Below are 57,747 nucleotides of genomic sequence, written 5' to 3'. Positions count from 1 at the left end.
AAGGAAAGGAAAGGAAAGGAAAGGAAAGGAAAGGAAAGGAAAGGAAAAAAATCCAGACAAACAGAAACAAACAAGCTAAAGAAATTCTCATAGGATGGTGAGCCCATAAGGATGAGGGAGAGCTGGTAACTAGCACAGATGAGGTAGAAAAAGCCTTTGGAAAAATCTTGTAAAAGCCTTGGTATTGCAGAGTAATACTCAAGCTAGTAATAGAATAGCAAAGAAAATAACTACCTCAAAGACCTACCTTTTCTTTATTAAAAAAACAGTATAGATAAATCCTGAATTATTGTATTGCAGAAGAGAAAAGCGAAGCCTTTATAGCATTTTTAATGTGTGCATTCATTTATTTATTTAATAAAATCAAACAGCAAGGAGTACCTTAAGTCCTCTTAAATAGCAGTTTGAATGATTCAGATGCCTAAAGAGGGGGGAAACTAGACCAGCTGCTTTCCACAGAAGCCAATTTTATTGATAAATGTTGACACAGAGATTCTTGCCAATATGTTCGGCAAATAAAGAGAAGTGAGTATATCAGGGTTATGTACAGCCAGATAAACCAAGATTTGTAGTTTGCTGATTTCTGTGGAGTACAGTAAGAAGACCTTTGAGCAATACATAATTTTCAAGGAAAAAAAAAAGCACTTTTGGGTTATTTTAGGCTCTGTCTATGTGTCTACATAGCCTTTTCTTATGCACTGAGAAGGGGATGATAAACTGCGGTTGTTTTGTTTGATCCCAGACATTCAAAAGCATATTGGTACATATATATGCATGGTAAACACAAATTCATTCTTGCCTAAAGCAGAAAAAAAGTCTTTTGACCAAGCAGAATGGGCAGGGAAGTATGTGAACTTCAGAAAACAATATTGATGAGGATTTTAATTTTGTGCCTTACTTAAACATTGCAGAATTTATCTTTTGAAGAGTGAAATAATCCTAAATAGTTTTAAGTTAATAAAATCTACCTGGCTGATGCTCTCTGTCCCGCTTTGGGGTATGTGTCTGAACCATGAAATCTCTTACCTTAGTAATATCCTAGATCTTACCACATGAAGAATAAAGGTTGAATCAGACCAAGATCACAGTTTTAGGTAAATAGTTGCTAATTTCTGTACAACATCCCCATTCTTGAAAGCAATAACATCTGTGTTAGATCTTAGTTCTGATTCAAATTCCTATTTTGCTGCAGATCTCGTAGTCATTTGCACTGTCCACAGTGGTAAGTCACTCAAGTCTGCCTGTAAACCAGGCAGTACCCAAAACCGAAACTTGGTGTTTGACTATAAATCACATCATATTTCACTCCTGCCACTCAAGATTGTCCTCCAGCAACATTCCAGGAAGTCCTCTATCCCACTGAATTCCTTATGATTAGCCAACATACAGTTAGCATTACAGGATTTTTCAGGAGGGAAACAAGAATTGTAACCAGTAACCAGTTCAATTTTTAAATCTACAGGACTTACCAATCAAAATGTTTACACCACAGAACACCAGTAAACTATTCTTTTTTAAGTCATGTTGGGTAGTAATCCAAAGAATGTGGAGCCCTTCTATGTCTCCAGATAATTAATGTGGCTGATATTTTGAGATTGAATAATACAATGTTTTGGAAAAAAGTTATTTCAACAACAAATAAGGATGTTCTTTCTTAACTTTCCCATGTATGAGAAAGAGGCACAGCCACTATTCATCTACTTTATTATTCCTGAATTATACTCTATGCCCCTACCAGCTAAGCAACAAAAGTACAATCTATTGACCTACTGAATTGTTAGTGGAAATTAAGAGTTTATTATGCTCATTAACAGCTTCTTCTGAAAAGTGATGGTTACAAGCGCATGAGTTGATTTAATGATCTGATCTTCCCCTGTGAATATTCTAGCCATTACAATTTTAGTCAGAGCTAGCAAGTACTTTTAGCAAATTCAGTGTATCCACAAACTGCTTATTAAATTCTTTTAAAATGACATATGACATTTGACATTACCAAAATGTGCTGCTTTCCCTTAAACAGTTGAGCAGGCCAAGTTCCTTGAGAGCAGAGCTCTGCTATTGCATCTATTATTCAAATGTCTCTCTACATGAGCCTGGAGACTCTCTGCTCTGTATGCAGTGTACAGAAGTCCCCAACAAGCCAAAGGGTAGGGCATGTCTACTCAGGACAGAGAAAGATGGTCTGGAATTATAGGATCACCACACAGCCAGAGCTGTGTCCATATTTAGTGCTTGGTTGTGGAAGCAGCACCTTGGTACTCACAGGAGGGAGACAGCCAAGAATCGTGACAAACACAGCACTGCAGGAGCAGGGACTCACCGAGCTCAGAGCCCCTTTCATGTTGTGCATGCACTGTGCAGTACTGGTTATTCAACAAAGTCCATGCTGGAAATAGGACATGGAGAACAAAGCTGAAGCAGATAAGTGCTGGAAAAACTTACACACTAGCTTGTATTTCCTGTTTCAAAGGAGAATCCCAGATTTAAGGTGTCATAACCTTTTTATCAAGAAAGTTGGCAGGTAGTGCAGGACCTTATAAAGAAGGCAATATTACCTGTCTGGGACTAGGCTGTCCAAAACTCCTCTGTGGAGCTTGAATTCAGTGGGAGAACTCAGAAAATGTAGGACTAAGATTGGACCAATGCTGAGCATTTACAGTAATTTCACTAAGTTTTCTAAAGTAAAGCTTTATAGCTATGAATTCATTCACAGTCAAGGGTATTCAGAAAAATTAAGGTCTTTGCATGGTGAGGCCTTTTCTGAAGCTGTCACAGACTGACTCAAGCCTTCTGGACTGAGGTTTGGCTCCCAGTTGCACAAAGATGCTCTGGCTGCTGCACTATTTCACCAAAAGTTTCTATATGCTTCAATCATACTTTCAAGTTGAAGTTTAATGTCAACTTGAAATGAAAACATTGATTTGACAAAAAACTGATTAGGTCACTGTACTAAGTGGTGAAGCCAGTTAAGGTTTCTCCCAGGCACTTTTCAAAAATTCTGGAGCCTGCTGTCTGTTACACACATAAGCACAGAAATTTCACAACTGTGTCTGGAGAACATTTAGTTCTTTTATGAGATTCTGGTCTTCCATTTAGTTTATCCAGCTCCATCTATCCTTTTTTATCTGCTGTATTCTGAGGCATTACAAAGGCCTGAGGAGATGGGACTAGCAAAGGCAGTATCATCTTTAGTAATAGAATAGCAGATAAAAGTTTCTGTAATTTTATCTTTTTTTTTTCCAGTGAGCAAATGTGTTTCATTTTAGAAATGTTGACTTACTTCTTTTTAAATCATATTCAGACTGCATAAAACACAGCCCTGAAAGCTTCAGTTAAAATAGTTGTGCTCAATGAAGCATTTTCTTCGATCATGACCAATGATAATAATGAAATTATAGAAAATTCATTATAAATAGGCACTGCTTGTAAAATCATAATTCCTACATTACTAATGCAGAGCAGCAGATCCCCCTGTTTCCCTCACCTGCCCAACAATGTTAATCCTAAGGTAGAAGGTGTGAAGCAGGTTTTTTTTACTATTCTTTTCTGTTACATTGAGTCAGTAATAAAAAAATAAATGGCACTTTCATGATCTTGCTTCATATTCCAAGAAAGAAACCTAGAAAATTCCTCAGCCTATGCTATATACAGATAAATAATATACACAAGATATATGAGAAACACCAGAAACAAGCCAGAGCTGCTTTATCTCAGAACGTTTTTATTAACGTAATGTATAAACATTGCTGTTTCCCATCATGATCTCACATCATTCCAATATTATAAAGCAACACATAAAAATGACTATCAGAAAGAAACATTGGGGTGAATAAAACCTTTTTGGGATGACATCCTACCTACTCCACCAACCTCCTTTCTCCAGGTTTGGTGTGATATGTGTGGCATGTAAGCAAATGAATCTCTTTTTTCAGTGCTATTCTGGGAGGGGTGTCAGGCGGTGATAAATCTGCACAGAGCCAGAGCAGGAGGCCCAGCACAACTGGTTCTGGGAGTCACCAGGACCTGCTGGTCCAGCTTCCTCCTCCCGACAGTGCTGGAGGAGCATCTCTGCACCTACAATTCCCATTGTTTGGAGTGGGTCAACAAGGAGATGGAAGACATCACCCATTTTTCTCATGGTGACTTTTTACCATCCTGCAGGACCACTATGCTTTCCCCCATGAATGTTTACAGACAGATGGGATGACTAGCACCATCTGAGTGCCACCCTAAAAACACATCCCTGCTGTCTACTGAAGAGACCATCCCTTGGAATAAAACTCACTGAGTTTGAAAAAACTCCAATGGTTGAGTATGTGTGAAGTTTGAGTAAAGACTTTCATTACATGTGCACAGCAGGATCAACAGATACTGACATCACCACTGCAACAGCTCAAAGTGAAGTAATTGCGTGGTCCACCTATTGTTGAGGCTTAGGAGAAAGAGTTTTCATGATGCATTTAATTAATTTCATCCTCCATCTAGATTCATAGACAGAATTAGTTGACCCAAAATCAGAAGGATTTAGATTTTCCCCAAGAGAATTAGAAGTCATCACTCATACAACGTTACTTTCAAGACCTAGCCCAATCCAGGATTTACGATGTTGGTCTGTCTAACTGTGTGTACACTAGAATTCAATACTGTTTATTTTAGTTTTAATATCCATGATAAAAAAAAAATAAATTAATCCTTTGGGGAGGAAGTGAAGCAATCATTACATTTCAAGACATTTCCACCACTAGGAATATGCTAATAAAATAGAAGACCGCTTTTCCATCTTGCACTTTCGTCCTTGATATGGCATCCTGACCTATTCAGCTTAAAAATAAAAAATTAAATTTATAGGGTCCATAGAGAGTTTTGTATAGAATGTTCTAAAGTGTCAAGAATTATTCAGGACTTGTTTCTCAAGAGAAACTCCAGTGATTTCAGCAGTGTAGCTGCTTTAAGCAAGTATTTTGCTGAAAACATGATCTATCCAGGTAATGAATGGGACCATATATGTATGGAGAGTAGAATTTGGTCTCAAAAGTGGTCTTGAGCTATGAACAAACTGTTTTGGTTACAATTACCAAGCAGTTTTGAAACAGAAAGAGAGCAGATGATAAAGCTAAAGCAAAAACTATGGTACGTATAATACATTGTCAAGTTGTGGGACTGCAGAACAAACATTTATAAAATGTTTTCTGAAATATTTTTACTGGGATGATGTTACACTAAGGGTTAAAAAAATCCTTAAGATTTCACCATAGAAAAGTTTATGGGGTTATTTAGTTGAAAAGCTCTGCAAGAACCAGCAATGATCACCAACTAGGAAACAGATGCAGATAATAAAGGAAAATAATTCCTTGAGTTTTATGTTGTCATTCATTAGAAATTAAGTCTACTTATGATGATTAAAACACAAAATGATTTTCAGCAGTATAACTTTCTGTAAATTGTAATGATACAATGATTCTACCAAGGTTTTAACTAGGTCTAAAAATTTTCTTTTGAGAAAAATCACCATCCCTTTCAATAGAGAATGGAGAGGAGAGGCTGTTCAGCCAAATATGGTGAACAAACACTAAGTAAGAGAAGTTTATTTAATGTGGAAAAGAAGGTGTCGTTACCAAGTCAGCAAGAAGATAATATAAAGATTAGACTCTCCAAATGTTGTTTAGCCAGACAGTCACCGTAAAAGGAATTGATCTAGCAAGTATCTAATACAGCTCTGATTTTGATTCCGTCTCAGCAAAGCAACAAATTCATTCTGATATTTAAAACACATGCTTTAATACTTTGCTGTATTTTGGCTACTTGGATTCATATTGTGTCCTGCCACTTCTAGTTTTGCAAATGTGCCAACACCTATGCCACATCTTTTCCAAACTAAGCTACAGATAAACTCGAAATAACCAGTTTTGGGTTTATGTGTAATAGCCACAGAGGTAGTTTCGTAGTCAGGTCATATTTCGAAGAATAGGCAGAAAAAAAATAAAGATTTTGAGAAACCATAGATGACATGAAAAAAGGTAAAAACTAGAGTTTCTTGTTCAGAAGAAAATGCACCTAATTCCTTAGTTTTATCTGCTTAATTGGGGCAATGCTTGTGCTTAAATTTAAGCATATTCTCGAAGGTATTCCTGGATGACACTTTTTCTTTACAAAAGTTAAACTTCAGACATTTATATAAAAATATTATCACCCATAAGCTGCTATATATTACGACAATGTTTTCTCTTTCTTTGAAATACACCTAATGGGTCTCATGTCTAGACATTCTGTGCAGAATCCACCTATTTGATAAGTATCCTGTGCTGTAATTCACATTTCCAGGACCAAGCTCGTTGCTGCCACGAAAGTGAACTGTGCTGGCTGCAGCCTCTGTGCACAGTTAAAAAACAGGTGTTTATTTCAATATTGAATTTTACAGTACTGATATTTTCATTCTGATTTATAGCAAAGCAATTCTTTTAAGAATCAAAATAATAATTCACTAGGTAGTGCAGATACTACTTTGCTTTCTGCTACAGTTTTCATTTGATTATTCGTGGCTCTGTTTCAAGTGCTACTTTGTAAAAATTTTTGTAGATGCTTCTGCTTATATATGAAAATATCACTTAAGACTGTTTTTACTACCCACTCTAATAATCCTCTTTATTTAAAAGAATATTAGGATCTTAGTATAGTTAACAGTAAGGATTAGAAGACACACATTCTATAGAATCATAAAATTGTTTGAATTGGAAGGGCCCTTAAGATCATCTAGTTCCAACCTCTGTGCTGTGGGCAGGAACACTTCCTACTAGACAAGGTTGTTCAAAGTCCCTTCCAAACTGGCCTTGAAGAAAAGCTAATTAAAACAAACAAGTGTAATATGCAAAAAGTGTATTCTCTTCGTTGGTTTTGACAGGTGATTTTATTAATCATAATATGGCAGACTGATCTGCTTAAAGGACTATATATTGTGGAAATAGAAAAACAATGCTACAGCAACAAAGAATTATATTTAAGTTTCTATTTTTACATGTATTTAAAATTGAGTCTAAAGAATAATAACCAAATAATCTGTTTTGTTTAGGGGATAATCAGCAGCAATAAATTTCACTGGAAATCCCAAAGGATCCACGAATAGTCAGTGTTTCACCCTGGGCTGCTGCTGACAAGCAATTCTGAAGATCTAGCATACATCCTGCTCACTTTTGGAGGTCTCCTAGGATGGATGGGGACCAAGAGAAAAATGTGAATGGTGCTGGGTAGCAGCTGTCTCTCCCCAGACCCTCTCCCTTCCCAGTGTTGCCCAGTTTTCTTAGTGTGTAAGAACGCCACATTGCAAAACTCTTTGAGGTAGCCTCTGTGCTGCAGCTGCCCAGAGCCTCAGGAAAGCATGGCAGCCCTGCTCCACTGAAGCCAGCGTGTGCCTATATGTGCGGTCCTGCTCCTGCCACAAAGGGAATACAGAAGGCAGGTAGCTCTTTCCTGCCACTCGAAAACTTTGATACTCCCTTGGTCAAAAGGCTGGCCATCACAGACCTTGAGCATTTTCCACTGAGTTGTGTAAACATGCTGCTGAAATTCACAGCTTGCTATCAACAATTATTAATCATTGATTATCTCTTTATAAACCATTTATAACATTAATAACCCATGATCCTACCTCCAAATCCAAAGGAGAAGAATCTGCTTTGACTATAATGCCAAAAAAAAAAAAAAGCAAAGCCATACCTAGATCTTGGTAAACTTGGCCATCATTATCATCATCATCATCCTACTTGTGCTGGTGCTGTCTTTTTATTAACATCTGTAAAGTCAATATGTTTACAAGCTGCTATCAATTATATGGTGTTGCTACAATGCCACTACTCTAGTGTACCTCTTGTTTTGGAGGGAGGTAAAATATACAAAATAGAAATGGAAGATTACTTAGACATACGATAAACATTTCCATTGCAATAGTTACTGTAGATGGCCAGTTCTGTGAGATTGTTTTATTGAACCATCCTTGCAAGAAAATGTTTGAAGACCGTGTAAGAGAGAATGAAGGTAGTTTGCAAGAGGAATCATTAAGAGAAATTACTATTTTTAGAAACAGATATTTGTAATATTACTCAATTCTCTTTTAATCAGCCCTGAACCACAGACAGATAGTTCTTAAGATTTGCTGCGTCTAAGTATAAATATTTATTATACTGCTCAAAACATCATGAAAAATCATGATAGGAAAGACTTCCAATCATGTAAAACATGAAAAACATGGAAAACATCTGGTCAGTTCTGTTTGTAATAAACAAAAATCTCTATTTCAAATTTGAATTTTCCATCAGTGGAGCATATGCCTTGTATATACCCTGAGCAGTTACTGAAAGTAATACTAAAACCATAAAATGTTCCATGTCCCCTCCTTAATTTCTGAACCTGTCTAGTTTTCACAAGAAGATTTCTGTCAGACTACCTTCAATCCAAGCACCAAATTAATCTCCCTATGACTAACTTTAACACCTGCTCCAAGCCTCTTTTACAAAACAGTTTCATCTCCTACTCATCATGAGGGAGAACTTCCCTCCCCTCTTTCCTCACTTGGTTTGCTTTAATCTCTCTGCCACCTCACTTGAGCCAGGTTATTGCACTGCTCAGTGAAGGCTCAGTTGTTTAAGAGTTGCTCTCTTCTTCACATTGGACTACAACATGCACTACTATCACAATACGTAAGGCCTGGCAATGCATGGGTCCCAACATGAGTAATAAAAATTCAGAAAACGTTCTGAAAAATTAAAATCCAATTACTTCTTTATTGTAGAGCTCCAGCTTATTATGCAGCAACAGAAGTAAATAATAGGGATTATTCATCATTATAACTAAAGAGCATTTGCTGAGCTGAGACAAGATATTTGAAGTATTTTCCTGAGCCATAAAGGTGAGGACTGATCCTGCTTCATTAACAAAGTACCATTATGGGTTGCAGCTCCCTGAAGAGTACAAAGCAAGTTGACTTCAGAAAATCCTGATGATTGAAACTCCTTAAACTCTGTTATTGTCTTGTTCAATCTTTTGCTTTAATAAAAAATTTTGAACTTTGCATTCACTGGCATAAAGGTCATCTCATACACTGAAAGCAAGTCAAACTGGTCATACTATCAAAGGTCATGCCAGAGTGTGTGTGTCTGAGAGAAACGGTTTCCATACCTTAGCAGAAAGCAGTACAACAGCTCTACAGTTTGGCCAGAAAGTATTAGAATCTAAAATCAGTTAAAAGATATGTATGCCAATACTCTTCCCAGTCCAAATTTTTCCTGATCAAAATATGAAAATAGTTCTTAAGTGTCCTAGTTAGAACGGCTGGGACCAGCTTATCACTGTGTGGGTGTAACCCAAAACTCTGTATTCTATACCCTTCCATGCCATTTCCCAGAAACTGTTAACAATAGACCATTTACAGCAACTGCCCAGAGCACGCCTGACCCCTCAGGCTATAAGCTGGGTGTTAAGAGGCCTGTGAGATAGGAGGATGCTCCTGTCCTCACACCCATTGTGGAACTCCCCGCCCTGAGGGAGGTACTGGGCATTCCTGCCTGAACCTGAGGATATATAATCTTGGGGTCTTGGGACTTATGTACCACCCGTGGGATCCAGAGAAGGACCGGAACTTGTACTGGACTGTGACCACCACTCTCAACCAGACTGAGACCACCACTCTCGACCGGACTGCGACTACCACTCTCAACTGGACTGCAATCGCCACCCTCGACCAGACTGCAACCAGCACTCTCACCAACAGGTTTTCCCTCTCCTTTTACTTTTGGACTCAGGGGGACCACGTGGGGCTCAGCACGGGGAGGGGGGCCCAACGAACACCACTCTGTTCACGCCCCAGGATGCTGGGTTATACATCTGGGTTTTGTGGGTTAAAACCAATTGTTTGTCTGTGTAACTGTATTTATTGTATTATTTTTATTAAGTTGTTATTCTGATTTATACTCTCTTTTGAATTGGGTTCATTTCCCCTGCCGGTTTACCTTTAAACCAGCACATTAAGTCTGAAGTTGAAAGTGTTAATTTTGATTAAAGGGTTTTGCAATGGTATCCAAAACTATAACATATAAGTTACCTTTTTTTTCCAGTAGATAATTTATTTTATAAATAGATCTTCTAGAAAGTTAGTAATGTCATTATGATGTTGTTAATCTCACAGACTGACAGCTATAATGGCCTCAGCCATCACATTAGAAGGAAAACACTTGTGAACTCCTAGCTATAACCCATTTCTCTGTATTTTCAAATTCTGTTAGAACTACAAAAAGGTTACTCTGTTTATTGGGGAAATATTACACCCAAAGGAGAAGTCTGAGCAGCAAGAACAAAACCACCAGGGTGCAACCTTAATGAAGTTATTCTTAAAAGCAAGTGATACATTATTTTACTGTGAGCAAAATGGTATACAATAGTAATCCGTCTTTACAAGTAAGTTTATAACGCAAAAACATCAATCAAACACTGAGCCATGAAGTAAACATTGAGCAAAATTACTACAGGGAATTCTGAATTAACTTGGATAAAGTAGGAAACTTCTGGTGAGTTACTCTTAAAAAAACAGCAGGAAAAATAATATTAAATAACTGGTTTCCGCTGTTGATCCTGGATCACAAGGGGAGAGCCAAAGCAAATACATTAATCGATAACATGCAGTGCCGTGGTAGGGCCTGTCTGACTCAACAGCCTGCAGAGCAGTAGCCCCCATGGCCAAACACATTCCTCTCCTGTTGGCCCATGGAAGACAAGGGCGGGTCAAGCTGGACAGACATCTGCTGGTGCAAACATAGTAACATACAAAGCAACATTAGCAGGTGCCTAAAGAAACCTCAGAGGAAATGGGAAAATAAGTTATTCTTGCTTCTACAAGAAGAACGTCCCTGAACAGATCAACTGCGAAAGAACTGGTTCGCAGGCAGTGAACAGGTCACCATGTTTGCTTCTCTCCAGGCCATGGGCAGAGATCAGACACTCCCACCATAGCCCAAAACCCATGGTCTCTGCAGATACCACCCTCAGGGAGCATTTCAAAATAGAGGTATACATAGCCACATTATGATTACAGCTCTGCAGATTTTCTAAGCAGAATTTTGCAACCACCAGGCTCGTTTGAGAGTATATTCTGTCTTTGATTTTGTCCTGTTGTTCTTGTTTTACTTATCTTGTACATCTAGTGGTTTGTGTCTCCAATTCTGAGTTGCTGACCTTTCTTCATGAGGAGAAAAATAGACTGAACCTCTCCAGAGGTGTCATCACAGTATATAAGCAGGGAAATTTCAGATACAGCAATGTCTGTGGTACAGCTGGCAGCAGGAGGATGGAGCTTAATCTAACAACCTTGTGTATTCCCTGCCACAGGGTGGACCTTCCTGGGTCTCATGCTCTCTTTCAGCTGACTCCCAAATGTTGAGTGCCTATTCAGTAAGATGTGGCCACAGCACCTGGCCTCAGTCACGATCTTCCCAAGCCTTTGTTCTCTCTTAGGGAAATAGAGCTGCCTATCCCAGAGCTGGTTTTACCCTGTTCAGTGGGTATGTACTCACCAACCCAGTTGGTTCCATCCTTGCTTACCAAAATTGCTGTCTGCCAGATTTGATGAAGGGAAACATGCTTAGTCATGCTGTGAGGCACCTAGAACACCTGAACCTCCATCTGGGGTGGGGGTGCAAAGCCTCTCCTCTTTTGCCCTAACCTTTCATCAGCCTGGCTCTGTCCCTAAAGCTTTTATGGCCTTTGCCAAAACAAACTCCTCATGGAAAAAAAGCAGAGAGGTGCGTGGGGGCAATGTTTCTTTAAAAAATGTCCCACAGTTTCAGGATTTGGACTAGCATTAGACAAAATATTGAATTAAGTAGTAATCTAAAGATTAGTAATCTTTGGCATTTTCCTCAGAAAGACTTTGTAGCAGTAGAGGTAGGTAAAGCTGAGAGTCACAGAGGACACAGGAAGCCACGGCTCAGTTATGCTGACTAGCAAGTTTGGTTTTCATCCTAAACTGCAAACAGACTGAAGTATCCTAATTAGTGGCCTTATGGACCTTAGCACAAAGCACAATGAAAATCCCTTTCAGGCACTGAAATATTCCTCTTCATTATAATCATCTAAGCTCAAAAATACTTCAAACATTAATTTTATTTCTATCCTATTCAAGTTGAGTTTTTCAAAATCCCATTGAAATTGGTGGGATTATTTTTATTACATGATTTTAAGGCCAAGATCTTAACAATCACTCAGAAACTGACAGCCACCTTGATGCTTAGATAACTCCTAGCATACTCAAAGAGTTGCCCTCTTGCAACATCTTTATGTGGTAAGTATCACTATAATAAACCCACATGTCAATGTAGGATATATTCCAATGATCTGTAGGAACAGTAGGATTTAAGATATTAGAAACACCTACCTTCTCCTTTTTTTCCTGTGCCACAGTATTCGGAGTTTCCTTTGGTCTTTGGTACTAAAGTACAAATGCCTACATATACAAAAGTATATGTAGGGGAAGTAAGGGGTGTAGTAGCCTGTATTTGTCCTTGAAGGTAAGGACAGAGCAGATGTCCAGGACTTCACATGTGTATTGGCTAGCAGAAGACACTTGTGTTTAGTAACAGCAGTATCAGTGTTATGGTCCTCGCTGCTTTCATCTTGTTATGTGTTTGCATCTGATAGTATCTTTTCATCTGTATCCCATTCCATCTACTGTATAAAGACCATAATCTGCAAAGGAAAAGTTATGCTAGAGTTTCTGACATAGAGCAAGAGCCGTTTATGCACTCATCAAGGAAAATAGAGGTCTCTCAGTACTCATGCATGCTATAATTTAATCTTTTATAACTAACCCCTCTAATCAAATTAGACTAAGAATCTTCAAAGAGCTACAAAATACTGCCTTAAAATTGCAAAGTATTGTCTTTAGACACTACATTTGGGCTGTCAAGAGAACCGCAAACTCATCTGAACAGGAATATTTTGAAGACTTTTTTCCTATCTTTTACTTTTAAAATATTTTTTATTTCAAAAACAGAAAAAGCAAAAAGCAGAAGATGCTGGAGAAGAAGGATGCCAGAATGGAGGCTGAAGAATCTGTAACTTTGACGTTCAATGCCTTTGAAGTAGTACTGAATAGCAGTAGTTCATGCCAGTATCTAAAAAATCAGTTGTTTAACTGTTTATGTGGAATTCTATTTTTGCTAGCAAAAATAAGAATACAGGCTGCAAGAAAACATTAGTGCAAAATGTGTGTTGCTAAATACTGTTTTCTACTTTTTGTCTCACTACAATTCTCCCTAATTTCTCTTCTAAAATGTGAAATTACTCTATTGTTTCATGCCAGCTGTAATCTTTCCATGTGGCAATTTCTTTTTTTTATACATCAAAAGAAGTACATAGGTTTCTGGTTTACTTTTTTCTTGGTTTGTTCATCAGTATTCTGAAGAGAATGTATTTTTTTCAGCCAGGATTTTCAAAGTAAGCTTGGACTGATATATGTGTGAGTTACAATTAAACTCACAGACTTTAAGAACTATTGACAATCCTAACCAAAGTGTCAAAGCAGCCCAAACACTAATTATTGGAGTTTTGTGTCAAAATATATAATATAATAAATATATAGTGTAATAAAAATACATAATTTTGAGATTAATTTACTTCTAATCACTCAGCACTAAAATGGATTGATAGCTACAAGCTAGAGTTACAAGGTTTTTTTCCTAGTACAAAAAAACACCCACAGAACTAGGTAAAACCTGATCATGCCAAAGTATTATTGTGGGGGTTTTAATTACTATTTTTGTGGGGAATAATTCTGGATATAGTAACTTTACTCTTTCAATAGTATCATATAGTCTTAATAAACCCTCAGCTGTAGAATAAAGAGACTTCCTGAAGATCTTAGCTGTTAGACCATTCAGGAAAGATTCCCAGTTCTATTTTATGAATGCCACAGTGGATGGGGCTTTGAGCAACCTGGTCCAGTGGAAGGTGTCCCTGCTCAAGGCAGGGGCTTTGGAACTAGATGATCTTGAAGGTCCTTTGCAACCCCAAACATTTTATGATTCGATGATCCTATGATTTTATGATAACCACTACATTAGAAATTATTCACATCTTCTCAGTAGAGTTTATAAGATCTAATTTTCGCTCCACTTTAATCTATAACTAAACTTCATTAAACTTCACAAGTGCAAGTCTGGTTTTGTAGCATACTATGATGTTTGATTCTTCTCGTTAGCATTTTTTATGCATGTGACTGGATTTCTTCCAAAAATTTATAAAAATAATATTCTAAGAAATGGAATAGCTTTCTTCTAATGAGAACCACTGCTTAACTTCAGCAATGCTGTAGCTAGTTGAAGGAAGGATTTGCAGATTTTTTTTTTTGGTGCAAGCAACAGATACAACTTTTCATAAAGGATGAAAGTCAACAGGCTTAGTTTGGTTAATTTGGCACCTCTGCTACTGTGTCCATTTATTTCCCTTGTTTCATTGAAGAGACAATTCAACTGAAGTCCTCATCATTCAGAATACATAATTAAACATTAACAACTATAGCAGAATGCAAAAGTCACATCCTTTCCCTGATTAAGGCTCTCTGAAGCAAGAGAAGTATTGATTAAAATGTCCCAGTGCTCATTTCCTATGTTTGACCACAAACTGGCTGCAACTCAGATTCCAAAAAAGGTTTATATCTACTAGTCCAGCTCCCTGGTCACTGACAGTGACAGCTCTTGACGCTTTGACCTTCAATAAGCTCCTTCCACCCAGTGAAAACCACCTGGATGTAAGTCCTCCCATAGATTATCTGACCCTATGTCTACATTAGACACCTGATCCTCCTCCAGGACAACTTGCAAGTATTTCTCTGGGTCAGAAAGCCATGACAATGTGAACAACTCCAAGAATAGGACAGTGTCTGCAAGCATGCAAGTGTTCGATCTTTCTTGTAAGCTGAATGGCAAAATACCACAGCTCTATACAGTCACAGGTTTTTTTGTCGTGTTGGAGTTTTTAAATAGCATTTTAAAGATATGCACTGTGCCTTTTTTCAGCTTCTTCACTAAAAATCACTTGGAATTGAGGCTGAGGAAGTAGGGAAAGTTACTTTGTTGCTGGAAACAGAGAGAAAAGAACCTACCCTTACCAGTCCCTCACCTGCGAATATCTCTAGAGATTAATTAGCCAGACTCAGGAGTAGTTAGAAGCAATTAGTCAAAACAGTTAAAGTTGCAAAAATATGTGGGTTGGGACAAATGAAAGTTTTGGGTGTCTGTCCTGGTGACTTGCAAAGCCTCTCCAGCTGCTTCCCCTGTGTGGACAGTGCCAACAATGGGGAAATTTCCAGTGTTGCTCAGTCCCTACAAATTCCTCTGACCACAGATATTTCTCCCTCTTGCCTATGCAAGACACATCTGCAGCTGAGAACCCAAAACTACCAGTTTCATCTCTCCTCTCCTTTGCCTTCTCAGGACAGTTATCCAGTTATCAGGGAGTTTCTCTGGGCTTCAGGTGCAGGCTGGATATAAACTCCAGGTTTACAAAAAACTAAGCAAGTTTAGTAAACAGAAGGGATCATTTATATCATCTGCACTTTAAATGTCATTTTGAGTGTTTCAGAAAAGGTCACCTAAGACTGAAAGTCCAAGACCAACTCTATATTAATGTGGGATTTTAATGCATTTGATCATGGAGTGCAAAAAATTTATATCATCCTAATTCATATATGCAGGATCTTTTTTCACTGTTCTTTTTTGTGCATGAGACTCCTATTATTTTAAAATCAAAATACTTTTATCGTTGACATGTAGAATAAATGCTAACTAGTGGTTTCTCAAAGATGGGGTATTTCCTTATCAAATTTTTGCCAATGTTAGCTTTAAGAAAGTCAGTTTGTAACTTCAGGGCAGATCCAATTATGCTTCCAAATAATGTTCTCTTTAGAGAGGTCATTTTCAAAATGGACTGTAAGGGTGGACAGAGCTTTACTGGTGAAGTAAGAGTTTTTAAGCTTTTAAAGTATTTCTATGCTATCTTACACACATACAAACCCGAAAATATTTATATATGCTTGGTTTTCACATTTTGTTCTGTAAAATGTTTCCAACCAACATTTTATAAAAGTTCAGACAAAGCTGAAGAATGTGATGTTTCATTATTCAGATATGTTTTTAGGAGGTAAAAGGTATGGAATGTATTTTTTTTCTGTGTAATGTTTTGTGGGCTAATGTTGAAATATGTATATGTAATCCCTTCTCTGTATAAATAATCTCTAGTCTACCTCCTGTCTAGTGTACCACTAACTGCTGACACCTGATGGGAAGTATAGCAGGAACTAACAAAAACTATATTTTGAATTTTTTTCAATATGTGGTCCACAGAGATACTTCTTTTTGTTTAGCGTTATTGATCATAATACGAGACAAAGAAGAATCCAGCCACAAGAAGATGAAATAGGACATTCAAACAGAAATGAGAAACAATAATTTTATTTTGTGAAATACATAATTAGCATATTTTATCTAGCAATAACATTTTTAATTTATTTCAACCTCAAGCTATTAGCTTTATGTAATTTACTTCCAGAGCACAGCAGAATTATTGCCACTTGCATGTGCTTCCTGTTGGAAATTTTTTTGTCCCTTAACACCTACATTTGCTGGATGAGGAAATTATGTTCTGGGGCTTTGAAGTCAATGCATATAAACTATTTGGTGCCATCTTAATCATCAGTGAGACCCTTAAGTCTTACCTTAAAATAATAAAAATATTTACAGAATATATACATAAAAATATCACCATAAGAAAAATATCTCAAAGAAATATGCAAGAAGGTTGAGAGGAAATAATTCCAAATATGAAATCTCTAATCTAATGCCTATTGAACTCAATAAAAGGTAGATAAAACAAAATGTATATAAAAGGCTATGAACCATCCTAGTCTCTACATGCAATGCTGTATCTTCATAATTTTCCAGTATATTTGCAAAAGCATGACTAGCAGAGTTTGTTATTTCTGTGTTCTCACAAACTGAGAGGGTCAGTATCAAGGGTTATGACAAGCAAAGGAAGTAGGGATTTCTTTCCTTTCCTTCATTTCAAAAGAAAACTTTGCTAGGCACATATCACCACTTTGCACATTTTTCTTCATACTAGAGTCAGTACCTGAGCAGTGTTAATAAATCAAATGAAATTAAAAAGGAAATCAACAAAAGTAGAGCCAATATATCAACATAATTACTGATAACAATTACACCATGTATACCACATTGGTTATCACCAAAAAACACTGTTCTGAACCACATCATCTAAAGCACAGTAGATAAATTGTTCTTTTATTCCTATAATTAAGAAAAAATCCAAACTTTTCCACCATTAGAAGTTTTCCAAAATAGTGTACATTATTCCTCAAGGTACACAAGAAATCTTTAGCAAGAGTTGCTAAATACCCCATCCCTTGCACAGTGTCAGGTAACCAGCTGCATGTGTTCTTGGGTTCTTAAGTCTTCATGTAGATTAAATATCTGAAGTCTGTAGTCTGAATCATCCATCATATGCAGGGACTGACCTTCATTGTGGATGCTCTCTCACAGTCCCTACTATCCCACAAACAGTGTCCTAGAAATTAACCTTAATGGTAAAGGAATAACTCCCCTGAAACCTCTGCTTTCAGAGTTTTAAGTTTTCAGCACAAATATGCACAGACAGAGACACGCCACAGGAAAAATCAGTGAGGCAGCAGCAGTTCCTTCTCAGCTGCTGGGCAGGGCATTCAGCCTCACAAGATTTGAGGAGGATTTCCATGCTGATTGCTTTTCTCAGAGCTACCCAGGCAACTCATCTAACTCAGTCAGAGCTGCAACTTCACTCAGCTGAGAGACTGATCACCAGAACGAAGTGCTCAGCTGTCCTTGTGACCAGTAGTTTCCTGCCCAGTAGCCAGAGCAGTAACAGAAATGAAGTGGATGTATCAGAAAAAGTTTTTTTAGGAACAAAGAAACTGACAAACATTTAACAAATCTTTTTTTTTTTTACAAATATCTTCTGCCCAAATTTGTGTCAGAAGAAACTTTAGACTGACCTTTGCTATGACTGGAATAATAAGGAAAGACTTTTTAAAATCGATAATTACAGAATCATAGAATATGCCGAGTTGGAATTACAATCAACCCTGGATAAATCTTCACCCAGCATCAAACAAATGCACTTCTCCTTCCACAATCGGACCACATATATCAACCCAGCGTCACATCCGGGACTATTCATTCATCATCATAGCGCTTTTCACCCGCCTTCCTTCAGCTCCCAGCAGTGTCTTCCCATATATAATCAATTTTATTGTGCTGAATTAATACTAGCAAGAATATGCCTCCCTTTTACTCTCAGAAAAATCAATGTTGCGTCATAAAGATGAGTCTCCAAGCTGAAAATTCTGTATAGTTAGATTTAGGAATAGCATTTATAGTCCAGTACAGAAAAATGTATCTATTATACACTGAAATGTGTCCACTAAAAATCTGATCTTGAGTAGAAAATAATTTCAGAGATGAGTAATTTCATGAGAGTTTCAAAAAGAGGTGGTAAAAAGCTCCACTCAGTTCATCCTGAAGATCAACCAATACAGCTGTTAATTGGTGTCCAGAGACCACCTAGCAAAAGGAGAAGAGCTTTGTTCTCAGTAAATCTGGGATAATCCAGAACACCTCACAGCATAGTATTATTCCCTGCACATGTTTGTTTGAACAGAGTTTATTGCAGCTAAATGTATTAAATCCACAACTTTTAGCTGAAAAACATTCACTTCAACATAATGTACTGATGCTGAAAATACAGCAAGCAGGCAAAGGGAAATTTTTGTTTGTTCAGAAGTTGTGGGAATCACAAGGGAGGTGTCAGGCCTTTCTTTTTATCCTCCCTGATAACCATCAAATGACAGCTAGAGTCACTTTATAAATAGCAATAGAAAAGCATTTGATCATGACATCAACTAAAATACCAGGGGTTTTTGTCTTGGATGATGACAAGATCATAATTTCAAAGCACAAGTTTTAATTATTCAGTTGCAAAACAAAAAATTCTAGTGAACTTCTGACACTCTCCAAAGAAATCCATATGCTGTGAAGCTGCATTTGTGGACCAATTATTTCTAATAGAAACACTCTATATTTGACAAGGCAGCTTTAAATCATCTGACATAGACCCAGCAAACCAAAGCATTCTCTCACTTTTAACACTCCTATGAAATGTGTGCAGTGGTGGAGCATGAAGCTAGGTCCTTTAAATACATTAGAGTACATATTTCATACACTGTATATCTATTTTTAGAAGATAAGCTGTTGTTTTTTCCTTAGGGTCAAAAAAACTTAGGAAGAGCCAAATAAAAAAGGGCTTGTATGTCAAAAGTCCATCTTTTTTACCCAGCTGTATAAGTTGAGTCAATAAAAGACATTACTTCTCACAACCCAAACCCTACTAAACATATGAAAAATGTACTTTTTGAAAGATGCTCCCAACCTCTACCTGCAATAAATCTTTACAGTTTACATATAACAGCCTCTGTTAGGGTTTTTTGTGAGAGTGGTTCGGCTGATGTCTGTAACAGACAAAATAAAAAGGGAAGAGGAGAACAAACTCTTCCTGATCCCTAACAGTCAGCTAGGGAGCCCTGCAAACACCTTGTCATTTCCGGATGTCAGTCTGGCATACGCAGCCATGAGGTGATTATTGAGTTAATTATTCTACAGCCAGACTGTACAGGTTGGTATGTGAAGGCTGTTGTGCTGACTGCTTTTAAGCATTGTTTTTTGAGACAATTTTCCACTCTCAAATTCATTTGAAGCATCACTTTCAATATTTAGGGTATCTTTGACGGTGATTACAGGCTGTAAATTTAGACAAAATCATCAAAGTCAAACAATTAAATCAAATCTGTTTCTGTGCACAACTGGCAACAATTAATTTCTAAAACTTCTTTCATTGAGATAGAGGCAAGAAATTGGTATCTTAATTAATCATGTTGGATGAACAGCAACCTTGTTCTTTTCCCTATGCCATGTTTCTTCACTGGTGTGGAAGGGGATGGCAGCAAGTGGGGAAGTGCAGCCACCTGGTGCCATTGGATGCTTTCAATACCCAGCGTGGGAACCAGCAGACATAGTGCAACATTTAATTGCCTTTTAAATAAGTGGGTTTGGGAAGAGTTTCTGCACCACACACCCTTTTTCCATACTGTGCTGATGAGCATTGCAGGGGCTGGAAACTCTAGTGCAGTTAGGGCAGTGGGGTCCCTTCTTACCATATTAGAAATGATTCAAAACATGTTTATTGCCATCAAGCTCAGAGGGCTCCAGTGAGTTTTGAAAGCATCACAACTCAAGCTCCCATTTTTTAATCTACTTTGCACTGTTCAGTGTTTATACCACAATGGAAGCTGGATTCAGGGAATCAGGAATTCAGAGGAATCGATGAATTATCCAACAGCAGTGTAATCTTCAAAGTGTACTCCTAAACTGTTACAAATCTGAAGACTTTACCCAAACAGAAAAAATCTCTACCTGAAATCTTGTTAGTTGGCTTGGAGTCTGACACTGGGGCTGTCCTTTCCTTCCTTTGCCCTGAAATCACCTCCACAGAATTAGATGAGGGTCACTGGCATGGGAAATGCTGCTCTGAGCTGCTCCAGCAGCCCTGTGCTTGTCTGAACTGGCAAGAGAGCCAGCTAGCATCCAGCTTATTGTGTTGCCAAAACAAAGCAAAATAACTGCAGTGAATGGTTTTCCCTGCTCTGTATTTTTTTTAATATACATGTACTTCAGGGAGCAAACAGTTTTGCAAGATTCGTATTCTTTTGCAGGTATGTATTCAGTGAAGTGAACAGTTTCCCTTGATTCCTTGTGTGTACGTATATATATGTCATAAACAGTCTCCCCTGCTTGTCCCACCATTTAGGCAGCAGACTCCCACTAAGGTTCATCGTTTGCACTGAAATCAAGAATTGTAGGTGATGAGTGGAACTTAGATATCTGTATTCCAGGAAGATCCTGGCTAATGTTGCTGAATTAAGTTGCTAAGCACTGTCCTCGTTAATAACTGACTAATAACGCGAAAAGGGAAGTGGCCAGTTATGGTAGACTTTGACAAGCTGGGTAAATCCAGAGCTGAGTACACAGAGGGCTTTTAGGCCATGCCAGATGCTTGCAGGAAGGTCCTCCCCCTCTCCTGATTGCCCTGCTAATGGATTAAACTGTCACGGCATGGCCCAATAAAAATACCACGTGAACAGTAGAGCCTTCAACAGCTGGTGCCTGGGTTCAGAGCCCCTGAAGCCCTGGGGATGACAAGGAAGCCACTCTGAGTCCAGCTGCGCCAGGACCCTGTTGCTGTGTGATGCCCCATCAGGCATCCCGTGCCAGAACCCTTGGAGTGACAGAGGCCAAGGGGTATAAACCAAGGGTCCCCCACTGCCCTGGCACAGGGGGATTGCTCTACTCCCTTCTCTCACCAACCAGACAGCTTCATCTCAGCTCTATTAATGTTACCTGAAGCATTTAATAGCACCATCACTAGCCACCTGTATAAAACTGAATAGACTATTTGCAACCTTCTCTCTTCCTGTTGCTGGCCCTATTCTGAAGACAAAAGCCCATCAGACCATTTCCCTATCCAGTCACAAATCTGCTGAGCAACACCATACATCAAATCTTATCACAAGGAAGCAGAACTGATTCATGTTCTCCTCAAATGCCATTAAAAAGTATTTTTGCTGCATGTAGACTCAGCAATTGGTGATAGGCTTTGGCTGCAGGGCTCCATCTCCTGGTTTTAGGAAGATATTGTATGACATAAGGAAATAGTTCATTTTCAAAAGCACCTGAAAAATTAAGATATTATTGGTGTGCTGGAGAGATACTGAGATGGGTTAAATACCTATGTTATTCTTTATTTTTGAAGTACTGCAAACATCACCAAAATTTTGTGATAATATATGCTGCTGTGTGTAGCTTCAAACTTGTTTTATTGAGATTAAATGAAGACCCTTTGACCACTTAGGATACTCCTGCTGTCATTGAAGCAGTGTGCTAAGCTGGAAGGAACTTCATTTCCACCTTAGCTTTTAACTAGTTGCTGTAGCTGACTTTTAAAGGTCCCTTCCAACCCAAACCATTCCATGATTCTATGAAAACATGGCAAAGAGGTGTTTTGCTATGCTTTTCTTTTTCTAGGACAAGGCCACTGGGGGCATCACCTCAGATGTGGGAAGTGGAACAGCTGCTCCTCCAGGATATACAATTTTCCAGATCCCCATCATCTTTCCCTGTAGGCTTCATCTCACCAGCTCTGTCCAGACATGCTGGAACTACTGACCTTTAACATGGGTATGTCCTCATTAGCACTCACCAAATACTTCTGAAATGCGTTCTTATTGGGGTTTTATCTCAATCAAATGAAAAGACTAGGAGAATACTTTCACGTATTTATCACCCACACACTACTCAGATAAAGACAGATAAACAGCAACATGTATAGGTCACAGACTCAAAGTTGACTACCAGCATAGGGATTGCCACTTTTGCCCGCACAACGCAAAGGCCAAGCAGCTCCAAAAAAATAATCACAGTAGAGCAATTTGGGCAAACCACTTTAACAACAATCCTTATATGAGAAGTGAGACAAAGCTTTACTCCCACATACTATAATTCAAAAGCAGCTCCAGATATACATAAAACATACCTGGAAAGTTAGATGAAAGTCAATCCTTGAAGTGATCTGCAAAGGCAATGTCAGCAGAGGAAATGTAGCGTTTGCAGTTAAATGAGTAAGACCACCTCCTATGTAAGAAAGTGGAGATCATCTCATGTAGAAGTCCTGTTTATTATTTTTAATTCTTGAAGAGAAAGGTTTTTTATTTTAGGCTGTGTATTTTAATGATGACTTATAGTGCAGTATCAGAGAAGACATCGAGAAAAGGTAGCATTCATCACAGTCATTATGTACATTGATCATCAGTCCTAAAGGCAAAGCATGCCAAGGAAATACCAGATCCCTACATTACAAACTGTGCAGTCCGAGTTTCTCTCATCTTATCTGTTGCTCAAACAACCAGAAAAATCCTTTCAGTTTTTCCTGCACAATACTCTAAAAGGCCTGAACTTATCTTCCCACTCTGAAGTCAATGGAAATTTCCTACTTTGCAGTGGTGATGCATCTAGTCCCACCTCTTTAAAAATACCACTACCAATAGAAATTATTCCTCTTCAGCATAGATAATACTCCACATGAATCTGACATTTTCAAAGGCTGTAGAGGTAGACATGCAAGACTTAAAGACATTTAGGTGCAACTTTAATTTTGCCCTGTCATCACAATCTACTTGAACATTTTTCATACAACTAGGGACACAAAAAAAATTTTAATTTTCTGTTGTGAGGTGCTGGTTTCACTATTTGCCAGGCATCTATTTTTCCCAAAGAACATTTTACCTGTCAGTGGATGACATAAATATAACTGATAGTGTGATGTTGAAAGGCAATTTCAATGTAAATGAGCTACGTGAGAACAATGTAGCAGCTTTCCTGCATCTGTAATAAATGACATGTTATTTTGCCCAGTGGTCTAAGTATAGACTGAGGAGTGTTGAGACAGTTAAGTGTGTCCAAATTTCAGGCATTTTTCAATGCAGCAAAGTGACCCTTAACAAATACTTCAACAAATCCTTTTGATCAGGTACCTTTGATCTGTCCATGCAGCATTTTCTGCTGCATCATTCCCACTGAAACATGAAAAACACATAGGAATGAGTCATCATTTGGTATTTTTTCTCTTGTCTCTCTTTTGCAGGATAGTACTTATGTATAACCATGTCACAACATAATTTCACCAAAACCATTATTTTGTAAAAATAAATTAGGTATAAGGTCAAATGGAGGTATGAGCTTGATAATATCTTGAAATCAGATAGCCCTAGATTTGCCTGCATTTAAAATGGCAAATGAGCCGCTGGGAACCAAATCTTCCTAATTTTACAAAGGCAAAGTTTAATTAACTTCACACCCTACACAACTTCCAGCTATTAGCCATGAGGGTATGGTGCACAGCTACCATGTTCCTCTAACTTATACCTTTAGTTGTTGCCTAGGGTGGTGGCTAGTGGCTCCGTGCTTCTGTAATGATAAAGTGAGGGGAGAAAGGGCATAGTGGGTTGACCTTGGCTGGGCACCAGGTGCTCACCAAGCCACCTTCTCACTCCCCCTCTTCAGCAGGACAAGGAGAGAAAATTGAATGAAAAGCTTGTGGGTTGAGATAGGGACAGGGAGATCACTCACCAATTGCTATCATGGGCAAAACAGACTCGACTTGGGGAAGATTAATTTAATGTTTTGTCAATTAATGACAGAACAGGATACCAAGAAATAAGAATAAATCTAAAAACCTCCTCCCACCACCCTTCCCTTCTTCTCAGGCTCAACTTCACTCCCAATTTATTTACCTCCTCCTCCACAGGGCCACAGGGAGACAGGGAATGGGGATTACAGTTAGTTCATCACGTGCTGTCTCTGCTACTCCTTCCTCCTCACACCTTTACCCTGCTCCAGCACTGGGTGCCTCCCACTGAATATAGTCCTGCATGAGCCACTCCAGCATGGATCTGTCCCTCAGGCTGCAGTTCTCCAAGAACCACTTAAGCATGGGTCCCATTCCACAGGGTCAGTCCCCCTGGAAGGGAGTGCTCCAGCATGGGTCCTCTGCAGGGTCACATATCTTGCTAGGACCCTTCTCTGCAGCTTCCTCCATGGCATATCTGCCTGGTCTGGCATAGACCTCCATGGGCTGTAGGGGGACAGCCTGACTCACCATGGTCTTCACCACAGACTGCAGGGGAATCTCTGCTCCAGTGCTTAGACCACCTCCTCCACCTTGGTGTCTGCAGAGCTGTTTTTCTCTTTTTTCTCATTCCTCTCCATCACAGCTATTGCTCAGCACTTTTTTATCCTTTCTTAAATATGTTATCACAGAGGTGCTACCAACATTGCTAAGGGGCTTGGCTTTGGCCAGCGGCAGGTCCATCTCGGAGCCTGCTGACAGTTCCTGATGTCCTCTCATAGAAGCCACTCCTGCAGCCCTTCACTACTAAAACCTTGCCATGCAAACTCAGTGTATCAGGCAACCATTTCAGCAGTCCACTCTCATGGTGAATGTCCATCAAGCCTAGACCTATCATATTTAAAATCTGCTTATGGAAATTTGGTATCAGCATTTGGTCAATGTTCCTAGTGATATGGAGCTGCTGTTGTATGAACGTACTCCTGATATTATGAACGACACTTCACTAGATACAGTGAAGAAAATGGGATTCAGCTGAGCAGAGAGCCAGAGACGGAATTCTGAATTTTAGGGGAGCAGTCCATGCTTCAAGCCAGTAGAAATCCAGTGTGCCACAAGTTCTCCCACTTCATTCCCCAATTATATTTCTGAATTTAAAGCTGAATTCCGGAAAATATTCCATTAGTGTATGATGCTTAATGCTTTATGCAGTCTGCACAAAACGCTACACTGCTTCTTTTGTGGTATTTGTTTCTTTGTTTACTTTTTCCCTCTTTTTTTTCACACGTTTTTGTATGCATCCTTTTTCTATGCAGTTTTGAAATGCATAATGAGATGCCAAAGTGCAATGAGGTCATAGAATTATAGCCTCAATTTTCCTGATTTTATTTACTACTGAATTTCAAAACACACATTTTCTACTGCCCTGTGAATAATGAAATTCAACAGAACTATTTAAAAAAGATGGAGAAATCTATATCTATACAGTGTTCTGGTTTGTTCCAAGGAAAGCTGCATCTATGAATCACTAAATTTCCATTTTGTCCCCAGACTATTCTTGCTTTTCTCTCTACCACATATTATTCTCTGACTTCTTGGGTGTACCGTAGGGATCGGTATTTGTTTCTTGAAGGTGGGTGAGCATTTTTTTATCCCCTAGTTGAAAGAGGTGGTGTATCATTCATATCTGCATTACCTAAAACAATGTTTCTCAAACAAGGGACAGTATCTGATAAGAACATGTGTCAGTCTCTAGCGCAGATAGCAGCCCATGGTATTTGAAACCTTTAAGTAGGTCTGAAGATCTTGAGGCAGACACCAGGCTGGATTTTCCAGGCATAATCCCCAATGTGTCAGCTGTGGTATTCTCAAATATAAAGGTATGGATCAAGTTCTTTATTTTTGTTCCCCATTCTCAATAGCTGAATTATTATAAAGAGAACTGGGGACATGTTGTGCAAACTGTACCCTGTTTGTATTTGGTGCTTGCTAAAGGAACAGCTCCATTGCCTACAAGCAGCTAATTCCACATCTAATATAGTGATTTACAGAGAAAAGTTACAAGTTTCCCATAAGAATGTTTTCATTCATTATCATGTATCCATGGAGAGTCTCCCCCATGCAGATCCCCTTCACAGTGCACGATGGAGGAAGGGGTTGTCTCGGAGAGGGTGAGGCAAGAGGCAGGCATGGGGCAGGCATGTGGAGCAGGTCTTGCTGTGAATCCCAGTGCCTCTTCACAAGTGCTTGGCAATGCCTGAGAAGCACCCTAGAGGGACTGGTGAGGAGCTGCTGCAAAAGACAAGAGAGAGAAAGTCAGACTGAGGAAGTGAGGAAGCTTTTATCTGCTCTTGCCCTCCTTAGTAAAAAACGTTGAGCCTGTTTCTGACACATACCTTTAGTATAGCGATTATTTTAGAGGGATTTTTGCTGCTTTTCAGTGGACACCACCTTTGTCTCTTTCTAACTAATTTGCTTTACTAACTAATGAATACAGTACATTCAATCAATAAGGATGAATAATCTGAGACCACTTTTTGTGGCTCTGAGGTCTATTTCCACATCAATCATAGGACTTAGGGAAAGAGCATGTAACTCACAGCCTGAAGCCTGGTATTTTTAACATCACCTCCGTAAGGGCTCTTTTTGATGGTGATGAATAAACACCTACTTCATAACTTACTTCTGGCAGAAGTAAGACCAGAAATTGCTATTTAACTTTTATGAAACCAAAAACTTGCTGATTTAACAACAGATGATTTGGGCTATTTCATTACACTACCATAATTTACATAACCGCTATTGAAAGTGATTCACATAAAGATTTAAGATACGCAGGTAAGTTCTTATATACCTTCCAGCAAAGAAAAAAATGATCCAATGTGAAAATCAACAAAACTTTTTTCTATTTTTTTTCCTGCATGATTCTTGAAGCTTCCAAGATCTTCCATTGCTTTGCTCAGATAATTTTGCCTCTGGGAGAAAAGAATGAGACCATGGGAAGTTGCTGGTGAAAGCTAGATGGGAATCTCTCTCACAAATGTCTGCATATTTCCAACCTCCAGCAATGAGATGATGCCAGTCCTCCCTCTGTCATTCAAATAACAGAAACAACAGAGGTAGGCAATAGATGCTGAAAACATCAAAAGGACTTTTATGAGGTGGGTGGCACCCCATAAATGTCACAACAGCTATGACAAGAGACAGAACATAGCACACACAAACATAATTGAATTCCAGTTTTACCACATGACATATTTTATTCAAAGAGTATACTACATATTTTTTAATTGCTTCTTGCCAGTTAAGAAGGTCTTGGAGGGAGAGACATTATGTTTAATACTTTTTAAGGTATTAAAAAGGATATTTTTTACATTATTGTGAATACTACATTAATTCCTGTTACATTAACATGAGACACTGAATTTTTCTTATTAAGTTACTGAGGTCTAATAAAATGAAAAAAAAGCCCACAATAAAATCTTCAAAAGTAAATAAAAGTAAAATCACCATTACAGCTGTTATGACTTGCAGAAGCTAAACAAAATAAAGAAATAACATATATGTCTATGCTCAAAATTACAAAATTGCGGCTATAAAAACAGTGGCAGTGCCTTCTGTTCCTCAAAGAAGGCACTAACTTTAGATATTAAGGTTTTACTTAAAGATATTTCAGGTATTTTCTTCTTCATTGGATCAGCAGTGGCTAGGCATGCATCAGTTAAACTGTAAATAACCTTTCTAGTTGATACAGTCCGTATCAACTTCTGTTCTTCTTCTGACCAGTGCATTTCTGCTCTGGAATGTTACATAGGGCACACATGTACTGCGTTGCAAAAATTATTTCTGCTAGAAAATGAGAAAACCTCATTAATGAGCAGATGAGTTTTGTCTGTACTTGAACTTTTCACACATAAATGTTTGCATTCAGTATTTCAGCTCAGGCTTGTACCCCAACTGCTTGAGTATTCAGGAGTGATGAGATGCAGTGTTTTGATCTCAAGCCAAGTTTAATTTGCCAGTGGCCACCGGGTCTTTTATACATGATTGGACTTTAGAAGGTGAACCTCAGAGGTCACAAAGGAGCTACTCTTTTCAGTGAAGACAGGTTGTCCCTACCATGAGGCAGGCTGCAGAGATAAAGCTTGGTCTCTGGTAAGAGTCATGTGCAATTTAATTTATTTATTTATTTATTTTAATCTGAAGTTGTTTCTATTTTACTTTATTCATGATTTGAGCACTTTCTTCTGAAATCTGTCCAGTGAATTTTCAAATAGAAAACTCTCATGGCATCCTGATGGTGTATAGTACATACCACTGATAGCACCTCAGGATCAGCTGCTAGGACCATTCTAGTATAAGCAAAATACTGAGAGTTTAAATCAGACACAAATGATCACACTATCAAAGATTTAATGTAACTCCTCAGCATTTCTTGTCAAGGCTTGAAAATTATTGCTTGCTTTCTCATGTGTTTATAAAGGTGAAAATTTTGTTGAAAGCACATACCCTCACTCCTACTGCCTGCCTTATCTAAACACAAGAATGAAAAAGTCATAGACATGTTCACAGGCCTTCCCATCATAAACACTGTTATCTTCCTCATGTCATTTCTAGACTGTGTATGTGATTAGAAAATTATTATTGCTAAGAATGTGTAAGTTACCAATAGCTGAGATGAAGAAACTTTCTTATCCAAACTAAAAGAGGAAAAAAATCAACGAATTCCAAAATGTTTAGCAAAGTTCTTTTTCACTTCATTTTCTCTGGTCAAGTTTAATCTGAATATTAATGTATTAAATGTTATTAGCATTAATGTCCAGGCATGTGAAATAGATGAGGTCTAATCAGTTCCTATGCCATGTCATCTAGCATTCATATCCAAATGTGCCCGGATCATTTCATCACATATTGTCCCTTAATCAACATTCTGAAAACAGAAACCCTGGCAGAGAAAGAAAATTATACCCACAAATGAGATAAAGAGAGATATTTTCAATTACTATTTTTTTTAAACTCTCCCTCAAATAATTCTTACGAGTTATTTTATGAAAATTTGAAAAACATATTCTGCGGTCTGCAGATGTTTTTCCTAAACATTTTTTTAACCTGTTCATTCTTTTCTTTGGCCCAAGTCCCCAAGATAAAAGGGAGCTGGAGCTCTACAGGGACACCTCAGTTTTCTGTGGGCCTTGGGACTATACAGTGTGCAATGTTATCGATTAATGCTGTAGTTAAAATGAATGGTGATTAATTAGCCAATACAGTTATTAAATAGCTGCCAGATAAACAAATAAAACATTGTTTAGTAAAGCAAAACATTGAGAATTCTTTCTTAGTTTCCATAAAAATGAATTTGTTTATAGACTTCATTATCAGAATGGAAAAGCAAGAATCATGATAGAATTCCACGTGCTTTGTTTGGGATTCATCTTATCTAACGTTGGCTATGTCACATCAGCATTTTCATCTGACTTGGTTATACGCTCTCTCTCTAGTGAGCAGCAAGGAATATGCAGTTCATACAATTTATTTTATACATTTACATTTGAATGAGTGAGTGGTATTCTAATATTTAAAGTTATATCAAACTCTCTCTCTCTCACCCATACACAGAGAAGTCCTTCATATTAGGAAAAATTAGGACCTAAAATCCAGCATACAAAAAGTTAGATACGTGGTATTTATGGTGGCTTGAGCATCTCTAATCACCTGTCTTACTTCAATGCATTGTGATACACTAACTACAAGATCACACCCTTTTTTCCCATCAGATGCCTACTTCAATTCAGGCATGACTAATAAGCTCTCATTCAGTGACTGAGAAAGGGAATAGAGGTTATATGGAAAAGTCAGAATCCTTCAAACTTGACACTATACAACATTTTGATAATTAAAAAAAAAACCAATGTGGTACACAGAAAATGAACTTTTAAAAGCTGTTGACAGACCTCAAAATGCATTTGTAAACAGCAAGGTCTCATTAAGGACATGTATTCTTAAGGCCATGCTGAGGTCAGTTCTTGGCCTTCACATTTTTATTAATGCTCTGGAAGAAAGGAGAGAATCCGTACTGATTAAAGTGTGCATGTGATTCATGAAGAGGGTGCATTGAAACAAATGAGCTGATAAGCTTCTGCAAGCAAATGACATGTGCAGATAATTGTAATTCAACAATATTCAGGAATTACAGACATAATGAGGCATTATGTTGGGAAGAGTAACTGAAATGATTGGGGCATCATGTCGGTCAGCTAGAGATCTGCTCCTAGTGCAGTATGCAAAGGGTACAACAGCAAAACGAAAAGCCAATCCTGGGATAAATGAGCAGAATAATACAAAAAATTGTTAGAAAGGTTACACAACCTGGCACTGGCAAATATTCCTCTGAGATGCTTTTCACAGTCCTAGCACCCACAACTCAAGAAGAAATAAATTGGGTCCCTCTGGTTCAGAGATGAACCAGGAGAAAGATCAAAGAATTGAGGAACCTGCCTTAGTGGAACACTGAAGTCCAGTCTGTTTATCTTAACAAAAAGGCTAAAGGATGCCTTGATCATAGCTTCTAATTACCTCTAGGGGGAATAGAAATTTGATAGTTGAGGGCACTTCAGTCTCAAAAGCACGAACATGACTAGATTGAGTGCCTGGAAGTTGAAAGCAGAGACATTCAGAAACAGAAATTACATGCATGAAAATTAATCACTTCAATAATTTAACAAAATAATGATAGCTTGTTCATACCGCAAATATTTAAACTGAGTTTTTCTAACTTTTAAAAAGAGATGCTGTATTAAACAAAAACTAATTCAGAAAGGAGCTGACCTGTGTTACACTGCAAGTCAGAGTAAACTATTATCTCTGAACTTAGGATCTAGGACACTGTTGCTTCCTTTCATCACTGACTGGAGGGCTCACATCTTCTTTACAGTACATTATTCAAAATCTTATATGCTTCCAAAATATTCTGTTTTCCTGGAATTTCTTTGCCTGTATTGTTAGAGGGTGGCACCAACATTAATCTGTACAACAGGACAGTTCAAGTTGGAGAAGTGGAATTGTGGGTATTTTAGGAAAAGAGCACCAATATGAGATTAAATTTGAAAGCATCTCTTAACTGTGGATGCACAATTTGAAAGGTTTGTACCTGATCTTTCAAAATACCTTGCACTTCTGAGAACTTCACATATATAAAGCATAGCTCCTACCAGCATCAGTCATGGCTCTGAAAGCTCAGTATTCTCACAAATCAAACTTGAGCATTTCACATGGAAACTCAGAAATGGATATCACAAAGTTAATTACCACTTCTGGATGAAAACTTATTTCAAATTATTCCTGCAGTAGAGCACTGCAGGAACTCAGTGTCCAAACACAGTTTGAGGCAATGTTCAAAGATTTAACTCAGAGACCAATCTTTCCTATTTTGAAATCCCTTCTTATGATCTGTACAGACCATTTTGTGTCTGTAGTGTAGAAGGCAGAGACAAAAAAGCAGTCCCCTTCACTGCACAAACCTAGTTAATCCTTAGAATATATCCTGTCACCTCAGTCAGTCTCATAAAGGTACTATGAGAAAATGATGCACAAAGAGGAGATAAAGGCACAGTATAATGCATGTCCATGAGGTTGTAGAGAATTTTTCTTCAGTTCTGGTATTTCTTAGTTATAAAGAATCTCAATTTGCAACCTTGGTGCTTTTTCTAACAGTTTCAGTTTTAAAAGTGTCAATTCCTGGGTTCCTCTATTATCTTTTAAGCAGAAAAAGTATCACTGTCATCTTACCAGCTGGTTACAAGGGAGCAAAAACATTCAGATCGAGCATGCAGAATTGTGTTATACGAGCTAGAGGAGGAATGAGATCATACTGGGCAGCTGACATCCTTCTCTATCCCAATAGAGAATTTTCTCATTGAATTTCCTACACAACTCCCAAAGCGGAGAAGAGTGCTCTACTACCATAGATCACTCCCTTATATACCTCAGCATGGCCATCCCTCACAACATGTTGCTGTCCTAGACCTTTCCTGGTTTCACCCATGGCTTCCTATACATCCCTGTGTGTGCACAGAGGTACAAATATAACTGTGAGCTCTTGAAGGTGTAGAAACTAAGGGAAGGAACTTCTTGGCATGTGTCTGTATGAAAGAAAGGTAGGATACAAAGTGGAAGGCCACAGAAAGCAGAAACAGAAATCTAGAAAAATATCTTCACTGGACACGTTGCCTGGTGGAAAGGCAGGCCTGGGTGCTGAACAAGAGACCAGGTACCAGAGCTTTGTATCCAAAAAAATTCCTTTTTTCTGCTAAGCACATTGGGATGCACCAGGTGCATGGAGCAAGCTGAAGGTCAGACAGAGCTGACAGAAGCCACTGGCTGGCAGTCATCCCTGTGAGGCTGCTGCAAGCCAGGCTCCTTGCAGTGTCCAAGAGGTGAGAAGAAAATGCTTCCCATAACAAGCTGGCACCTCGGATGTACTGATGTGCCTGGGCAGCACACTCTAGCTAACATTACAGTTAAATAAAAATCCTTACTATTGACTTCAGCATATGGTTCTGTTTGTACCTTAATTGGGGCAGAGGCATCTCTCTAATAATTTTAACAACCTGATCATAACATCCAACCAATAGGCTATGGTAGTGCTTCTACAGTTTATTAAGAATGTGAGCAAAAAAAAAGAAGCTATTTAGAAGCTTTTAGATTCTTGCTGCTGGAATATCTCCACAGAGAGTCTCCTTATAATCAGAAAAATTATTTGAAATTTGTATATAGGTTTCATCAGCAAAGACTTTGTCTGACTTGTCATATGTTAATAGATGCTTTCCGCAGCAAGTGCTTGGCCCCTGTGCCCTGTCAGCTTGGCCAGCTGCCACTTGTATTCCAAATAAAATGAAAGGTGGTGGGTTTAACATTTAAACCAGCCCACAACTTCAAAGCTTGTTGCCCAAAGGGCTCACGTGTCTGATGTACAGGGAAAGTTGTAAACTCTGCACTGCTAAGTTAGACAGAGATCACATGTGGGTATTTTATGCTGAAAGGTTAATAAGTTTTGTTCACCTTGGATCATGAGGCTACAACCACACTGCTGTGAAGAACAGCCAGCTCCACACATGGCCTCAGAGCCAAATTAACTGCTGCTGTCTATTTTATGTTGCAGTGTACATCATGACCTGGTGACAATTGAGAGGGGATTTGAGAACATGCTCTCCAGCACTTCTAGGTTTTCCTTACTAGCCTCATATCTGTATATGATACTCAATGCACTGGCTACCTGTCTGGTACGTGACAATATCATATAGTCCAGTGACACAGGGTCCTTCCATGAAAGTCCCTGCCTTCCACGAAAGACCACTCCCGCTGGAAGTTTTATAATTTGCTGGCGGTCTGGGCTGAGGCTGAATTTGGGAAGAACTCAGTTGGTTCTGTGTTTAGGAAGCAGTAAAACTGCATACTGCTCATCTTCGGAATGATCTGTTGAGGGCTGCAGACAACTTGATAGAGTCTTATCCACTGTGGGGTCTCACCATGTCTCAACTGGTAGTCTTTATCACTGGTAGGACACTTGACAAGGTGGATCTTTCATCTAATCCATACATAGGCAGTCTTGCCTTTGGGCATATTGACCTTCCTGCAAGACAGGCGTTCCCAAAATTTTATATCTGTGAACTAAATTTGGAATTAGAGGTCATATGTTAACATAGATGCCATCAGTGTAAGGGCAGAACATGTGGTATAAGGGAGATGCTGGAAAGTTAAGTTTTAAATCCCTTAACTACATTATAATTACTTTTGCAATCTGCTTGGAATAGTATCAAGACACAATAAATACTAATTTTAAGTAGAATAAATAAATAAGCAGTAAGATAATTATTTTGGGGAGTTTGCTGTAAAACTATTATAAAAGGGAAGTGAATGCCTGTGGTGGACCTTCAGTATCTGATTAAGAAACCTATCACCAGTCATTAAGTCTCTGTCTTTCCTCCCAATACTAGAAAATAAAACCATTCATTTATTAAGTGGCACAATGATGTTTGCTTTTCTACTTCTTCCCTAGCAATCTCTAACATGAGGTCTTTTTGACATTCTCTGATGGTTTTAGAATGTTAGCTGCAGTAACTCCAGATCTTTTCTCCAGGTATCAAAATAACTTCTTCAGAAACAACCATTTTGCATGCCTAGTTAAAGAGATTCTTTCTTTTTTCAAACCAAAAGTATTAACTGCCCTTGTTGGCGTTGAAATTCATCTGCCGTATTGCTGTGCAATTGTGCAGATGAGGTCTTCTCTACTTTAAATGAAGCAAATTGTAATGCATACAATAAACAAGCTAATCCTATTATATCTTTGTACAGACATCATGTAAAACACAGCAGAGCCAAAGATAAGAATGTGCAGTCTAACACACATTATAGTAATTCAAAAGACTAACCATGATGTAACTTTAAGAAAAATCTCTCTCTCTTTTTTCTCCCTTTTTCTCTGTTTCTCTCTTACTGCCAGGTGGATTCCTGTCTTACACAGAATATTGCAGAAAAGGATTTTATGTTCAAAAACATCAAGTTGTACCCACTATCACCAAACATTACAAATTTAATCAACTGTATTCCTTCAGTTACTTCAAATGGACAAAAATTAGAAATAAAGCTGTCTCTATTCATTTTACTGTTAAAACATATATGAGGGGTGTTCATGCAATACTGTATTTGAAATGAAAATCTCTCCACAGAGAGAAAAACTGTATCTTTTTGAATACTGATAAAACCAAACCATTAATAATAATGAAAATGTTCAAAAGATTTTTTATTAATTGCACGAGATTTTGTGAGGAACTACTATCTTGAAAACAGAAGCTGCTCTAAAATTAACTGGAAAATAAGGGAACAAGCACTAATAATTAATTAATAATAATTAATTGTTCTGATTTAAATAGTTTCACTTCCCCCATAATTTACTTAATCATTAGGGAACTGTGAGATTGAATAAATAGATGCCATTCAGAATATAAATGCCAGAGTCACTTTATTTGTTCCCTTGTGGCAGAGTACATCTGAAAGGATGATAAGCAAAGATAACATATCTTGAAATTCCATCCTAACAAACAATAAATTACACTGCTGAAAGTAGGCTTTCAAAGTACAATTCACACAATTTCTCGGCCCAGCACACAGCCAGGTGCCTTGAAGGCCATATAAGCCACTTTAGAAGCAACAGTAGGTCATATAAATGGCCAATAAAGAGAGAATCACATGAATCTCTAAAAATAGGAGCAAATTAATTTCATTACAGAAATACATTACTGTATTCAAAGTTTCAGAACTGTAGAAGTTCTGAAGCTAAAAACCAGTTTTAATAGTCTTCTGTTTACTATCTATCTGATGATTCTAAGAGAATTTGCCATAAAAATAAAACCTTTTAGTGTGGTGAAAGAGCTGAACAGGAAAAATCAGATGATCAAAACTAAAAAGGTGGCTTCTAAAAATACTTGTTAGAGCTTTCATGATTAGCTTCTTTTTTAGTCCTTTCAACTCATTTCCTACTGGGACATATTCAGAAAGCCTGGTGCTTCCATTATTTCCATATCTAGTAGGAAAAAAAAATCAAAAATTAAGAAGATAAATTAGACACAAAGGGTTTGATTTAGATTGCATACATAAGAACGGCACAGCTGCATTTCCTTAGGTAATTCTGGTATAAATAACTGACAGCAATGCTGTCACACAAAAAAGATATGCCAGTATTTCAAAAACTGATCTTTCACTAAAAGTAGCTGCTTCTCAGCTAAGAAGCAGTAACTAACTGATTTTGCATGTCTTCTTAAGACAGACAGGAGGAAGTAAACTAGATTCACTCAAACCACCTTGAGGCTGACCACTAACATGAAACCCAAACACAGTTGTGACAGTAACTCTTCTTGGTAGCTAGCCCGACTAGTGCGTGGAGGAGTGGACACCACTCTCAGGGAAGAAAAGAAGTTTCTTTTTGTTCCTCTCAGAGCATTTTCTTCTGTTTTATCACTACAGATTAAAAAACAAAACCAAAACCAACAAACAAACAAACCCAACCAACAAACAAACAAACAACAACAAGCACAAAAACAAACAAACAAAATAAAACACGATACCCAGGCTATAAACCTTTGAGCCTGAACAGCTTTCACACAGATCTGCTCTATCTCCTATAAGTCCCCACATGCAGGTAGTAAACGAACTGCAGCTCACCTGAACTGTTCAGACAGGTCACACACCGTGTTTTTTGCCAAGTGCCCCATGTTCCTTCTCCTAGCACCTGTGAAACTGCCATGTAAATGAGGCCCATATCTGAATGTCACAGAAAATAGTCTGATCACATGCCAGAAGTACAGCTACTCCTGCACCAAAGGGAACCACAAACTACAGCTCTAGAATTCCTCCATGAGAGGTTACATTGCTTGCCTTCCAGAAATTTTTTTAAAGAATTGCAGTTTCAAGTGATTTTTAATGGTACTGTAACCACCTCAATTAACACTGTAGACTTTAAATGACCCCTTCCTCCCTATGTAAGCCATGTGACAGAGAAACTCAGATGACTCACACTGCAATGTGATACGCTAATATGGTTTTATTTCAAAATATGGCCAAAATTCCTGCTAGTATAAAACCTAGTACAGTAAGTAAGAAGAAATTCTTTCCTTTTGAATCTGTTAGATGAGAGTGACATACAAATATGTCTTTATGTTACTCAAAGCAAGAATGGAGTGAGGAGATATTATAATCCCATCTGTCCACAATGCAGTCATTTATACCATGAGAACATTGAAGATTCATGCAAAAGGCCAATGTAATAGTGTCAGGTTTATAAATATATTTAACACATTTATCTGTCTTAGATTTGTACTTAAGATTGTAAGAGACTGTGAAGACAATGATTTGTAAGAGGGTGTATTTAGCCTATTGAAATAGCAAATGAGCCATAAAGCTTTCATCTGGGTGGGAACATCCAAAGACATTTTAAAAGAGCAGAGAACTGACTTTACAGTCTTCCTTTATTATATACCAACTTAACAAAATGTTGGAGATGTGACAGTTCAGGGAACAAGAGGGAGTATGGTCAGGCATAGTTTGGTATGGTTGGTTAGGCATGGCTTATATCAAACCTATTTGAGTTATTGGAAAGGTCTAACCTAGTCCTGACACAGATATTAAAAAATGTGTAAGACATGAAACAGCCTAGGAAACAGCAGCTTTGACTCCTTTCTTTCTATGTCTCAGGAAGAGACACTGTTCTGAAAGGCTTTATGCTTTGACGGAATGGAATAAAATGGAATGGAATAGATTAGACTAGACTAGACTAGACTAGAATAGAATAGAATAGAATAGAATAGAATATACTACTTGTCTACACAGACTTAAACCTGGACACACTCTAAATGTAACACATGCCACATGGGAAGATAATCCTTTGTTATCTAAAAACACCTTCACATAGCTATGTCTTGAATGTGAGAGTGACATAGAACTAAGTATGGCAGTTGGTTTTGTCATTTCATAAGGCTGAAAAATCACTTTATTCTGATGGTTCTGCAGTGCATTATTTTCTCAGGAAGAGACTGTCCTCACCTAAACTAAGAAGTTAGTAGGCCACAGGTGGACACCCTCTTATTTATCCAGGTGTACCAAAAAATAAGAGCTCACTGCCTTTAATTTTTCCCCACTATCAGAAGTTCCTTACCATCTGCTGCCATCGCTGCCTCAAGCAATACTCCACTGAGGTGACTGTTCAGCCACTGTAATTAGTTTCAGGTAGAAGTGAAGTTAACCTGAGCCTTCTGCCTGAAGGATGATGTCAGGGTGTACTCATACAAACCAGAGCGAGCAGAATAGAGTATTTCTATTAAACAAGCAGTAATGAACACCAGAGACTGCTACCTCTCTCATCACAAGAGACTTATCCAGAGCAGAACCTCTGCCAAAGCAAAACCATACTAGCATATCATATAAGAATGGTCACTGTGATCTATGGCCAGCAGAGAGGCCTCTTTGGCTTCATATCTTTAATTGCCTTCTGCAGACTTCTCACTTCCATTCAGCCTTGTATGGTGCAGCCTTAAGAGAAGATTCAGACTTTTGTAGAAAAATTGTAACAACAGCTGCCCACAACAATCTGCAGATGGCAGTAGAAAACCCTGCAAATCCTTAATTAATGAAAACAGGCTTAACAGAGCAGCAACTGAACCTCAACACCTTTCTGTTGGGATTCTGGCAACAACTGTCTTCATTACATGTTTTGGCTAGATGTCTAACTGCTGCTCTAAAACCTTGTTCAGGTCTGCCTATGTCACATGTTGGTCAATACAGCTTTTTAGAACTTGCCAGTGACATCTGTCAATTCTAAACCAACAGTCAATGAGACCAAATAAGACAAGTAATGCTGCAGAACGTTGTTGTGAGTAACAGAGACCAAAGCATAATTTATTGAAGGCAGTCATGAGTAGTAAAAACAAGTATCAGGAGATACTGTTTTTATCATAATATGTACTAAAAAAATACTTTTCACAGAGAAAAAAACTTTCACAGGTGCTTACTCAAATTACCTGATGTACAGTAGAATGTATTTTGATTTAGGCTTGCAGCTGCACTCAGTCTTAATTTTGAAACTCTGGGTTAATCTCCATTTGTTGTAATGAACTCTTGAACAGCATAGACATTTGTTGAATATACTTGACATTTCCATGCTTTTAAAAATTTTTTTCCTATCTCTAAACAGTTATTGAACCTGATGATACATCCTTCCCCTGTGTCTCCCAATTTATGATGCTTTATACTGTAAAGAACTTGTAAAGTTAACTGCTTACTTCTCAGAGTTCTTGTTATTAATTAGGGTCTCCTTTTTGGTTATAACTCTTCCTGTCTTTATTGAGTACCTTTTATTTGAAGAAAACTTCAACTATTTTATATCAAGTAGGATCCCTAACACTCCCAGAAGCTCAGTTATGTACATTTTACAAGGAGTCAGTCGGAGCCCCATGAGAGAAGATAATCTGCCAGAAGATCATACAGCAAGCTATCTCAGAGCTAAGAAAGAATCTAAGCCTCCTGATATATCAGATCTGGGTTCGAGATTTTTCCAAGCCTCAGTAGCTGCTGCTGTTGGACATTTCACCCTCTTTGACACTGGAGGACACGTCTGCTTCTTAATATCATCTAGAGATATAATGATCTTGTTTGCACAGAGGACCAAGACCACTGATGCTCTTGATCTCTTCTCCTTTCTTGTGACATAACACTTGGCTTTTGGCCTTCTACCACATATTGGAAGTTTCTTATAGAGTGCTGGGAAGTAGTAATTGCTAGGCCTTTGCAGGCCCCCACAGACACTAGGCATGCAATACAGGCATATCCTAAATTTGGTATCTGCTACACAGTTTTTCATGATTTCAGGGGACACCATGGTTAAGGTGGTTCTTTCAGTTTAATGTTCCTGTAAGTTTTACTCCCATAATCCCTAGACAAAGCTTCTACTCTAAGATCTTAATTCATGTAGGCATTCTGTTAAGTCCATCTCCCCCATCCCCACACACCCTTAGTGCATTCTTAACATTACATTCTTAATTCCCACAAGTTTCTATGTGATTTGAGTTTGCATTCTAAGAAAACCATTTATTTGAGTTTGTCCTGAACTGGCTGGAAAAGAATACAAAATTTTATAAAATGAATATGCTTTTTTACATTATGTATAGCTTTCTCATCTTCTTTTGCCCATGAAATGAGCTGATGCAACTTGCAAAATGTACAATGAATTAATAAGGGTAGGAAATGTAAGATTAAGGTGCTATGCTCAGGAAGTATATGCTCTTCCTTCTCACACGTTTTCACTTTTGTATTTGGATTTCAAACACTGCCATCTACTACAGTTGTTCTAAGACTTTGATTGATATTACAGAATCACAGGATCACAGAATCAACTAGGTAGGAAAAGACCTCTGAGATTATCAAGTCCAACCTTTGACCTAACACCACCTTGTCAACTAGACCATGGCAGTAAGTGCCACATCCAGTTTCTTCTTAAACACCTCCAAGGACAGTGACTCCACCACCTCCCTGGGCAGCCCATTTCAATGCCCAATCACTCTTTCTGCAAAGAACTTCTTCCTAATGTCTAACCTAAAACTTCCCTGGCTTAAGATCGTGCCCTCTTGTCCTACTGCTGGTTGCCTGGGAGAAGAGACTGATACCCAGCTGGCTACAGCCTCCTTTCAGGTAGTTGTAGAGAGTGATGAGGTCTCCCCTGAGCCTTCCCCAGGCTAAACATCCACAGCTCCCTCAGCCTCTCCTCATAGGACTTGTGCTCCAGACCCTTCACCAGCTTCATTGCCCTTCCTTGGACAAGCTCAATATCCTTCCTAAACTGAGGGCCCCAGAACTGCGCACAGTACTTGAGGTGCCTGTTTACCTCACTTTGGTTGGTATATCTTTCTTCTCTGCTACAAATAAGACTACTAAGTATCATCACTATTGTGAAAGACATGATCAAAAAAGCAATGATCACTACTATTCCAAATCACATTCACTTTCTCATTTCTTATTGAAATGCACACATTCCAATGCAAACTTTCAAGACACTATTTTTTTGAATGGTCAATAATGCAAACTCTTCTCAGATTAATCCTTCTTGACTTTTTCAAGTGCCTTTTGTAATTTTTATAAGAAATTAACTGCATCTGCGTGGGGAGAAGAGAGAACATCCTAATCATCATCCAAAGCAGTGAAGCTGTGCAATAGGACATTTGTGTTCCCAAAGATTTAACATTTTACATTCTTCTTTGCCCTTTGTAATTAACTTTTATTACTGTCTTCTTTCCCTTTGGTTCTATGTTTATCATACTCTCATTGTCATATTCTGTTTTAAATTAAAGTATTTGTACAAAGATTTTCTAGGAATTTTAGCAACTCAGCCCACAGATCCAGTTACTGATACAGTCTAGAAAACAGACTGCGCTCAAAGCTGAAAATAGTTTATTTTAGTATCAACCACTACAGACATCATGTTGCTGATCTTCCTGAAGTTTGTGACTACCACTTCACTGTGCATTCACACAGATGCACTAAGCTAGAAAGGCAGGAGAGAAGCTCGGTCTTCATTTTGAAAGGATTTATGTGGTGCACTTTTTCCATAAAATTGTAAATTACTATAACCAAAGCAAAGAGGCCATCACACCTAACAAGAACAAGTGTATTGACCTGCAATTCTGCAACAGATTACCAGTAGTATTGACAAGAGTCATATGCATTATATGCACGGTTTTGATGGGTAGGGTTTCAATATATAAAGGTTTAAAAGAAAGATAGAGAAAAACCTTTTACCAGGGTGAGTGACATGACACAGGGCAATAGCTTCAAACTGGAAAACATTGGATATAAGAAGGAAATTTTTTATGATTAATGTGGTAAGACACTGGAACAGGCTGCCTAGAGAAATTGTGGGTGTCCTGTTCTTGGAAATGACCGAGGCCAGGTTGGATGGGGCTTTGAGCAACCTGATCTAGTGGAACATGTCACTGCCTGTCACTGTAGGTCATCAGGCTGGACTTCTAATTCAGTGAGTGTATAAGTAATTAAATTAAATTAAGGATTTGGCAGTAGGCTGACTGTAAGCCTAATTCAGAAGCCTATGTCACATTTTAGTTGAGAATAAGCACATGCCCATTGTATGAATTTTAGGTCAGGGTCAGAACAATAAACTTCAGTGTAGATAAGGTAAAAAACAGATCAAGAAAAAACCCACTTAGGTCCAGGACAGGCTGCAGGTTTGTGCAGTGCATTATCATGTATACTGTTATACTCTCACTCTCTCACTCTCTCCCTCTCCCCCCCTTCGAGTAGATAAAGGTCACTGTACTTTTGGCTACCATTAGGATCATGGTGTTTGCAAATAGGCTGGCAGAGGCTTTGCAGAAGCTGTAACACCTACCCTTAAAAAGGTTCTCGTGGATAGCCTAAAAAGAGCTTCAACTTTCTCTTACTATGGAACACGACTCAGTTTGACCGGTCCACAGCTCTTCCATTATACAGTATTCCCATGACTTGACCGTGCTATTCACCCATCCATTTACAACCTGGTTACACTTTATCACACTGCCGTGCCGGCAGCGCCGGTGTTGTTGCGCAGGGCATGGCCTCGGCGGCTCTGACCCTCCTCGGCAGGGGACGCAGCCCAGGCCGGCGGGCGGAGGCTCCTCCCGCCACCACCTCCCGGCGCCCCCCGCCGGGCCGTCCGCCCGCGCCGGGCGGGATGCGGGGCGTTCGCCGGCGGCTCTGCTCCGCCCTGATCCTCGCGTACGGGCTCTTCTCTCTCTACGCGGCCTACACCGTGTTCCTGCGGCCGCGCCGCTCGGCCGCCCCTCGCCCGCCGCACCGGGACCGCCGCGGCCAGCGAGGTGAGCGGGGCCGCTTCGGGCCGCTGGCCCGGCCCGGCCGCGCCCGGCGGCGCCGATGCGAGGGCCGGGGCGGCGGGCGGGGACCGGAGGCAGCTCCTGAGGGCGAGCAGGGCCGGGGCCGGAGCCTCACAGCTCCCCGCTGGGCCTGCGCAGGCCGCGGCCATTTCCCCAGTGCCGCGGGAGGCACCGGGTCGCGGCCCGGCGGGAGAGGAGGAGGAAGCGGCGGCAGCGGTGATGTGCCTGGCCCGGGGCCGTGGGAGGGTTGTCAGGTGATGCTTGAAATTATGGATTCCAGAAAATTCTTCAGTTTTTCTAAGCCCGTGAATCTGACCGTTTTACGTAAATTACGCTTTTAGGTTTCACAAATCATGTTGCCTTGGGAAACGAATGGAATCCATGGGAAGAGGACGAGAAAAACGAACTGGCTGCTTCTCAGCAGAGATACGAAGCTAATCTTAAGATGATAAAATATGCGAGATCTCGCCTAGAACAGACCAGTCTTAGAGTACAGATCTGGGGAAAAGCAGCAATTGGTAAGCAGATGTAACCAATGTCTATTAATCACATAACCTTTCTCATATAGCATTTTCTCCTGCTTTTTAATGACTAAAAGTTATGTATATAAGAGTAGTTACACTTCAGTTTCTTTCTGTCAGTTCTTTTCAAGGCTGTGTTTTGCATCTGGCAAAGAAAATGTCTCAAATAGCAGAGAAGCACAATTACTTTTTTAATCCAGTCTGGTTTACAGTACAACACAAGAACAGGCCTCTTATTTGGTTAAACGAGACTATATATTTTTGTCACATTTACACTTCGTGAAATAAAGCATCACACAGTGAGAAATAAACCATTTTCTGTACTGCAGTACTACTGCCAGTGATGAGCTTGGAAATTCTTCTGTAGTAGAAGACACTGAGTTTACATAAACTGGGAGCCAGAGTCTTCTCAAGCTCTTTAACTACTACTGATGACATAAAATTTTTCTTATTTTAGCTTTTTGAAAATGCCAAATTTCCAGCTTTAGGTAAACTTGCATGTAGCATTGTAGAACATATTGGTAAATTAGGTGGTGGCACATTCCATCACAAAAAAATGGTGTGTTTTACAAAAGCTTAAGAGAAGTATGCTTGTCCTTAAAACGCTGATTAAAATTTGCTCATTTTTAAGTGGTATGTGTGCTGGAAAGAGATGCTAATAGCAGTAGTGGTATATCTTCATCTACTGATATTTTGTCAGCCAGAGAATATCTTAAAGTGCCCCAATACGGGAAAAATTAATCTGAACTAATTCAAAGTCATACACAATTTGAGAAGCAGTGTTCCCATTATATAAGAAGCTCTGACATTTCTTTCCCAAGTTCTTACATGGTGATGCTTTTTCGTTTCCTAGAAGTTATTTTATTTGCTAGGAGTTTAGAGTATGCAAGATCTGTGCATTCATATTCTCCATCATGTCTTCTTTTGTGTAGGTCTTTACCTTTGGCAGCATATTTTTGGAGGGCACCTTGAGCCAGCTGATGTGACTGCACAGTGGAGAGAAGGAAGCCAAAAAGGAGGAAAAACATATTTCAGGTGTTGTTCATGATGTTGATTTCAGTTGTGTAAACTTTAACAAATAATGCATTGGAAAGTTAATGTACATTATAAGATGCACAGGTGGATTATTTTACCCGTCTCAAAGTTGTAGTTATTTCAGTATTAGCTGCAAGTCCTTTTTAATTTTTTGTGTTTTGATAACTATGTAAGATGTACACAACTTCTCATTCATCAATCATATTGTTTATTCATGGAAACACATACTTGATAAACGCGGCTAATCCTAGCCTAAACAAGTCACTGTTAAAAAATAGAAAACCAGGGAGCAATTTCATCTGTTTTATAAAGGTTTGTGTTATTTGAAAAAAATAGAGAAAGATTTACCAATGCTGAGAGGAAGGGCAGCCAAGAGACCTCAGTGGCACCTGGGGGTGGGGACATACAATCCTCAGAAAAGTCTTAAGAGCTGGGGTTTGGAGTCTCATAGTTGACGACAACAAGCGTGGAATTTTGAGGCAAGAGGAGGTCTCCTGCTATTTGGTTTCTCTGTATTCAGGAAAAGGGACTTGGTTATAAATAGGATTGCATCAAAACTTCGTTTCTTTTTATAACAAAGGCAGTCTGTGAGGTCTAGCATCTGTTTATACAGATTTTATACGTAAAGGAAGATTACACTTAAAGCACTGTTTGCTTTAAAAATGGTGTTTATTCTGTGATCATGCATGTTTTAAGACTGATGTCAAATGTTTTATATTATTCAGTGAATCATATATTCTTTTCTCGGAAGTCCTATTTAATACCATTGTAAGGCTTTCTGTAAAGATACAGTGAAGAATTTTTTATCTACTTGGCCGGTTAGCCAGTCTGCAGTAGTAGATCTCCTGCAACATTAAGTCACTTGCACCTGGACCCACCTATTAAAAAAGTTTTCTCTTAATACATAAAATACATACTTAAGTGAGTGTAACTTCTGAAAAATATGTTGTTTCAGAAGAGTGTTTTTTTCTTACACAATAAGATGTGGTTCTAGTTGAAATATGTGGGTAGTGTTTGAAGTAAATATGTGATAGTGAATTGAAAGGGGTTTTTAAGTGATCACAAAAGTTTTTTATCACTTCGAATTGTTTATTAATGTATCTAACGGTGAACATGATACAGGCCATAGAATATTTTCAGTAATGCCTGCATCACATTCATAAGAGATTAAAACTGTTTTCTAGAAAGATACATGGGCTTGATTTATGCATAGCAATTATTAAAGAGTCTGTCCTATATCTAAGGAAATTGATGAAATTATGTACTCTTAAAAAAAAAGCTGTATTCCTAGTCTGCAAATAAAAGATGATCCTACAATATTAGAGAATCAACTATGAATGATGCTACTGCATCTTGGTAGTCTCCTTGACAGAGCAAGAGAGCTTTCCATTCACAAATTTAGAGAAAGAATACAGTGCTTACTTTGAATAAGGACCAGTGGCTGTAGTGCTGTCTTGGTGGAAGAGACTTTGTTGTTCCCAGAATTAAAATCTCAGAAGTCCAGAATTTAAATCTACATAAATCCATCACACTCTGCCAGATAGGTTATCTTGGTATTCACATGCGAATTTCTTTCAAGCTTTTCAAACCATGTTTATAACATGAAAATAATTAGCTGTACTGAGTCTGTCACTTGACTGATTATGATTATTTTACTTCTGGTGTGCCTATTTCAAATGATTGATAACCTCACTTGGTTCTTTAGGGTATGCATGTCTCAAAGAAAAAGTTCTATACTTGCATTTAAATATCTTCTTGTTGTGTGTAGATGGACCAGGGATAATAGAGTCCTTATTTTAATTTCAGCTTGGATGCTAGATTCTATAAAATACAAAGCTGAAGTTTGGTACCAACATAACAAAAGTTAACTTTTGACAGGCTAGTAGGAACTTGTAGTGCAAAGTATAGGAAGTATGCAAATATCACTGTTAGTTTAACAACTAGGCTTCTGAAATGAAATAGCTGAAGTTCTACTTTTTGCTCAAATTGGAAATACTATTTTGTGTTTTTGTTATGAAAAAGAATTAGTACGTGATTTTGGCTGCTCACTGGTTATAAGATTTTCTAGAATTGTTGACTTAACTGCCTGGCTGAGGTAAAATATCTCCATTTGATTACTAGATGAGGCTAGAGGGAACTAGCTGAGGTGACCTATTTGGAGAATATGTGCTGCTCTGCAGTTTTTTGTGGTAAGTCTAATGATTGTTAAACAATAGAGGTCTAATAAATGTTTTCAAAGCATATCAACTCTAAAGACACAAAAATGCCAAAATATCACTTGAACATAGTTGCATGAATTTTGTATATTTATGATGGAGAATAAACATATTTAATATAGATTTTGCTGGCTTCAGGCTTTCACCAAAGAAGCTGCCTAAAGAATACTGACAGTATCAGCTTCTCCATGAAATGCAGGGATGTTTATTAAAAAACATGAGTGGAGAAGAAACTGCATAGCTGTGGATTTTAATGACATGTTGGCATGTTCATACAAGAGGCAGGAGAGCAGGATTTAGCACTTTATTTGGCCTGGAGCAATTCCCTTCCTTCTCTCCTGTCATCTAGGAAGATGTTGTAGAGCAGGGAGTGCCAAACTACTTACCTCTTATTATTAAGTAAGAGCGTTCCTAAATTTCTGTTCCACTGATTAACACCCTCTATTTTATAAACATTCAGTGCTGCCTTGCCTCAGTCCCTGTTAACCCCAGTTGTTCTGCAAGTACTCGCCATTCTCCCACCCTCTGTACACAAATTGCAACCATCTTGATTCATGCCAGAATGAAAGCCTATTGGTCAAAAAAGTCAATCAGCAGAGGTTTTTATCTGTCGAAGGATTCTACCTGGGATACCTTGTGGCAATTCAGTTTTAAGAAAACCTTTTGGTGAAGCGTTTTGAAAATGCAAATGCATTACATCTACTGGATCCTCTTTATCTGTGTTCTTACTGACACACTCGTAGATCTTCATCAGATTAGTAAAACAGGATAATTGATTTCCAGCAGTGTTTACATGTGTGTGATCAGTGATCTTACCTTTTGATAAGATGCAGTGATCTTACTATTTATTACAGACTTTTCCAGAGAGGGAATTCATGCTGACTGGTCTCCTGCAGGGTCCACTCAAGTTGTTTCTGTAGATGGGAGTTTTGTGTTGATGGGTAGACCCCTTATCAAGCATAGTGTCTCTTCATAATGACACTGCAACACCTTTGCTAGCAGTTCTGCAATTTCATGTTCCTTCAGAACTCTCAAGTGAATGCGATCCAGGTCCAAATTCTCTGTTTGATATAATACTTACTATGTTTAAACTTGTATTTCTTTCTGAAGGGAATGAGTTTACATGTAGGAATCTTCCTTAGTTTTCGATTAATTTATATGGGGTTTGGGAAGTATATGTTGTTTACTTTTTGGATTAAAGTGCTTGGGCTTCTTGTACAGTGTTTGTGAACAGTCTGCAAACTCCTTGAAAGCTTCTTGTGATTTGTACTGCTCCTTTCCAAGTTCTTATCCTGATTTTCTCATTTTTACGTAATTCTTTTGTTGCATATGGAGTATCTCTACACTATTTGGTCTGATCTCTCCTGCTGCAAGTGCTGAACTTAATCATACTGCTGTTACAGAATGACTGTGACTAACACCTTTGGAATTGGGTCTGGAAGACCCAGTCTAGAATACCGTCTTATTGTATTGTTTCTATGATTAGTAAGGAAAAACAAGGACTTTGTAGAAAGCAAGTCATGTATTTAGTCAAAAAAATGTAATCTTCCCATACCATCTTTTATCTAGCCTTCATGTGAGTAGTTAGTGCTGTTAGTACTACTGCCTTAATTTTGCAGTTTTTGTAATCTCCCTTACGTTTCTCAATCCCAATTGTGTTCTGACTGGGAGTTGATAGTACAATCCTAGCACTGTGTTTTCATTGTTAAAGTATGGGATTTATGAGACTTTCATAATGTTACCTTTTTTCCCCACCATAATTTTATGCATTTAAACTTCATATTTTCCTACACACAGGTCAGTACTTCCTGACCTGTACATCCTGCTATTCCTGTAAAGTTGATACTCTCAAACTGCTGTGTCATAGATAAAACCTTTTCCCCCATGTCTCTTTTTGCAAGGCGATCACTGGACCATCTACATATCCTTGTCACTATTTTAGGCATTCTGAAGCTCAAAGTATTCTCTCTTAGGAATCCCAGTGATTCTGTTCTCATCGTCTGTTAAACTTTGGCTTTAAGTCTTGATCTGACATTTAATCTATTAGAAGTCTTGATTCCAAGTCATGAGTTTCATGAATCTTGGCTCCAAAATATGCCACTCCCACCAAGCCAGCAGCGTGTCAGCTTAACTCAGGTTTAAAATACGCTTATCTAAGGTCAGTCTACTTCAGATAACCTCACTGGTACACAACAGCTTTTATTGTGAATTTTTTTTTCCTCACTAAGTACACTTGAACTGAAGCTAGCTGTCAGTCTCAGCACTTCATGAGTTAAAACTCATGCTCATTATAACTTAAGTTATGCTGGTAGCTGAAAAACTAGTAGTGCAGCAGACCTAGAAAACTTATTAAAATTATTAAAGATTTTATGATTTTGCTACCTGACTGAAATTTCTCTGTTAAATACATTGTGCAAGATCTAGAAATGCCATTTTCTACCTAGAATGTTTGTACTTTCTAGCATACACAACAAACCTAAGTTTACATTTAGATAAATATCTCTTGTGTTACTGATTCTACTCAGTGGAAACTTAACCAAAATTACTGAGAAAAGTAGTATGCCAGACCAGCTAACTGTCCCTCTTAATGATACCTGGTTTAGTATACTCACCAGGTTTTTGGGAGGGCCTTTCTCTTGTTCTAATACAGCAGTCACTGGTTATTACTGGAATTAAGACTTTTTTGAACATCAAAGTACACCACTTTTTTAGAGGTGATTGATTTACACACATTTTTAGGTTTGAGTATAGTACTAGTTCTGATTTATTGACAAAATACTTTATTTAAGTCTAAATCTCCTTTTTCTCAACAAAGATGAAGGCAACCTTAGTCCTGTGTTAAGCAGTAGATACTAACATCAGAAGTGGTTACAGTTCGCAGTATATTACATCTGCTTTATTGATGAAAAAATAGTTTCAGGATTACAGACTGTGTAGTAAGGATGTTTAGAGGATTAAGGTCAGTAATTTGTTTTACGGGTGTTTACTGTTCGCATTTTGGTTTTCTCAGCTTCCTCACTGGCCCATCTGTAGTTCCTGGCTACTTCTCGGTGGAAGCGGAGCATGTCGTGCTCGTGCTGAACGGGAGGGAACAGGCCAAGGTCGCGTCCGCCACCCAGTGGCTGCACTACGCACAAATGCTAATTCAGACCCACAAAATCCGGCACGTGGCGGTGGTGCTGCTTGGAAACGAGCAGTGCAACAACGGATGGATTCAGCCATACCTGAAAAGAAACGGAGGATTTGTAAATCTACTTTTTGTTACCTATGACTGTGCGTTCATAAATGAAGAGGATATTTTCCAGTGGCCTTTGGGAGTAGCTACGTAAGTGCTGTAGACAGAGGTTGCAATTGAAACAATTGTTGTGCATGAGGTACGGAAAATATGACTTACTGCTGATGCCCAAAACAATTATAGTAAGTAAATTGTAGAACATAATCCTATTAATCATTTCATAAATCAAACATTGGGATCTTTTGAAATTGCATTTAGAAATAAAAATGATAATAGGAAAAGAATGCCAGCGTTTAGGGAGCTTGGAAGGTTTTCTGTTTGTTTTTTCTTTAATAGAATTGCTCTTGAGATTTATCATATCTGCTGATGTAGTATGTACCAGTGACATGGGGGATTTAAAAGATAGTTATGTAATTAAGCTCCAGGTACTCCTTGTTCAGAAATGGAAAGGTGATGCTGGTGGTACTTTTTTTAACCCCTGTTATGGCTCTTAAAAGGCAGTTGTGTGCTTCCTGTTTTGAGTTGTTATACTCCAGTACCACAGCAGCATAAGCTGGCTTAACTGCATGCTTACAAAAACATTTTTATTATACTTATCTGCTCAAACTACTTGTGTGGAGTAAATAAAGGCTCAGTTCAGTTAGATACACTTTTACTTCTTATTAACAGAGAGTTAATAGTGGTTTAGCTACTTATTCACAGTAATATAAGCTGAAAGGAGCACAGGATTATTTTTATATCTTGTGTTGAATTTGAATTCAGTTTCCTGTATTGATCCAGTTGGCTGAATCTGGAAAACTATATGGAGTTCTTTATATATAGCTTGAAGTTGCTCACAGTGTCTCTGAAATATGATAAATTTGGGTTCTTGATAGTGTCAGAAAATTGTTGGCATTGGAAGTTCCTAAGCAAAAAGAAGTTGAATTTTGAGATGCAGAGATTAAGGTGATGGTTAACAGAAAGCAACAACATTTACAACAATAAACAAAGGTGCACAGCTGGGTGGAGAAAGATAAATATGGTATCAAAACGGAGGTTTGCAGCCCTTGCACACCAAGTAGTGTAAAAAATGTGTGAACGTGTGCCAGATTTTCCAAGTGAAGAGAGAAAATGAAGATGTAGAATGCTGTAAAAATATTTGTCATGAAGGAAAGAATGGTTCTCAGAAAGTAAGTGAATTAACATTCATCCCACAGGAGAAGAATGGAGAAAGGACCGTTCATCGAATAATGTACAACAAGCTTTTTAGTAGCCAAAAGATTAGATTATTGAAGTCCACTGAGATCAAAGTGAGATTTTGCTTTGAGAGGTTACCAGTGGTATTTTCAGTTGATAGGCATGCCCAGAGATTAAGGTAGCTGAGACTTAAACACCATAGTTACCATTAACCTGGCCATTTCAGTCAAAATTTGTGGTTGCATCAAGAACAGCTGCTTTGGAAAAGCATGTTACTCAAGGACATTTTGTAATATGCACACATTGTATTTCTGATATTGAAAAAAGATATAAGTATTTTGGAAAGTCTCTGAAGAGAGTGGTGGGGGCAAAGAGAATAAAGACCTACTTTTAGGACAGGACTTGAAGTGGTTTGCTTGTGTGTAGTTTGCTGTCTGTGTTTATAGATGTGGATTGGCAACAAACAGGTGCTTTTAGTCTTAAAATCCAATGCAGTAAAGATGAAATGGTGCAAAATGTTTTTCCTTTGACAGAAAACATATAGTTGTCTAATTATACATTGTTTTTACAGCTACAGAAATTTTCCAGTTGTAGAACCGAACTGGTCAATGCTACATGATCCAAGATCATATCTATGTAATTTCTTAGGAACAGTTTATAAGAACTCTTCTAGAGAAACCCTAATGGAAATTCTGAAGCAGGATGGGCTTGACAAACTTTGCTGGATTGCAGCCAGAGAACAGTAAGACTTTTGATTTATTTTGTCAAAATATTCAGATTTTCTTGCCTGGTTCACTATTACTAATCTTTTCTTGAGCATTAAAAAATAGTACAAATAAAGGTAATCAGTCATAATTAAATCAGAGAACATTGCTGAGACTCTTTGTTTAGGTCTTCATAACATAACAGCCTTTCTGTTGCTATATTTTACATAAAGCATATTTTTAAATGCATAGAAAAATCTCCTGCATATACAACCATCTAAGATCATCAGGTTTTTTTCTTGAATATATTTGATTATGGTGGGAGAAGAAATATTTGTCTTGTGTTTTGTGTGGTTTAATGTCGTTAGCAGAAGAAAGAAGACAACCATATTTTGTTGTGTTCCATATAAGAGATTGGATTTAATCTGTACAGCACAGTTGTTTTTTATTTCAAGTAGGTGGAACAGATCTTTTGACTAACAAGAGTAGGGTTCTGATTGTATTTCTTAATTTTGAAAAGCAACACTTATAAAATGTTTAATAGCAGGCACAGCAGTGCTTAGAAAGACCTCAGCTACCCTGATGAAGAATCTCAGGAGATGGATTGTATCTGTGACATAGACTCTTATCTCACAGACATTCTGGGGCACTTCAGGAGATGGATTCTGGTTACATGGATTGCTTTACATCCTAACTTTTGAAAAGCAAACCTCTACTCATGTAAAGTATTTGAGGCCAAACAAAGTCATTAAAAAGTCCATCAAGTGTCTCCCTGTTGGTCTGTTTCTGAACTGTGCTGTGAAGTAAATTGACATATGCGTCATCCAGGTCATGCAGAAGATTAAAATGGCGTTTCAATTTGTTTCTTACACTTCTATGTATTAATAATTTCCTAAAAGGACGACATCTAACATAGACAGGTTACAGTCTATTTTTAACAGTGACATTTTCAATAAATTTTTAGAAGACTCTTAAGAGCAGTTAAGACTAAAAGTAAAAGTCCATTGATTGTGTGTGTAATATAAAATTCTTACATTGACAGCATTTTCATCTTTATGCATAGTTGAAATTAAAGCTTATCACTTATTTTTTCGTTGCAATGTCTGTGGGAAAAATATTTATTTTAACCCCCTTTACTTTCCTAGGTGGCAGCCTCAAGAAACAAATGAAAGTTTCAAAAACTATCAAGATGCCTTGCTACAAAGTGATTTGACATTGTGCCCAGTGGGAATAAATACAGAATGTTACAGAATTTATGAAGCTTGTTCGTATGGATCTCTGCCTGTTATAGAAGATGTAATGACACCGGGTGATTGCGGAAATTCATCAATGTACCACAGTGCTCCATTACAATTATTGAAAACCATGGGGGCTCCATTTATCTTTATTAAAAACTGGAATGAGCTTCCTGCTGTTCTAGAGAAAGAAAAAAAAATGAGCTTACAAGAAAAGATTCAAAGGAGAAAAAAGCTTTTAGAATGGTATCAAAACTTCAAAGCACGGATGAAACAGAAATTCATTATTAGTTTGGAAAATTCATTTTTGCCCAGTGATAAAGGATAAATTGTCCCTTTTGAAAATCTAGAATAGATTGCCAGCTTAATTTCCATTAACCTTCTGAGGCAGCTTTTACAGAAAAGTAATCTCACAGAGTGGATGTGTTCCTTTTAAAGTCAACAGAATTGCTCTAGCTTGGCCAAGAGCTTAATTTGTCCCTTCATTCCTAACGATTTTCAGAGAGGTTGTTGACTTAGTAGGGTGGTACTCTGCAAGGATGACAACAATTTCATTACTGTTTTCACAATTTCCATGTTCCTGTGTGACCTGATAAAATTCTTTTAGGATAATATCTTTGAACATGTGAACTTTTTAAAATCCAACATAAAAATATCAGTTGTGTTTGAAGAAAAGAGGAGAATGAAAGCTGTATGGCACAGGGTAATTTATTAGGCAGAGTGAAGTAGAAAAGTATTACAGCAAAATTGCTAGGTTTAGCACATCCCAGTAAGTGCTTGTTCTGAAAATGTGAACCGTTTACTTGATTGACATTTCATTTTGAAGAAAGTGGCTATAAAGCTAATTAAAGACTGTGAAATAAAAATGTATATTTCATGGTAAAAATAGAGAACTCTTTCTTAGAAATACTTCATAGCAATATATTTCCCCTTTAACTTCAGTTATCAAAATGGCTTTCTTTCATTTCTGTTTAGTCTTGGGACATACCTTTCTGCATTTCTGCTGCAGGAACATTCATTACCTGCAGTTACAGCTGTGCATTCTAGACACCGGACCTTAAACATGAACCTGTTTGTAGTTTACCTGATTTCTCAAGATCTGCTGAAACTTGTCAGCTCCAAAAGAAGTATAATATTGTATGTTTATGGAACTACATGTACCACAAACAGTTTCAATGTTTTTTTGTAAAATATAGCTGAAGTGATCTGTTACTGTTCTTGCCCATCAGGAATGAGTCTGTGCTGTTACCTGTGTGTTTGGCTGAGCTGTGTGACTGCACACACACCACTGGCATAACCAAAGAGTGTGTCATAGACAGTTTTCCATCTTACAGCAGCATGACATATGGGTTCATTCTCGTGCAGGAATTCAAAGGCTGGTGCATCTCTACAGCTAAGTAATACTCATTTGCGTAATGATACTATCTAGTTGTGAAATATGTGCCATAAGAGCATTTCTGTGGGTTTTTTTCAGTTTTCTTGCATCCTTTCTGTGTAACACCAAAAAAAAGGCACCAAACCAACAAAAAATTTAATCAAACCCCAAAATATAAAAACACTGGGTTTTAGTTTGCTGACAGTGGATCATACCCACAGTGGCTGCTCTAGATCAGGAATAAGGTGCTTCAGAACACTTGTATTTTTAGGAGATGTGTTCCATATGCTTAGAAGAGGCTCTCAGAAGACAAATAATCTAAATCCAAATAATCTGAATTGTATGTCTAAAGTGAATATCCAGTGACTATCATCCACCCATATTATCTGAAACATCATGTGGTTGCAATACAATGCAAACATTCCCCATATAGCTGAAACTGCAAGTACGACCCTTACAGCTCATCATTGAGTTGATGAGCACTGCTTGGAGGTGGACCCTGTTAGAACAAATTTAGCAAAAATTTCCACACTGAGGATCTGAAGTAGCCCATCAGTAGTACACAGCACTTGGAGGATTAGAGGAAGCTTGAGTATGTGTAATAATCATAGAATCATAAAATGGTTTGGGTTGGAAAGGACCTTAAAAGATCATCTAGTTCCAACCCACTGCCATAGGCAGGGACACTAGATGAGGTTGCTCAAAGCCACATCCAGCCTGGAGTTGAGCACTTCCAGTGATGGAGCATCCACACCTCTGGACAACCTGTTCCAGTGCCTCACCACTGCAATAATGTAATGTCAGTGCTGTATTTTCCTTTTAGCAGAATCATTATTTCTACACAAGCTACAAAACTGCGCGGCGCCCTGCGCAGCGCCTGCAGCAGCCCCCAAACCGAGCAGGGTCCCGGGGGCCTCGCGCTGGCGGGAAACTTCCGCGCCGCGCGCACGGGACTCCGCGCCTGGCCAGAAGCCCTGCGCATGCCGTGCGGGACCCTGCTCGGTTCGGGGGCTGCTGCAGGTGCTGCGCAGGGCGCCGCGCCGGTCCAGGGGCGCGCGCGGTTTTGGACCCCAGGCGAGGCCGCGGCAGGAGAAAGGAGAGAGAGGGGGAGCCTTGCCGGCAAGTACTGCGCCCCTGTGGAAGATGAGAGCGCAGCTTCGGAGCACACAGAGGTTTGCCGTTCCAGGTTTGGGGGGGAGGGAGAGGGGGAGGGGGAGGGAGCAGAGGGAAGGGTGTTGAGCTGGCCGTGGGGGTCCTTCGACTGGCGGGTGGGAGAGCAGGGCTGTCCCGTATGAAACATCACATCACATGTGAGCAGTGCGCCTGGAATTCGTGGTAGCACAGTGGGGGAAGGATAAGGTCTGGGTGGATAGAGGGTTCTTTTAGATTGATGGTGGTCCCGGCCAGGCTGGGGCCTTGTAAGGTACCCCAGCCTTGGATAGGTACGGGGGCCAGAACGGTTGGTCGGTTTGTTTGTTTGTTTGTCTATTTATTTCTTTAGTTTTGGCTCTCCTGCGGCTACTGCCCAGTTTTGGCATGTTCTGGATATATTTGCTTTGCTCTGTTACACCCTGAAAGAGTGGGCAGGACAAAGGGTTGTTACTGGAAATGAAAGACCTGCCCAAATCGTTCTAACAGGAACGTAGCCTATGTACCCCTATGTGGTTGCGAGCTATGCTGGCGAGGGTTCATGCCTTCGGTAGGGTCGCCCATGCCAGACAGGTCAAAACCATAGGACCAGATAAACTACATCCTTGGGCAGGATGAGCTCATTAGCCTTCTGGCAGTCATCCTAGGAGAAGGACAACTCTCATCCCAAACCCGGGCAGATGGAGCTCGCTTAGCCCTGTAAGGCCATCCATCTAAGAGAAGGTCACTCTAATCAAACCTACGTCCTGAGGACCTCACTGCCACCGTCCAAGCTTGCTCGGCCCTGGCAGATGAACCTCAGGATTAAAGGGTGGGTTCAGTTCCGCGCATACTGCATCTCACCTAAAAAATCCATTGCGCAGGCTTGAAGGCTTTACCCACATGCAAAAAGTCCTGTGGGACGGGCGAGGGTCGAAACGGTAGGTGAAAGGTGCACTGGGAGCCGCAGACTCAACCCTGCATGCAGGCGGTTCAGGATATTGGTCATTTGAGACTGATGGAGATGAGAATCTCTTGGGGCAGCACCCTGAACGACCAAGCAGCCTTTTCAAGGACAGCACTGCTTGCTCCACTCGGAGAGGGGCCTAGAAAAGGTGGCCTAAACAAAGCTCATCTCCACCTTCACCCGGTTGGTTAACCGCAGACCGACGGGCATCTTCTTCCAATGCAGTCGCACAAAGAGCAAAAGACAAAGGCATGCACCTGCCTCTAAAGGTGTACCCAAATTAACTCTAGCATGCTGGAACATCAGAACCATGCTCGACTCTGTGAATAGCAGACGTCCTGAGCAACGTTCGGCCCTAATTGCCCATGAACTGGCTCGTCTGAACATCGACATTGCTGCTCTCAGTGAAGTTCGCCTTCACGAGGAAGGCAGCTTCAGAGAACATGGTGCCGGTTACACACTCTTTTGGTCAGGTAAGCCCAAAACCGAAAAACATCTCTCAGGTGTCGGCTTCATGATCAAAAACTCTATTGTCCCTAAACTCGAAAATCTGCTGACAGGTCACTCTGACCGCATTATCTCCCTACGCCTTCCACTAAACAACAAGCAACACGTTGTCATCTTTAGTATATATGCCCCAACTCTCCAAGCTGACCCTGCTGAAAAAGAAAAATTTTACACTGACCTGCGCTGCCTTACCCAAAAGGTGCCTGCAGATGATAAGATCATTATCTTTGGTGATTTCAACGCCAGAGTAGGTAAGAATTTTGAAGCCTGGAAAGGAGTATTAGGCAAGCATGGTGTTGGAAACTGCAACGATAATGGTCGACTTCTGCTAGAATTCTGTGCGGAGCAACAGTTTACCATCACTAATACTATCTTTCAGCAGAAAAATAGTCTGAAGACAACCTGGATGCACCCCAGGTCTAAGCACTGGCACCTCATTGATTATGTCTTGGTGCGTCGGAGAGATGTCCGCGATGTCCTCCCACGTGATGCCCAGCGCAGAATGTCAAACAGACCATCGGCTTGTGCGCTGTAAACTCAACTTTAATCTCAAATTCAAACCCAAAAGGGGCAGTATCCCAAGGAGAAGACTCCAAGTTAACAATCTCCAATCAGCCACAGTAAGAGAAAGATTCCAGGCAAACCTTCAAACTAGGCTCGAAAACCATTCCACAGATTCTGCAGTTTCCTCCCCTGAAACAATTTGGCATCATATTAAAAGCTGCATCCTGCAATCCTCTGAAGAATCCTTAGGGTTCTCCCTCAAGAAGAACAAGGACTGGTTTGATGAAAACAATCAAGAAATCCAGGACTTGTTGAGGAAGAAGAGAACTGCCCACCAAGCACACCTTGCACTGCCATCTTGTCACGCAAGAAAAACAGCCTTTCGTCTTGCATGCAGC

The 57,747-nt window shown here is 38.9% G+C and overlaps 1 protein-coding gene and 1 long non-coding RNA gene across 4 annotated transcripts; one reads left to right on the top strand and one right to left on the bottom strand.

Moving 5' to 3' along the window:
* Positions 1-24,914: 24,914 nt before the first annotated feature.
* Positions 24,915-42,504, bottom strand: LOC113967007. The gene is made up of 3 exons (XR_003534045.1): positions 42,266-42,504; positions 30,895-30,968; positions 24,915-26,610 (listed from the first exon to the last, which is right to left on the bottom strand). It is a non-coding gene; the product is annotated as an uncharacterized LOC113967007 (long non-coding RNA).
* A 49-nt stretch (positions 42,505-42,553) lies between these two features.
* On the top strand, positions 42,554-53,754 carry RXYLT1 (ribitol xylosyltransferase 1). Of its 3 annotated transcripts, none has more exons than XM_027682231.1 (6): positions 42,554-42,731; positions 43,088-43,264; positions 44,200-44,302; positions 49,529-49,843; positions 51,501-51,671; positions 52,779-53,754. In XM_027682231.1, exons 1-6 carry the CDS (start codon positions 42,587-42,589, stop codon positions 53,194-53,196), a joined length of 1,329 nt encoding a protein of 442 aa, XP_027538032.1. In that variant the 5' UTR covers positions 42,554-42,586; the 3' UTR covers positions 53,197-53,754. The 3 variants fall into 3 exon arrangements, with proteins under 3 accessions (XP_027538032.1, XP_027538033.1, XP_027538034.1); XM_027682232.1 differs by lacking the exon at positions 42,554-42,731 and adding an exon at positions 42,980-43,000; XM_027682233.1 differs by lacking the exons at positions 42,554-42,731; positions 43,088-43,264 and adding an exon at positions 46,424-46,491 and having other exon boundaries at positions 44,199-44,302.
* The last annotated feature ends 3,993 nt before the right edge of the window (positions 53,755-57,747 follow it).

Source organism: Neopelma chrysocephalum, unplaced genomic scaffold (genome assembly GCF_003984885.1).
Source record: "Neopelma chrysocephalum unplaced genomic scaffold, ASM398488v2 Primary Assembly neopelma1_62, whole genome shotgun sequence".
Taxonomy (NCBI): domain Eukaryota; kingdom Metazoa; phylum Chordata; class Aves; order Passeriformes; family Pipridae; genus Neopelma; species Neopelma chrysocephalum.
Note: the sequence above shows the minus strand (reverse complement) of the source record. Positions and strands in the feature narration are given on the sequence as shown.

Coding starts and splice junctions, on each gene's coding strand:
- RXYLT1 (XM_027682231.1), top strand. CDS start 42,587: ATGCGGGGCGTTCGCCGGCGGCTCTGCTCCGCCCTGATCCTCGCGTAC. Junction 43,265..44,199: donor CTGGGGAAAAGCAGCAATTG/GTAAGCAGATGT, acceptor TCTTTTGTGTAG/GTCTTTACCTTTGGCAGCAT. Junction 44,303..49,528: donor GGAGGAAAAACATATTTCAG/GTGTTGTTCATG, acceptor TGGTTTTCTCAG/CTTCCTCACTGGCCCATCTG.